Genomic DNA, 72,089 nt, shown 5'->3' with positions numbered 1-72,089 from the left:
ATTGCAGCCTTGTTCATGGATATTGCCTAGAGAGAGTTTAAACGGAAGAAGAGAGGAGAAGACATAATGAAGCCTGAAGGTTCTCGAGCTTTAGAATGGGTGGTTGCAGGAGAATGAAACTGCAAAGGCAGATGGAGAAGAGTTGCCTGCGAGGTACTGGAGAACCAGCAGAGGATGATGCTATGTAAGCAAAGTAAAGAAAGTAGTTGAGAGAGGAGATGACGGTGATGATGAGTGGCACAGGTCAAGAAAAGTGAGGGCTGAAAAGTATTACTGATGTATTAAGATGGTGGTTAAGGAAGGGCATGAATTTGGTAGGAGATTACCCAGGTTAGAGTCCACCTCCTTCACTTACCAGCTGGGGATCCTAGAGTACACCACATGAACTCTCTTTGCCTCATTTTTCTCGTATGTCAAATGGAAATAATGATAGTACCTTACTCAAAGGACTATTTTGAGCAGTGCTTACCAAAGCGTGCTCTCTGAACGTATGAGGATCCTAGAGACACTTTCAGGAGGTTTGTGAGGTCAAAACGACTTTCACAATAGTGTTAAGACATTATTCACATTTACACTGTGTTGACTTGTACAAACCAAGATAGTAGTACTGTTGTATTCTTTACAATCCATTTGAAGTATTAAGAAAAAAACCAATCTTCTTTAAGAAAGCTTATTGATGAATAGGTAAAAATCATTATTTTTAAAAATAAGCGCTTATATTAACCCTTAAATAGGCAAGAACTATTAATTTTATTATATTTTGATCTTTCATATTGTGTAATAAAATATACAAACCCTGCCAAGACCTGCATATCTCAGTGAACCGAGCTTTTCCAAATGACTAATGCATAATGTTCCAAAATTCTACATAGATAAAAATATCCATTGAATGCGCAAAATACTCCAATGGATTAGAATGAAACAGACCATGAAATGTTTATCAACGTGATTTCAGACTCAATATTGGAAATAACCTTTAGGTTATTGAAATAGTCTCCATTTTTCAACTAGATATATGAATGAGGCTGGAATTTTTTAATATGCTTCCTGGAAAGCATCATACCACAACAGATTGAATGCAAAAGAATATATGGAAGTGTAGCAGTCTTCTAATAAATCAAGCATTAAAAAGATGTGAAAATATTAAAAAGTGCTATTTTTTCCACTACATTGTTTTTTTGTTGGAAAATACTTTTATTTTTTGTTAAAAATGTTGTTTATGTTCCCAGGTAATTGCTTTATGCTAGATAAATTAATTAGTAAATAAATATTTTAAATTGTCAATTTTATTTTCTAATATGAAAAATATCAATAATAAAAAACCTACATAAACAAAAACTCTTTTGGATCTTCAAAAATTTTGAGTATAAAGGATCTCTGAGACTAAAAAGTTTGAGAATCACTGGTTTTGAGGAATAAATATATTTATTCTTCTAAAGTATGAGTTACTTCTTCTAAAGTACATAGAACTCTGCTTCAAAATTCTATATATGTGTTGATAGAGATAGACAGACAGATAGATAATAGACAGATAGATAGAAAAATAGATAGTACCTAGGTAGGTAGATAGGCAGGTAGAGAGATAGAAACACAAGCATTGATTAAACTAGCTAAGGTATTTTGGGGAATACGGAGGATGATAACCAGATTGAAATATACAGATGAGAGAGAGGAATATTTTGGAAACAAACATCACCCATAAGCAAAGTGATTTTCTGCCTACTCCAGAGTTTGGTCTTGTATGAAAATACTGATGTGTTACTCCATTTGTTACCCTGTAGATGTGTCTTGATGCCTTTTGTAAAGAGAAAACAGGAGAAAAAAATCAATAAAAGAAAAACCAAAGGACTGATAGGATGGTGTGATAGAGACAGAAGCTTCAATGAGTATTCCATAAGATAAGTTAGTGCTTCTAAGAAGGAAAGACACTGGGAAACAGAACACAGACACTTCATTTTAGAACAAAGTCTCAATCTGATTTTCTCTGTGAGGAAAATTGGCTTCTTCTCTTTATCCTAGCAGAGTCCTCGAATGTGCCTGCTGCTTATAACTATAAAGTAAGTTACATAGACAAAAAACCTTTTTCTCATATCTATGAGTCAAGGGTTGTTCTTTTCATTTGACAATCCATCTGTAGGTCCTAAAGAAATTTGAAAAACTGTGAAAAGAAGTTGGCTGATGGTGCATGATAAATGTATTTATGGGAGCATTTAAATATATTTAAATTATGAATCTGACAAGCTAAAACTTTAACACCCCCATGTCTTTGATGATTAGTGGTGAGAAAAAGAAAAGGACAGTGGCCTTAATCTTTAATCGGGAAGGGAGTCATTGATTCTTTCAGAATATAGAGGAAACTATAGACATTCACCTACAAGAAACATGCAGGGACATGGTTTTTTAACATGCAAGTTCAAGGGACTACACAACTTGCCTAAAGACTTGATGCTTCCAAAGGATTATAGATCCCAAGTTAGGAAATAATGGAATCAGGGAAAATAATTTAGGAGTAAAAAGTTTCTAGTCCCATTCACTACTAAGTTGCACAATTAAATTAACACACCATAAGCAGTCTCTTACAATGGAGCTTAATAATGATTAAAACTGTAGTCATGGAAAGAAACACTTATTTGGTCCAGTTCCCTCACTTCACATAAGTGAAAGTTAAAATCTAGAGAGGTTAAAAGTCTTGCTCAAAGTTACAAAATCAATCATAGAACTAACTGACCCTGTTCACACTCCAATCATTTTTCCCCAACTCTCCTGAAAGTAAAGTTATATCTGCTCAACCTGTACAGAAGATTTCTGTTCACACTCTGCTAGATTCCAAATCTGGGATCATACATTATCAAAACTGGAAGACTATCTAGGTAGGAAAGGAAGATGTTTCATCTCAAGAAATGAAGAACACAATTGTGTAATAAAGTTGGTGAGATACAATTAAACAGTAGCCATTGTACCTGCACATTGTAGAAAACAGCATCAGAGGAATGAGCCATACACAGTGAAGGTGAATAATTGCTGGGATCGATCATTCACAATTGTAATCATTTGATAATTGCAAAAACTCTAGTATCAGTTAAAGTCATGGAAGAAAAGAGGGATCATACCAAAAGGAGTAACTGAGGAGAGTTTACCTAAAACATGTGGGTAGTGTTAAGGTAAACCAAGAAGGGATGGTGCAGAATAGTAAGACTTGCCACATGGGAAGCCATTACACCCTCGAGACTGAAAGAGCAGACAGTGTAAAGGAATGCAGTAGGGTGGGAGTTGTGGGAATAAATGTCCCTATCTCACTCTCCTTCCACTCTCCAGTCTTCTGCCAGTGCCTTACTTGGCCCAACCAAAAGCCAGAGGGTAAGAGTAACTATTGATGTAGTTCAAAATGATAACCTCCCAAGCACAGCACAAGGTGGAAAAGGATGGATAGAGGGATAAATGGAGAATACCTAGGAAATTCCCAAGCTGTACAAACTTGGAGTCATTCTTTGGTAGCCACCAACTTCTGTGCACAAGACTTCATACTCCCAGATGTCATATGAGGGGTCTTCAAAAAGTCATGGAAAGATTTTAATTATCTTTTAATTCCATTTTTTTCCACAAACTTTTTGAAGTGCTCTCAAATTTCTAAAGGGAGCCACTAAAGAAAGGGAAAAATTTATTCCATATTCACTATACCGTTAATGCAGCAGTGTTAGAAATCGCCTTAAGCAAATGGCACTGTGGAAGGAATACAAGCATCTCATGCAATATTTCAAAAATCTAACTTCACCTGGCAATCCTAGGAGATCAAAAAGTCCTTCCTAAAGGAGTTGCTGTTTGGCAATCTAGGGCCCTGGGAGGCATTCAGGATGGTAAAACTGATGGAAAAAGAAAGTAACTGTGGAGGGAAGAAAGTGTGTATCTCCAAGATTATTGCTTGTTACTTCTCAAAAGAAACCACATGGTTATTGATCAGTAGCCACTTAGAATAACTTTCTACTATGGATGTTATGGGTGCAGGGAGTTCAAGACTAATAAGAGAAAGTCTAAAGAAGCAGCTGACAGAATTATAATACCCAGCCCTGACATTAGGAGAAAATTTGTCTAAAAGGTACCCAAAGCCTAAGGCAGACAATAATTCCTGGGATGAAAGATGCAATGCAGGGAGCTATCTGACTCTGTGCTGGAGCTAAGAAAGTCCTTAGACCCATCAGGCATTGCTCACATTGTTATCTCTCCTACCCCTTGCTCATTCTTTAGGACCACAATAAAGTGGCATAGGGATGCAAACCTTATGGTTTGAATATCTCTGGCAAGAGGACAAAAGCTGTTCAAACGCCTCATGGGACAAAGAGTTACAATATTAACCTGTTGGTGATTTGAAAACTCAAATGGATACTGAAGTCAGCCTTCAGATTGCCAGTAATAAGAGGTGAATGAAAGTTTATATTTCATTTCACTTTGTAGTTCTGACCTTAGTCAAAATAAATTTTGATATTCAAGCTGAAGCATAATCCCTCATTGCTATTCTCACTTTAAACTTGAATAGTCTCAGTAAATTGTGCAGACAGGTGCTTAGTGAAGCCTATATTTATAAAACAATATTTTTCTTCACAGGACTATGGACCTTAATACATCTCTTCTAATTGGAATCAGGTTTCCTGATCTGGACTCCTGTGGCCTTCTCTAAGCTGTATGTTCAGAGTTCGTGGAATCAATCCACTGTGCCAGCTGTGTTCTCATTATGTGAAATGCACTATAGTTTGGACAGCATGGTTGACACAGATTATTACACTTTGCACAGGTATGCCAACAAACAAATGAGTGTGTGTAAACATGCAAGGTGAAATCGAAGACTGGGAGAGCAGGCCTAGGGTGCGGGTATTCAAACAAGTGAATTTTCAGAACAAAGACTATTTCTCATTGCGAACACAGCCAGTATCAAGAAAATGTAGTAGAGAATGTTGGTTTTTACCTAATTTAACAGTCAATGGGAATCGTTGGTGATCTTGGAGAGTTAAATAAGCATGTATATAGCAGAATACAATCTACCTTGCTATGTTTAAGATACAGCCAAAATCAAGGGGAAAAACTCTCATAATTCTTTGAGATAGAAATTATTAAAAAGCCCAGTAAGTCAAGTTTTAAAAGATAAATTAAGTAGATTCCATTTTTAGAATTATTCTCTACTCTTCCCTGAAAAAATATTATGCAGCCCCTCCCTCATTGCCATCAGGTTGTAGCATGTGATTCACGGTGTCCTGCCTTACCCTGGTGAATTCAGGCATAGATATGTAATTTGTTTAGGCTAATGAAGTGTCGCTTGTGAGCAAAAGTTTGAAGAGCTAGCATGTGAGTTGCCCTGTCTCTCTTCTCTCTGGAACAACCAATGGTAATGTTCTAGGTAGAGACTGATCCCCAGCCTGAGTCCTGGAGTAAATATGATAGAGCAGACCAGTAGCTTACCACTGAATTTAACATGAATTGAAAAAGTCATGTTAAAAAGAACAACTTTTGAATTTTTCTTTTTTTTTCCACCATTGATGAGATTTTGAATAGCTTGAGTTCTTTATTTTGCTTCTAAACTAGGGGATGCATCCAATCAAAAAGTCTAAAAGAAATTATACTCTCATTCTAAAGACATTTAAAATAATTCACCCAAGGAAAATTATATTAAATTGGCTATGGCTTTTGGTGTGTATGCTCCTTATACTTGCAAGCAATTTCTTATGAAGCGGCTACAAAATGTTTACCAAATAGCTAACTATGAGAATAAGATGCCAGTCATCCTTAGTGTCACTTAGCACCAGAAGTCAAAGGAATATGTAAAGGTCAAAGTCAAATAAATACTAGGGGTCCAAGTGATTTTAAATACATCTTTGAATTTTGGCCTGTGATTAGATTCCATTTGGGGGAAGAACTGAGCTAGCCAGAATTGGAGATTATTTGCTCTACTATGGATGAATTGAAATGCCCAAAGCAAATTAAGATAGGAAAAAGCAAGTTTCTAATCACTAAGAATCCATTTTGAATTCAAGATTTAACCACATTAATATGATCACATGTGTTATTCAAGGCCTTCTCTTAGACTAATTAAAGATAAATAAAGCAGTATGGAAAGTACAAAGAATATGTACACAAGAGTCAGATAAAAACAGAGCTAAATTTCATCTTGACCTCTTACAAGATGACTACGTAACCATGAACAATTTCTCTCTGTTTTCTCATCAGTAAAATGGGAATAACAGCTACTCACAGGTTTTGTGCAAATATTAAATCAAGTGTTAAATGCAGCTATGAAAAGAACGAATACTATATTATATGAGTTCACTTTCAGCATGCATTGTAGTGGAGAAAGATAGAACTAATAAGGAAAATACAGGTATACAGAGTGCTAAATGGTAAGAAATTCCATGAGAAAAAAACTGAACAGGGCTGGAGAATAAAGAGTGGGGTGTAATACTTACTGCAAATTTAAATAAGATGGTCCTGTAGGCCTCATGGAGAAGATAATCTTTGAGCAATGATTATAAAAGAATAACTGGTAAATATAGTAACAAAATATCTTCAAGAACAAGAGCTAAATGCATTATTTTAGCATTAATCAAAGGATAAATATTTATTCACAGATGGAATGGAAAACATCTACTCATCCAGCTTCCAAACTTTTCATTCACAGGGATAAGCTACAAAAAACATTAAGCAGCAAGTCTGCAGGTTTACTTCATGGCAGCCTAGAGAGAGGAAATGATATGCTCAGTTAATCTTTAATATATAATTTCCTTACTGCAGGGAGAGAGCAGAATGCAGTAAATAGTCCCAGAGAAGTACACTCTGGAGCATAATGCCCTTTTAGGAGGATGGCTGGCGTCAGTTATTTGAGGTAATATATAAAGAACAAGCAGTTGTGCGACCTGTGTAGGGGAGAATCCTACACCTCCAGCACTATGAGAGTCTAAAAATCCCTTAAACATGTATACGAGAGAAAAGTAAAAGTAAACATGGGCTCTAAACTTCATTTGGGTGTCACTAGGCAGCTTTCTTTCATCCTTCAGTCGTCACATGAAACCACAGTGGGTCCCAGATTGAATCCTAAAGCTGATATACATCAGGAGGTGACCTGGTCCCAAGGGGAAAAAAAAAAATCACTAAGCATATCCTAAGCTTCCTCAGCCTTCCACAGCCCACTTTAAAACCTCACACTTCTCTTAGTGCTGAAATAGCCAACTACTTGTTCCACCCTTCCCATCCCCTCACCACTTGAAAAAATAAAATGGCTGAAGGATTTGGTGACCCCCGGGTGAGGAAGAAATTCACAGGCTATATATTTGCATTCTTTTCATTCTGAATATCTGGCTCAACATAACCACTGAAAAGTCAGCTAAGGTGGTATTTCACAGGCCAAAAGGAACAGGCAGCACAACACTCAAAATTGATTTGCCCCCTGGGGATCTAACTCTTCTGCAATGCTCATTAAAACTTAACTTAAAATTTTAAAGGGTTTAGAAAACCCTTTTAAAAACATTTTCCAGTGTGACCTCACTCCAACTGACGGTCCTGCTTGGTTAAGCTTATTGTGCAGGGAATGGAATTTTTCTGCTGGATTGCAAATGATTGTATAGACAAAGGGAATAGTTAAAATGCTTTTACGTGTGATAAAATTGATTGAACAAGCATAGAGGTTCCAAATCTCACTAATTAAGCTCTGAAATGGCTTCTGCATTCTTTTTTTGAAACCAGGGGGAATTCCCTTGAAATGAACAAATATTTCATATGGTTAAGTATTCATTAAAATGAGCAATCGGGAATGTGCACAGTATCCAATATCAAGAGGAAAACTGTAAAATGGAAAAGGATAGATAAATATGAAATTAATACTCTAGGATTTTGGCAGCCTGACCAAATCATCACCTGTTGTTCTTGTTTTTCTAATTATTCTTCCTGTAATTTACTCAGCTGTGCCTATAATTCTCAAGTATGTACAAAGTTAATACAGGAGTTAAAGTTGTTAAGGTCAAACTGTTTATTTTACTTACAATCATTTATTTTACAATACACACTTATTTTTTATAAGAAATTTCAAAGAATAAGAGACAGCACTTTCTAAAAATAAAAAAGTATATACACGTGCAGCAGATTTGTACACTATGCAAGATATCGTTTAGTATTTTATTGTCTTTATTCTTAATCCTAAGTGTTGAATTTATTCTGGGAAATTATTTGCTAATATTAATTTATAGTTTTAAAAAGTGAAGCTTAAAGCAAATTAAAACAAAGCTTTGTCTAAAAGGAAGTTTTATAGGCAGTTTGCTCTAAGTGGATATTTACTTATGTCTTTCACCTAATTTATATTGAAACAGAAAGTTACTTTATAATCTAAAATTCAGAAATAAATAGCCATTAAATACTAGGAAAAAAATTACACACAAAACATCTCCAATATGTCAGTTGAAGTATCCTATAAAGCGCTAAACAGCCTTTTTCTCATCAAACACACACACACACACACACACACACACACACACACTTTCACACACGTACATTTACACATACACACTTTGTATGTGTGACCATTAATACAATAAATCTGTGGCACTGTGGCATTGAATAGGCAGCACTTCAATTTAAATCTGTATTGAATTCATGACAGATATAAAATATTTCAACTTGCGCAGTTTTAGTTTAGATGCCTATACATTGTCTTACCTTTGAGAATGTATAGTGATATGAGACAAAAATTGTCTGTAGTGATGCCCTCTTGATAAGGTAGTACCTGAAAGTTTTCCAACTCCTATCATATGGCAAAGAAATATTTCAGTGGACTAAAACTTATGCCAAAATAGAATGATACGTGACATTTTTCTATGTCTGAAATAAGGATGTTACAGACGCATGTTCATGCAAAAAAGAGATCAAGTTTGATAAGCATTTTTTACTCTCAATGAAAATAGAGTCATCTTATTTATATCTGATCATGTTTTTCAGAACCAATATCACCTAAAACTACAAATTAGAGCAATAACTTTGGGGTGAAAAGTTCTTATTTGCTCTACACAATGCTCTAGCACTTTATTTTGTTTTTTCAGAATTTTCTATTTTCTGTTTCACAAAGTTTGTTCTCAGCAGTCTTGGTAACACCTGGCAGCTGTCATTAACTAAGTACCAATCATTTAAAGGTCAGGAGGGTAAAGGTACGAAGGTTTTTCTTTCGAGGATACAGTTTTGGCAGGTGGTAACAAATTCGTTTTTGAAAATTTCTGTCATAACACCTGCTGGAAGCAAAACTACATGTAGTCCCAGTTTCTTCAGAGTGTGCACAAGATGGAGACCTATGTCAAATAAAGTGGCTTGGCCAGCAGGAGGCTTTTGAATTATGAAAAAACAAAATCTGTAGCAATTTTCTTCTAGTTACATATTTTAAGGGTACACAAATGTCACCTCTTGGACAAAAAAAAAGAACACATTTCGATTCCTCATGTAATTAAGTAAAAGACCAGTATGAACTGGCTTCAGAAACATAATAAATGTTTCCCTAGCTTTTGTCCCTCTCCAGGCACATAGAAGTAAGAAGCAATTCAATTCCAATGTATTTGAACTTCTTGACAAATATACAAGGATGCTTCAACTTGTCCATGGAGAAATGGAATTGAAAGTAATATGACCTTTCCGTGAACTTTTTGAAGACCACTCCTAGAATATTTGAACATAAGCAGTATTTATTTAACCCAAACGTATGATACTGAAATGTACTAATCAGAAGACAAATGAATCTGAAAAGCTGCAGTAATCAGGGGCATTTACCCATTAGGTAGCCCCATAATACAAAGGTACTTTAAATGTCACCATTTTTCTCATGAAGTTCCACACTCACTTTATCTGCAGGATTTGTGGCAGAGAATGTGTTTCTGAATAGTGACTAAGGACAACTAATACTTGCAGGGCCAGTGAGACAATTATCAGCACTATTGGTGCCACTTCCAAAGTAAGTTAATGTATGGAAATTAGAGAAGTTATTCTGTGCGTTCTGGGTAGAATGCCTGTGGACGGGAAAAAGAATGACCTTCAAATAGAAGAGACAGTTTTACAAATTAGGAGAGCAAAGCAACGGGAACAGTAAAATAATTATTCACAATTGTCTTCTGTTCACAAAAAGAAAATACTGAAACAATAATCTTTGGATATTCAATTGCTTCTTATTTCTAAGAAATCATCTTTGGATAGAGATAAAAAGAAAACTTTTATATTCAATTTTAGCTTTCCATTTGATGCAAGGAAAAACAAATATTGTGTTTCTTGTTAAAAAGTTTGACAAAGCCAACAGTCAATTATATCTTTAAAAAGATTACTAAAATGCTGTTGGACCCTATATTCTATTGTTGTAAATACTATATATCATTGATAGAGTTCTAAGCTTTTTAAAATTAAGATTAAAGATACTCTTATTAGTGATTATACTTTTTTCCTTTTTATGAAATGGCCCACCAGTAGGATGTAAATATAATTCATAACAAAGAAATGTTAATGACAACACAATTATTGTCATACAATTTATGAGAGAAATGTAAATATCACACTAGTAATTCACTCTCTGCCATGTTTTGTATGGTATTCATCCTCAGTGCAGAAAACAGCTGCCAACACGTGCATATGAGAAAAGACATGTCAAAAAAAGTCTCCATTTAAAAGAGTTTGAGTGCATGGTGACAATGCGTCTGTGCAACATAAGGCCATGTATAATCGGGTGCTAATGTGCATATGAAAATCAAATGTGAATAGGTAATTCTCCCCCGCATAACCTCAATCAAACTTTAGCTTTGATTGTTCTAATAGTTCTACTCTGGAAGAAGTGCCTGGCAATCATAGAATGACTTGCCTCATCCTGCATTTCAAACAAATTAAGCCATAGAAAGTAACAGAAAAAATAATGATAAATTAAAATTTGCTACTGTGTGTTGCATTTTCATCCATTATTTAAGAGTAAAGGGATTAGGAAGGGGGAATGAAATGATGGGTGGTTTAAAATTAGACCTGAAAAACAGAAAACACATTCACTCTAAGTTACTGAAGTACCTCTGATTCTCAGGCTTAATTTTCTTTATGCTTGGAGAATAAATGTCACATTATAAAATCTATGTTCCTCTGCTAACATTTGTGAGCATTCTTTCTGTACAATTCAGCACTATCATTACCAGGCACAATCCCCTCTGCGTGTCAGGGCAGTCTGCTTACTTGGAATTCTTTAATTAAGCATCTTAATTGGACCTACAAGGGCACTGGAATTTAGAATATGAAAGCAATGGACCATTTGGGAATAAGATCTCAAAATAACATTTTACCTAATTATTATCCATATTTCACTCTGAAAGTTACATTCGGGATACTATTGCATCAGTCTGCATGGTTTACTAACACACACTTAGAGGTGCCTGAATGGCTCTTTATCCTTTAAAGCATCACTTCAGGGTTTTCCATTTCCCTGGAGATAACTGATACCAGTCCAATGTCACACAGGAAACAATCCTTTTTTTACATGGGGTCATGGGTGAATCTAAATGTCATAAGCTGATTTCCCCATTGATCAATTAAGGTGCTGGACTTAACCCATTTTAAAAATTACATTCATAATTTTAACTTTCCAATATAATTTACAAAATAAATATACTGTAATACTTTCAATTCTATCTACTCTTAATCTTTTACCTCAATGGTACTGCTGAGCAAACTGCTTCATAGCCAACATTTTGTAGCAATATTTGTCAGACTAATGTACTTTAGTTTTTGAGAAACTCCTGTCTGTACACTTGGGTATCAATGCATAATTGCCAAAGTGTATATTTTACAACTCATTATATTCTACCTTTTCTCCAAAAATAAGAAAACACAAATGTTTATAGTGTAAAAAGTGTAATATTTTCTGAGTCATATTTTCTAATCTGATAAAAAAAAACATAGATTACTTAAAACCTTTTATTTTTTCCGTGTTTCTTATTTTATTTTTGACATTCATGGAAAAGGCATTGCAGATCACAATTCAGATTTTCATTGAATAAGTTTTACTGCACATACAGCAGAATTCTAAAGTCAAGTTTAATTTTTGGAACTAATTATGCATACAGGTATAGGCTTGATTGACCGTATAATTTATTGTCTAACCCAGGATATTTTAGAGTGAAAGCAGGTGCTAATACTACTGTAGTTACATAACTATAAAAGTTGTAAACCAAACATGGTCACTCTGGGATGAACAAATGGTTGTGAAGCAAAATGTTTGGTATGTGCAGAAACATTTAGAGTGAAATCAGTTTTTCAAGAAAACTTTTGAATTGGGAGAAACTAAAAAATGACAAGCCATTGCTTTTTACAGATTTAAGGGTTTAAGACAGAGACAAAATCAAGACATTAGGTAAATGCTTCGGGCAATGATACCATCTCTCATTAGTCAATTTATAATCCATTCTCATTCTGAAACTATTTTAAGGTAGGGAAGAAATCTTCATCTAATTGTTACATCTTTACAATATTATAGGGGACACTAAGGCATAAAAAAAACAATCATCAACATTTTGATCAATGTAACCACTATAATAATGTAAAATTGTTTTCCTGGTGATTGTAATTGTCATAGCATAATTTAATTAACATTTTTAATGTTAAACCATCCTTCTCTCAAGGGAGAAAACTGGGTCACAATAAAATACAATACAATAGAAAAGTATTTTTGTATCGAAAGCAAACAACAAAAGTTTATGATAATTTACTTTATCTCTTTGGGGTAGATAGACCACATAAAATGGTGATCAGAATGTGGTAAATAAAATGCCTTGTTTTATAGAGCATACTAAAAAAATTCTTTACACATAAAGTATAATAAGCCTACATTGAATTTTCTAGAAATTCAGTATCTTTTGGCAAAGAGATTTCTGTTGCTATCTTTTTATAAATATCTAAAAAATAAATAAAATATTTAAATTATTAAAGGCAATTAATTAGGGGTCTTCAGTACTTTCCTGAAAAAGGATTTCACTAAAATATTGTCATGTTATCTAAAAACCATCATATTATGTGTAAATACAGAAAATCTGCTGCAATAACTGGAGTGAAGAAACACAATGGCATAACCTGGCAACTCACCCCACTATCACAGCAGCAAGATAGCACCATGCAATGCAGCAGACATTTCATCAGGCATATGCTTGAGCCGGGTTGGAAATGAAAATGCAAACTCATCATTTCTATCACAGAAAACAGAAATCAACAGGGGGATGAAGAGGTACACACCTCCCAAATTGTCCACTCTGTTATGAGTATTGAAAACTTATAGTGGAGATGTGAAACTGAGGTAAAATGAGGGTTTGAAGTAGTCTCTGTTTAACCATATGCAAATGAAATAAATGTAACCTTAATCTAAAAAAAATAGTTCTCATAAGCATAGTATACTGCAGATGCTATATATATTTACAGCTCTGGTCCCATAAATGTATAATGATTACCTTTTGGGTATCTAAAGGCCAAACTATGACCTTTGAAAGATTATATATTCAGGAACTCTTTAAATAATTTTTAAAACAGATATTTCTGTCACTCATAAAGGATAATACATCTAATAAGTACTAGGGTATGATTTCCCCAAAGCATAGAGTTCTGCTTGCTTGAAGGAAGTCAGCCATGCATTATCAACAAAAGTTAACACTCCTGCTGTGGCTATTCTCATCTGTGGCATTTTCTAACTCCCAATTATACCACCTTTTTCTTTTTTTTTTAAGTCAAGGATTATTTACCATAGGAAGTTTATCTTGCAATACTTATAGAAAAAAATTCACAGTGCCTTTTTTAAAAGTCTGATCAATTTTGTTTAAGAACAATATGGTCTTTCCAACAAGTTTCATGTTCTAAGCACCATGAAATATGCAATGAAAACACCGTTAGTGCATTCCACTATAATGAAAATATAAGAGCAGTTCCTGAAAGATAAAGCACAGAGGTAGTGCAGTGTTCTGTTTCCTAAATGTATTCTAGCCTGTCTACTGAAGTGGGTACTTCAGGGTACATCCTGACTATAATTTAATCACTTTTGGTAAACGAGTACCACTTATAGTAAATCTGATCATACTCTGCTCTGAAGCACTTCTGCAATCTTTTTATTTGCTGTCAGACCCCTTTTGAAAATAAATTTTCCCACTATACACTAACCCTTAAAGTCACAATGATGCTTTGCAGGGTTCTTCATGAAAGAAACACAAGCTAATTCAAATATGAGAACTGACAACTTATAACATAAACCCATAAGCATTGACTCTATTTTGGCTCACTACTTTTTGGTAATGAATTTCATATGCTGTTATAAATCACACATTTTTTAAACGATTGCATGAATTGCCACTAATTATTGTTTTTTGGTTTCATTTCATTTTACTTTTTTTTACTTTTAATTTTGGAAAAATCGCAAATACACAAAAATAGACCAAAAGTAGGATAAACCCAAATATATCTGTCACATAATATTTTCATCCCATGACCAATCTTATAGCTTCTATACTCCTACCTAATTAACAAGTCTCATAGTACTTTCAAAGAAATCATGGACATCATATAATTTTATCCTTAAATATATATACTTATATATATATATATGGATTCCTTATTTAAAAACATAACCGCAACATAATTACTTTTCAAAAAATTTACAATGATTTCTCTTATTTTTTAATTTACAATGATTTCTTAATATCAAAAAATCTCCAGTCAGTGTTCAAATTGGTTTTTATTTTCCTATACATTGACAAATTATAGTTGTATATATTTATGGAGTACAAAGTGGTGTTATGATTTTTTAATACAACGTGGAAAGATTAAATTAAGCTAATTAACATATTCATCACCTTAAATATTTAATATCTTTTGCCATGAAAATACTAGACATTTACTCTCTTTGCATTGGTGAAATGTACATAACTCAAATTTATCATCTCATAAATGTCTTAATTTTATTTATTTATTTTTAATGTGGATCCAGATGAGATCCACACATTGTTACTGGCAGATACATGTTGCTCCAGTCTCTTTTTTATTTTTTTTCTTTTACAATTGAAACATGGTTATACATATTTATATGGTATAGAATTGAATATCAGTATTTGCATACAATACATGATGACCAAATCATATTATTAGCATGTTCATCATTATAAATTGTAATTACTTTTTGTGTCCATTACCCAATTTCTCCTTAATCCCCATCTCCCTCCCTCTTTCTCTCCTCTAGTGACCACAGATCTCTTCTCTCCTTCTGAAAGTTCAACGTATTACTGTGATCCTTTCATTCTTTCTTTTTTTCTTTTTTTCCTTTTTTCTTCTTTAGCTCCCACTCATGAGTAAGGACATGTAGTTCTCATTCCATGCCTGGCTTATTTCACTTAACAATTTTCTCCAAGTTCATCCATGTTGCAGTGAATGGGAGAATTTCATCCTTTTTTATGGCTATTATTCCATTGTGTATATGTACCACATTTTCTTTATCCAATCATCTGCTGATGGACATTTAGGTTGCACTCAGAGCTGCATTGAACATGGGAGTGCAGGTGTCCCATAAACATGATGGTACATACCCAGTAGTAGGATTGCTGGATTATATGACAGTTCTATGCATAGCTGTTTGAGAAACCTCCATACTGTTTTCCATAATAGCTGTACTAAGATACAGTCCCACCAACAGTACAGAAGAGTTCCTCTTTCTTTGCCTCCTTGTCAGCATTTGTTATTCTCTTTTTTGATAATAGCCAGTCTAACTGGGATAAGATGATATCTTGTTGAGAGCCATCCTGCTATCAGGAATGGCATGGGAGCCTGAGGAGTGATACCCCTTGTTCAACAGGCTGTAAGGGGGTCTCGTGTGTGTGACACGGCTCCATGGAATTTCCTGTTTGTTCACCTTTGGTTGCTGGACAAGGCTTCCCAGAATTAAACAGCCTAACCTTTTGGCTTAGTATGGCTTTGGGAGATTCCGAGGGCCCTGGAGTTTCTGAGAGAACATGTTAATAATATATCAAAATTAATTGGTTTATTTAAAAAGCATTGTCATTATTAGAGGTGTTTTTGATGTATGTTCCCAGTACAGGTTGGCTTGATTTAATTTTGTTGTTGATTTTTCCCATTAGTGGTGTGTGCATTGACCCATAATTTTAGAATAACTAGTTCTATAGTTGTGATCATGCTTTTGTGTGTGTGGAATTAAGTTATTATGTTGGATTTCTATCCACATCCCCCAGGGAGACAGTGGGTCCAAGTGCAGTGGTGTTTACAACTATTTGACCATAACCAGTTTCAGATTTCTTTGTTTTTCCCCATTCCCACAGTTTCACTTGATTTACCAAGAACATGTTGTTTCCCTAGTAATAATAAGAATGATATAGTGTGTTTTTCTTAGTTTGAGTAGGATCATTTAACTTTTCACTTTGTCCCCTGTGCTGTTCCCAGAGTCTATTGTCAGGGAAATAAAAGGTTTTGTTATAAAATAAATAAGTTAAATAGTAGAGAAACACAAACAAATTTTGATATTAATAGGTTTTGTTTAAAACAATTTGTAACACAAAATTTGTAACAATAACATAGAAATTTAATAAGGATTTATAGTCAAATTTTATAATATTCATGTTATAAACATTGTGATTTTGATTATAAATTAAAATGATCAATATAGAATATAAGCAATATTAAATTGTTAAATATAACTAATCAATGTTATTAAAATCAAGTATAGTAAGTATAAGTAAGATTAAAAAGGTTTAAATTGTAAGCTAAGAAGATTAAGAATTATAGTTCAAACTAAAAGTCTGATGCTCTTTAAAGCCAAACATGCTGCTATTGTATAGTTTCCTGGCTACAAGCCACAGGCTTTGGGGTGAACTATTGATGCATGAGTAGATGTTTTTGTCAGAGCATGAGTGCTTTGGAACATTTTGACCTTTCCTTTTTAATTGAAATGAAATAAGAAATGTTTTGATTAAAAGTTAAATCATTATGTAAAAGATTAAGTAAAAAATATAAATAAAGCAAGATTCATGTGGTTGTTTTCCACACTTGCACTAGACATCTGTGGTCCGTGTCTGTCTTTTTTCACCGAATCCACACCCCCTATTCAGGTCCAATGAATCCTGCGAAGCCCGGCAATATCTCAATGTGGTTTTGATTTACATTTCCCTGATGATTAGTGACATGTGACATTGAGCAGTTTTTCATCTGTCTCCTGGACATTGGTCTGTCTGTCTTCCTTTAAGAAATGTCTATTCAGCTCCTTTGCCCATTTTTTAACTGGATTTTCTTTTTTTCTTTCTTTTTTTTTTTTTTACTGTTAGGTTGTTAGAATTCCTTTATATTCTAGATATTAATCTTTTCTTGGATACATAGTTTGCAAATATTTTCTCTCATTCCATAGGTTGTCTTTTCACTCTGTTGATTGTTTCCTTTGCTATGCAGAAACTTTTTAGTTTGATATGATCTGATTTGTTTATTTTTTCCATCATTACTTGTGCTTTGGGGATCTTATTCGTAATATCTTTGCCCAGCCCTACATCCTGAAGTGTTTCCCCTAGGAGTTTTATAGTTTCAGGTCTTATACTTAAGTCTTTAATCCATTTTGGGTTGATTTTAGTATATGGCAAGATGCATGAGTCTATTTCTATTCTTCTACATATGGATATGCAGTTTCCCAGCACCATTTACAAAAGAGGCTGTCCTTTTCCCAGTGTATATTCCTGATGCCTTTACTGAAGATAGGTTGGAAGTAAGTATGCGGGTTAATTTCTGGTTTCTCTATTCTGTTCCATTGGTCCATGTGTCTGTGTTTATGCTAGTATCCTGCTGCTTTGGTTACTATAGCTTTGTAGTACAGTTTGAAATCAAGTAGTGTAATGCCTCTGTTTTTTATTTATTTGTTTGTTTGCTTTTTTGTTTGTTTATGCTTAGTATTGCTTTGGCTATTTGGGTTCTTTTGTTGCTCCATATGAATTTTAGGATTGATTTTTCAATTTCTGTGAAGAATGTCATTGGTATTTTGATGGGGATTGCATTGAATCTGAAGATTGCTTTGGGTAGTATGGACATTTTCGCAATGTTAATTCTTCCAATCCATGAACATGGAATGTCTTTCCATCTTTTGGTGTCCTCTTTAATTTCTTTCAGCAGTGATTTGTAGTTCTCATTGTAGAGATCTTTCACCTCTTTGGCTAAATTTATTACTAGGTATTATATTCTTTTGGTAGCTATTGTAAATGGGCTTGCTTTCTTGATTTCTATTTCTGCTTGTTCATTGTTGGTGGGTGAGAACACTACTGATTTTTGTGTATTGATTTTGTATCCTCCAACTTTACTGAATTCATTTATGAGCTCTAGGAGTTTTTTTGTTAGAGGTTATGGGTTTTTCTATATAAAGGATCATGTCATCTGTGAACAGGGACAATTTGACTTTGCCTTCTCCATTTTGGAGGCCTTTTATTTCTTTCTCTTTCCTGATTGTTCTGGCTAATACTTCCAATACAATGTTGACAGGAGTGGTGAGAGTGGACACCCTTGTCTCCCCATTCAGGATAATGTTGGTGGTAGGTTTGTCATATACGGCTTTTATTGAGATACTCTCCTTCTATAGCTAATTTGTTATGGGTCTCTATCATGAAGGGATGCTGAATTTTGTCAAATGCTTTTTCTGCAGTCTCTTTTTATCTACAGGTGTTGACTCCTCTCTCTCTCTCTCTCTCTCTCACACACACACACACACACACACACACTCACTCACACACACTCATTCACACACACACACACACACACACACACACACACACACTCTCTCTCCCTCACCCCCAGCAATTTATATGTTGAAGAAACCAGATTTCTGTGTATCTAGTTTGCAATAGCTGAGATTTTGCTGCCAGCATCCTTGTGGTTCGTGAACACATTCCTCTATCCTTTGTATTTCCTGTAAATTGGAAATTAGATCTACAGGTTTGATTAAATTCAGGTTTAATATTTTTGGCAAAAATATTACATTCATGCTGTTATAAAGTATTCTTTAATAGTAAAAATATTCACATTTTGACAATAGTAGAGTTGTGGTTGAAAGCCTGGTCTCTGCAGACCAAGTACATGGACAATAATCCTGGTTTTGCCTCACTCTAGAAGTGAAATCTTGGGCAAATTATTTAATCAGTGCTTTGCTTTCTTCATCCATAAAATGAGGACAGTAAACATACCTAACAAAGAAGATTTCTGTGAATACTCTGTTAATTCAGATAAAGATTAATTAAGATAATTTAAATAGTGCTTGGTACATAGTAAGTACTCAATAGATATTAGCTATTATTACCAAATAGCTGAAAATAATTATAAGAATGAATATGCATAAAAGATTTGCAACAATTTTGAGCCACATAGCACCTAAATTGACAAGTCTGGTAAGGATGGCTTTTTAATACCTAATGTAAAAGTTTAAATGTGAGTGAACTAAATATTTCAAATATATCAGGGAATTGGTAATGAAAGATGCAGCCTGTTGCTGGTAGGTCAATGATTGAGCACCCCACAGGTTACCAGTGACGGAAAGAAATTGCTGCTCACCAGTTCTGTAAAATGTACTGTGTCTTTCCACCTATACCATTCTTGGCTCAACCTCAGAGAATAACCACAAGCATTCTAACTTTACATCTTATTCTTTCTTACAGACATTTTGACAGCATCAAGCAAAGCATAATAATTCTCTTAGCTAGGCAGAAGAAATAAGGTCATCTCATGTTTTCTAGAGCAATAGTTTACGAAGAAAATTTTCACTCTTTTAAAGATGAAACATAAATGTTCCAGACATTCAATCAGTAGTTTACAGAATTTCTAAGGGAACAAAATCACTTAATATGCATTGTCTTAAAATCACAATCTTGAGAATGTCTATTAACTAAGGATTTAGCAAACATTAAGTTATAAAATCCATACAATTGGAAAATGGTAAAGATTTAAAATCAGATGAGCAATGGAAAACTTAGGCTGGATATTTAAGGAAACTGCCTATTAGCAAGAACTATTAGATAATGGAATGGTTCTTTTCTTAAGCTCCATAAATTTCAAAAGGAAATTGGAAAACATATTGGAAGAAAATGTTCCACCCCACCAGGGGAATAAATGAAATGGTCTTTTCATCTCCTTTTCTATAAGCTGGTCTGCAAATTAGATGCTTAAAATTTACCTACCCAAACTCTGAACACAGTAAGTCCAATATTAGGCTTAGTCCGAGTTTCAGTGGGAAAAGTTCCATTTCCAGATTCTCTGCCAAAAGCTGAATAATACCAATATGGAAATTTGGAGCAAAATCAATTGTTAAAGTCAGATTATGAGATTTTAACTGACATTCCAAAACTACTTATACAGCCCTTCTATGTTATTTCCACTTGCCAGATCAACACCCAAGAGTCATTTTGACATTAAAAAAAAAGAAAAAAAAAAATCCCAATTACACATCCAACTGCTGATTTACACAGCAAAGGCAACCTGTGATTTTGGCTTTAAAACCTAGTTTGCCTTAGGGATATATGGATGAAAGAAATTCTAGCCTACTGTTTAAGGGCTAATATTCCCACATTTCCATATCCCATTTAGGGCGGGCAGACTTTAGCACTTCAGCTTAAGCAGTATCACTTTATATAAGGTGCTTGAGTGGAGCAGGCAGCAAGCAGGAATGGGATAATAAATGACAGAGAGGCAAAGAGACTGCTGCTGCAGGTAGCCTCCTATGCCAACTGCCAAAGGAAAATGGCTGTGAAAAGTGAACACATTTTTTTCCATGAGCAAGGGATGAGAATTTAATAGTAAAACAGTAAATTGAGTGTCTGTCCTTTTACCTCTTACTAGAATTTCTTTGTTGTCCTTTGCATGGGGAAGGTTAACAGCTCAACCTAATTCTTCACGCCAAGAAACTTTACAGGCTGTCATTTGGTTAGGGCCTAATGGGCCTTCTGGGATTTGATAAGTGAATGCCGCGCTCACTGGAGCAGGCTGCTCCACAGAGGGCCTAGAAAAGAATGTTTGAGTTGGAGGAAAGGTGCTGCTGCTCCAACTGCTTTTCCACCTGCAAAAACAGAACCTTTGGGGACAGTAGCACCGTAGTTAACAGGAGGCCAGACTCACCCGGGATCCCAGGAATGAGAAAGGTGTTAAAGTAGCCAGCTCTTCTGTTTTGCCAAGGATTTTCCGGCCTTGCTGTTTTTGGCAAAATTTTGAAATATCCCACTTCTCTCACCCTGAGCTTTGCCCTTTCCATTTCTTAGAGATGGTTTTGAGTATTGGGATGACTAGTCCAAACAGAAAGACAGAATTTTAACAGGATGTGAGATTCACACTTCTTGGTTCCCCACATGCCTCTAAACTTCACTTGGCTGCTGTGGAGAGTTGAGGGAGGGCCTAGCGGCAATAAAAAGAAATAAAAAGATCAAATTGCCAACCACCTTAACCTTAATATTGGAAAGGGACACTCCCCAAACCCCTAGCTGACCAAATCAGATGGCAAATTTCAAAACATTACCAATTGAAATGCTGCAGATTTTACTCAGCAGACTTGAAAAGCCCAGTTCATATCTAACTGGGGAGAACTGGTATGAAGCTCCTAATGGGAGTAACTTACAACTATTTCTTTTCTAAAATTTTCAGTGAAAAATCTGAGTGATCTGCACTAGCCTGTTGTGATATACTGACATAGTCCTTTGTCCCAAAGCTAATGTTTCAAAATATTGGTTGATTATAAAACATGCAATTTAAATTTTCTTTTTTTATGTTTCTTTTTAATGTTTTTGTTGTAATAAAAATATATATAGCATAAAATATGCCTTTTCAACCATTTTTACATGTTTATTTCAGTGACATTAATTACATTCACAATGTTGTGCAGCGATTGCTACTATCTCCAAAAGTTTTTCATCATCCCAAACAGAAACTCTGTAAAATAAATTTTTGAAGGATGTTTTTTTGCTATCATGTTTGCCATAAGTTGTGATCTACACTACCTCAAAGTAATTATGATTAGCACTCATGTTTATATTTTTCAGAAAGGAAATGAATTAGCTTAAAATAATTATGGAAAAGTATAGAGCCACTGACAACTGATCACTAAACTTGCATGTTCCTTACAGCAGTTTAAATTAATTTATTTTAATTAATCAGAAAATTTGCATAATATAAATTTCAATGACTAAGTAAGATCTATGACCTAAATAACCATCCTAATCCTTGAAAAACTGGCTGAAACAATGTAAATAAACAAACAAAAGGTTAAAAATGTAAAACTACGAAGATAAATTCATAAGGCCAGATGAATCAAGGCTCCAAAAGCTAGATTAAAATTTAGAGCTCCAAGATATTATTTTAGAAAAACATTTCCAAACTAATAATTAGATTACAAAGCAAATTTAGATACAGTTTTGAAATGGCTTTAAGCAAGAATCCAGAATATAAGTTTAAGGTTTATGTATTATGCTATCTCAACCACTGATCAAAATTGCCCTGTCTTTCAGAAAGTGAGAGTAAAATATGAAATATGGATTTACCAATTTTAGGCACAGCTTCTCATTTCAGTCAATTCTTGCTCATTGATTAGTAAATCCAATCAATGGAAATGACAATTTGAGAAGTAAATCCCTCCGTCAAATCCAAAGTCTTGCACATGCATCTTTGAAGTTCACCCTTCCCTTTCATCACCACGCATTTCAATGCCATGTGAGGTAAGTGCATCATTTATTTTAATCCTGTTGAAATGAATGGATGAACCTAAATAACAATGCAGGTCTTTATCCCCTACAGTGCTGTAATTCACTTTGAAGTGATAGCGTTTTTAGGATTAAGATGTATACATTTGATTCTTTGACTAGTTGTCCTTTCTTTGTGTATTATATTAATAAGAATTTAAAGCAAGACTAAGTCACAGCTGCCTTCTAATATAAGTCTTAGAGTCTCAAACAAAATTCCACTACAGCAGCCAAACAAGATGAGTAGCTATTTTGAAGGGAATAAAACTATCATTTAGTAACTACAGACTATGGTATTCTTTTTAATCACTTGAGTTAGAGTGACTATCAATAAAATCAGTCTTGAAAATATTTTCATTGAGTATCACATTGCCAGCACTAAAATGAAAGCAGTACGAAGTACCGTTACAAAAGAAATGAATAAACATTAAATTCTTAACTTGATGCTTACTGCATCAAGCAATTAATTCACCCAACATTCTTCAAAATGTTATGAGGGATTTTCAAAATAGATATTGTCAAAGTGATATGAATAAAAGGAATATGCTGCTTACTTATTTAGAACATATGATATTTATAAATGTAATATAGCTTTCTGAAGAAATAGTTGTTCTTCTAGAAATTATGTACAAAAACTTTTATTATACAATATTTAAAACTTAATTTGTTGACTTATTTTAGATAAAATTTAATTTTTAAATTTTCCTTATAAAAACTGTTCAAAAGAAAGTGTCAAGAGAAGGAAATATCCTAAAACACTACCAAGTAAAGATAATCATTCTTAATATTTCAGAATAATTTTTCTCATACTTTTCATCTAGTGTGTTATTCACTTTTTCTAATTCAAAAATAATATAAACCAGGAGATAAAAGCTTGGCTAAGTCAATAGATATGAAATAAAATAATAATAATTAAATGAAAAAATAAAATTTAAAAACCCATATATTCAACCATCAAAAGATAAACTTTGTAAATAAATTGGCATATGCATTTGAGTCTATTTTTTAGTGTTTATGTTTATATTCTTTTGTCCAAATTTTTTTTTAACATTAACAGCTTTGTTTTCCTCTAATTAAAAAGTAATCAAATGGTTAATGCAGAAAAATCAGTTGAGGGAGAGAAAAAAAGATGTAATAAAATCATCCATAACCTCACCAACAAAAATATACTGATAATTTTATTCATATAATATCAATACACTTTGAAATCTACATGCTCCTATTATACATAAATAACTGCAAATATTTTGAATATGATTCAGAATTTTTCAAAGCAATATGTAAGAGCCTACTTTAAGGAATAAAAATCAGAACTAGTCCCCAGTACCAGTAGGGTAAGCTGTGATAAATGGTTAAGACTTATTCTCAGATTTCAAGGAGTTCAAACATTCCCGAACCTTTCTGACAAACTGTTTCCAATGCTCCCCCTCCTTTACCCATCTTTTAGTAAGTCACCTCCCTTATCAATCTTCATTTCCACTTTGCCAGTTCCATTCATGCTATTCCTCATTCTTGCAATACTGACTTGTGTTGCTGTTGTTGTTGTTGTTTTGTTGTTGCTGTTTGTACGTGTGTGTTTGTGCATGTGAATGTGTGTATGTTTAACCAATCCAATGTGTAGAGTTCCCAGAGCTTGGGTAACAGTTTTCCCTAAACAGTATGTCCTTTTCTACATATCTGAGAGTATATTCCTTGATAGATAATTGAGGCATGAACCTAAACATGGGAAAACAGAAATGGGCTTAGTTATTAAAACAGGCCTGGCAATTATAAGAAATAGGGGCAAGTACCAAATTTCCATAACTTGACTACAGAATCACAAAAAGATCTGTAATACTGCTGACCTTTACAGAGACACTGAGCTACTGTTTTCTAGCTTTGGCTGGGAAGAAGACTGGTTTCTAACCTGGCTAAGAATTGCCTAAATAACCCAGCTACAGAAATAGAAGATGTTAGAAGAAGAAATCAAGCAAGGTGTTACTCTGAATGACTTAATTGGGGAATAATGTGATTATTAGGGATGGATCCAGATTTTGTGAGGGCCAAAGTTTATAGAATTTGTGGGGCCCTCTAAGAAAAAAGATACAAAATTGCAAATGGAAAATTAGGTATGGAAGTGACTACTGTTGTAGAATGAACAAGGAAATGACAACATATTGAAGTCTTGGAGATTCAGATACATTTATTTTTTATATATCTTTAGAAAAATTTACAAATATGATTACATAGACATACTTCCTGACAGCATTGTTTACCTAACACATTCCACAATTCCCAGCACTAACAGGGGCCTGTTCAGATGAAGGGCACTAAAACTGGATCTTTGTTAGTTTCCTGGCAAACCCACTTCTGGTTTAAATTATAAAACTTCCAGGCAACATGAACCAGATGGTGAAACCACTTTAGTGGGCGAACAGCCCTTCCTAATTTCCTTAAAAGTACACTGCCTTAGTCTATTTTGTGCTGCTGTAACAGAATGACTGAAACTGGGTAATTCATTATGAACAGAAATGTATTTCTCATAGTTCTGTAGGCTGGAAATTCCAAGATCAAGAAGCCAGAATCTGGATATCTCATGAGGGCCTTCTTATTGTGTCATTTCATGGTGGAAAGGCAAAGACAGGGCAAGAGACAGAGCAAGAGAGAGGGACAAAAGGGGGCCAAACTTGTCCTTTTATAAGGAACCCATTCTTGAAATAAAGGCATTAATTCATTCATGAGGGCAGAGTCCTCATGGACTAATCACCTCTCATTAGACCCCACTGCCCAATACTGCCGCACTGGGAATTAAGTTTCTAACATGTGGTTTTGGGGGGACATATTCAAACCATAGCATACACCAAATAGAATTCTCATTGACTGATATAAAGGTATAAACAAAGAACAATACTATGAAGGCACAAAGGTTTGGCTGAAAAGGAAGACTCCATTGAGTCTGAGGAATAAGTATGAGGAGGAGGGAATGCTTTCAGAGCCAGGACTTGGATACTGCCTTGGATTCCAACAGAGAGACAGGGGGCATTCAAAAGAGGAGCAAAATAAGTATAGGAGAACAGGTACACACAAGGAAAAGCAAAAATTTGGGGTGGAATTTGACTTATGATATATGGTGACTTGGAGTAAGAAAAATGAACGTAGACATAGACTGCATCAGGATTTCAAAGGGTCTTGAGTGTTATGTTAAGAAGTGTGCACAGAATAAAATGAGGTTTGTTTTATTTTGTTTGTTGATTTTTCTTAAAGAAAATGAGGCCCAGAAAGTATTAATGATATGTTAAGGTTATCTAACAAATTAGTAGCTGAACAATCAGAAAGTTGCAAGTTTTATTATTAAAACACCTTACTTAGATCAAAGTGGAGAAAATTTGGTATGTTTGGGAGTGGGGATGAAGATGGAAGTATGGGTTAAATAAGAGAAAAATCAAGAGGTTTCTTCCCATGGAGAAAAGTCCTACAAACTCACAATGCATATAAACTTAAGACGTTTGCGAATAATGAATCAAATGTGTTAATAAAAAGAGTTCTACTCAGAGTACTTCAAGAGGCAAATCTTAGAGTTAGACTTTCTGTGTTTGAATCTTGGCTCAATCACTTTCTGTGTGATTTTAAGCATGTTGCTTAGTTTTGTGTGTCAGTTTCACTATCAGTAAAATGGAGCTGCTAAAATCTACTTCCTGTCACTGTGGTGAGGATCCACGTGAGATAAGTTATGAAAGTCCTTAGCAGTACCTGGTGTGGTTAATGCTGACTATAAAGTTAGCTATAATTCTTATGATTCTTTTCTCTGTTTCTACTGTCACTAAGAATACTGATACAATCCTCTCTCACCTCTCTATGTTCAGTCTTGCTCTTCTCAATTCAGTCTCTAATCTATGACCAGTGAACTTTTGAAGCTCAAGTCTCATCATATCACATCTGCTACAACCTCAAGACAAAAACCGTATTTCTTATGTGACCTGGTTTCTGAGTATCTTCCCAGCCCCTTTTCTATTATTCTCCACCTAACAAGTTTCAGTCCTGAACTTCAGATCTTTCAATTTCTGGTCTCTAGGATTCTATGGATGTAGTTCCTCTGTAGTTCCTTTACCTGGCTAGTTCCTTCCCAGATTTTAGCACTGGGTGCAGTCATCCCTTCTACTCAGGTGCCTTACCCCTGAGATGCTTTAAGATGGACTTAGTTGCCCTTCCTAGGAGGTCCCAGAGCACTCTCCTTTTATCTCCATCTTACATTGATTATAGCCCTCAGCATACAGTATCGAAATTTCCTGCTTTTAGACACAGATCCGCCACTATAAATTCTTTGGAGATAAAGACTATGTCTCTTCATTTCTACCTTCTGAAGCCAGCACAGCAGCTAACAACGCCTCACTGAATAATCAATTAAGAGGGAGAGTGGTGGTTATCACTGGGATGGGAATGAGTATTGACTGGAAAGTGGCATGAGGAAGACTTTTGGCATAATAGAAATCTATATCGTGATCTGAATAATGGTTACACAATGATATACACGTGTAAAAAATTATTGAGCTAAATTCTTAAAATTGAAGCACTTTCTTTGCTTCACTGAGAATATTTTAGTACTCAAAAGTTTTTAATGAAGAAAAGTGCAAAAAAGACCAAACTCTCTCTGCTGTTTAGAAGTCAGGACAGTGATTTACCATTGTGATGAGCTTTTGAGTGGAAAGGAACAAGAGCCGACCTCTGGAGTGTTGGTAATTTTTTCTTAATATAAGTCCTAGTTACCTGAATATTTTCAGTTTGCAAAAATTCATCGAACTGCACAATTCTGATATGTGCACATTTGCACATTTATGTAGATATACTTGAAAAGTTAAAAGGGCGAGAATGAGTGGATACACACACACACACACACACACACACACAAGGGTATTTATTTCAAAAATTCATGGAAAGATTTATATTATCTTATAATTCTACTTCTCCACAAGCGATTTGAAGTACCCTCACGTGTGTGTGTGTGTGTGTGTGTGTGTGTGTGTGCGGTGTGTGTGTGTGACATAGACCTACCTATCTGTGATGTGAAAAAACAAATCAGTTTCTTCAAACTAGGCTCCAAGCTCCACATCAGAATCAGCTAAAATAAAATTGCAAAACCCACTTTTTCTCTCCACTATATGACCAATCTGTATGGATGAATAGTTATAAGTACAGAATTATATTATGTATACATGGTAACCATACATTTATTGGAAACTTTAGTACAATAGTGAGTTGCAAATCTTCTCTACAACTCTTTCAGATGTTATTTTTAACACATGGCTTTTAAGAACCATTAGCTAGAATTACTTTTGATGTAAAGTGTTTTTTCAATTATTTTCTTTTCCTAGATCTTCTTAGAGTCACAAAAATCTTTACACAATCCTCTTGTTTAAAACAAGACTTAGATAGAAAAGTAATTTAGATGCTTCTACTAAAGATGTTCTTAAAATATTTCTAACACTTAAAAAAAAAAAGAGTTCACAGACTTTGCCCAATTTCCCTTTGGAGCATTTATGCATGATTCGGATTTTATTTGGTACACCTACTCTAACAGCAGGAATTCTTAATACAGGAGTATATTTAGCAGCCACATTATGAACAGCATGAATAAAGGAATAAGCATGACCTCAAATCAAAATATTAGCACAATACTCTTAGCACCCAAAAGCAATGTGGGAGCCTTTGGCTCCAGATTCCATGAATGGTACCCAGCAATATTTCAGGTGACTAATTGAAGTCAAGTCTACGTTGAAAAGCAAACCCATGGGATAAAAAGGTATCAGAGCACAAAGCAGAAGCAAGGAATTGTGATTCAATTCACTCCATCCCAATCCACATAATTTGAACAAACAGCTTAAACTGCAGTGTTTTTTAAATGGAATAATATTTATCACAAAATTGTTTATATTATTTCAGATTTCAAAGTGCCAAGACTGAATTTTATTTAAATTTAAAAATTTGATGTTACTTTTTAAAATTCTCTTGTCTATACATGATTTATTTTCCAAACACGTATTTCAACAACTTATAAAGTACTATTTAGAGAGGGATTTAGGGGCAGCTTTCTTCTTCACCAGAAGGTAAGATCTGGAAATACATCAGTCATTGGTGTCAATTAGTGACAGTTCAAATTGCCAAAGGTATTTGGTAAACTTTAATCGCTGTCAGAACTGTAAAGGTTACTGAGCAGCTTCAGTACAAATCAATTACAACAGTGTTACACAAATGTGAGAGCAAGTGTGTGTGTAAGTGATACGTATGTGGGTGTGCTCGTTCCTGACAGTTGAATTTTCTGACCTATCAGCATTAAGTTCAGTTACATATAACAATAACAATGGCAAGAACAATAACGACACTGAAAAAGGATGACAAGTAGGAGGTACGTTTATTCGATTGAGGTAGTCCAGAGCTGTGCTTAGCTTCCTGATAATCCACAGGACGGCTGCTTGCATGCTAGTCATCATATCCATATAACAGGAAAAAGAAAAGGAAATAAGAATGGAAATCTCATTCTCTTTGAGGATTATTTCCTAAAAGTTGCATATAATACTTGGTTCTCATTGGTAAAAATTTGTTCATATGACCATAAGCATAGGAATCTAGACTTTGAGCTGAGCTGCAAGGTAGTCAGCTAAAATTTGAAGTTTAGAAACAGGAGGAGAATACAGTGGGAACAATTTTTTTTTTTCACTTTAAAAAAAACATTAAAAGATCCCTTAGCTTCCTAGAAACTAAAAATAATAGATATTCCAATCAAATAATCAAAATAAAAGCAATTATTTACTGTAATGTAAGCAGAAGAGTTAAAAGAGTTCATTAAATTTTCACTTTTATAGAGAATATTTTGCTGGCATTCATAAATATAAGTGAAGAAATATTTCTATATATCAGAAAACATCCAAATTTTAAAAACCGTATCATTACATTTTAATGGGAAGAAGAGAGGAAGGCAGCTGATTAATTTTTTTTAAATGGCAAAAGTTAACTTAGAAATAATTTCAATCCACTCCTAAATCAGAATTAATACTCTCAGTTGGGAGTTATGCTGTCATATTTGAGAGCCACTGATTTGAACATACTATTTCTGGAAATTATTTCTTTTTAGTAATTACTAACAGTTTATGAAAAGATCTGCAATTTTATTTTTTCAAGTGTTCAAGTAATCTTAACTCATCAAAATGCTAAAATCTTTTATATCAAAGTCATCTAAGACTTACTCATGTAAATGGCCTGCCTGTTCCCTGACAGCTGGAAGCTCTTAGGCTGATCTGCAGCCTCAGCCCCACTCCAAGCAGGGGGACTCATCTGGCCTCTCAGCAGGAATCCTTAGCTCATTGTCCAACTTTAAGCTACACTCCAACCTGGCAACAAGATTTGAGTGGCAGAGCCTCTGTACTTTGCTTGATGTGAGGCTTTTCTCACACGATATTCTTCAGAAATACTTCCCACAGCATACTGAATGGCCAAGACTGGGGATGAAACTTCCATAAATACTTGTAGAAACCCATACCTTATCAAGCAGCCCTTTAAACTCTTTGTTTGAATAGCCAATCATTTATTTATTAAACCAACAATGAAAGGTTACTAAAAGACAGGCACAGTCAGTCACCTGCCCTCTAGTGGGGGACATAGCTATTTCTGTTAAAATGATAATCCTTACAAATAGTTTGATTCTGTCTCCAAGGAATTTCCATCCATTGTTGTTGAGTCTGAACTCAAGACTCAAACAGTCACATTGGAATCAGTTCCACTCAAACCTCCACGGATTCCCCCTACAACATGGAATATTTTGAACAGGATCATATTTCCGTTAACATCCCCAACCTCCACTGCACCCCCTATATGCTGGAAATAACCTTCATTTAATATCATACACGCATTATTTTATTCTCTTCTTTGAGCTTTTAAAACTCTGTCCCTTCAATTATTAAAAGAAATTGTTTTCAGTCTTCACTCTCTTTTGGGATAAATTCCAATTTAGGAATAGCTTTCTTAAAATGCAGTATTTAGAAAAGAACACAGTACCATAATATGCCCTGTTATGTCCTAGCCTGCTTAACAAAGCTTAGTTATTTCATCTAGAGTAGTATGTCAGAATTCGTAACCCACCCCCGCAAAATGCTGCAAACCAATTTAAGGATCTTTTCAGATCATTTTCGAGCTGGTGTTGATTTTAAGTTCTGGAAATTCTAGTTCTCTTCGCTTTGGTACCTTCCTGTAAGGTTCCATCTGTGAGGCAGTCTGGTGTAGCGGGTGCTGCAATGGGGTTCACATACTGCTCCCTACTTACTACATTCACTTGACAAAATTACTTTAATATTCTCAACCTTAGTTATCTGATAACAAAACCGTAAAAAAAAAAGGGTCCTTACCCCTTATGGTTTGTGAAGGTGATATCAGCCAACATCTATAAAGCCCATTAACTGCCACAGAGTAAGCCCTTAACATGTAAAATACCAGTTCAGTAGCTCTCTTTTTAGTCATGAGTGATTCAAATATCTTTGGAATATCCCATCCAAATTAGACTTTAAGTTATCTTAAAGTTATCCAGTACAGCCTGATTATTCGATTTAATTCATTAACCACCCAATTTGTATTATGTTTTGTGTTGGGTGCTACTGATTAAAAAATGAATTGTGTCCTAAAGTCAAGAAGCTCAAAGTGTAGTAAGAACCTGATTTGTATAGAAATAGTTACTCCGTGATCACACAAACAGGGCTTGATAAGGCAACACTCCTGCCACCCATCACTTTAAATTCCATTCTGGAATATAGTGCTCCTCACAGCATTTAAGGAGCATTCAATAAATATTTGTTCAGGAATGGTTACAGGTTCCATACTCAAATATTTTAGGCAAATAGTAATACTGACATTGTTCAAACATAGTATTTTAGTTTGGGATTTTATGAATTAACTTACTTCCATCTTGAAGTAAATTTACATGCATTTGCTATTTCTTATTTCTTGGAATTTAAGAGATGATAAAAAGACACCAGTAACACCTCCTAGAAAAAATATCTAGAAAGCTGATTATACTGGGTTAGATAAATACATACTTATAAAATATTATGCCCCCTTTTTTAGAAAGTAGAAATGGAAAATAATGGTTTGAAGGATATGCACCAAAATATTTAAAAATTATTATCTCTAGTGAGATCATGAGAGATTTTGTTAATGTCCTCCTATTTTTAAGTTTTTCAAATATTTCATATTGAATGTGTGTATTGGAAGAGTGTTATGATGAACGCTAGTAGGACAAAGGACACTGGTGAGTGATGAGGGTCCAGGAATATGGAAGGTGGAAGATTAAGAAGCAGTGGGCAGAACCTAACAGTGTGAGGGTCACAAGATAAAGAATAAGATTAACAGTGAAAGGGATTACAATGGTAATAAAGGATAGTTTTATTACCACTGTAGTATCTACTTCTCTTTACAATTTGGGTAGGTCATATCTTCACTTTTGTTATTGAGAAAGTCCATTGGCCAATGAAAGTATTGAAGCATATTGACTTTAACCTATCTGCCCAGAACTTAGGTAAAAAATTGAAAATGCATCTTGCTGCAACTCGTTTTTTTTTTTTTTTTTGTATCTCATTTTATGCTTTTAAAAAAATTTCTTGAAATATAATTGATTGTACATATCTGTGGGATACAGCATTTGTTTCAGCTTTTTTTTTTAAATGTGCAGATTATCCTCAATCACAATAGTGTAAGTAATGTGTACTAGAAAAAATAAATTAATTAATCTATGAACCATACATGTACAACCTTGATTTATTTACCATCTAATGAGTTTTCTGAACCCATGTTTTTAAATGAGTCAGGATAAATACATATAGAATTAATGACTAATCAATCTTCTTATATTGATGTTGTTACCTTATATATTTTTCTCTGAAACAATTTGATAGATGATATTAGATAGATAGATAGATAGATAGATAGATAGATAGATAGATAGATGATAAATAAATATATAGGTAGATTGATAATTATCAGAAGTATATCACTCAAGTAAAAGTATTCTTTGATTTCCCCTGATGGAGTCAAAATTTCCTCCCCTGAATTCCCAAAATATCAACTCAATACCTTAGTTATGTAACTTCCACATTCTCTTTTGTAGTATAGATATTTACTTACACATTTATTATACTTCCCTAGTGTTATTTCTGTGAGTTCATTATCTGTGTCTTATTTATCTTTGTATCCCTACAAGCAGAGTTAAATTATTTTTTAAAGTGACATTATAAAAATACAATAATTAAAGTATTCCCCAAAGTTCTGAGAATATTTTGCAGCCTCAATCAACATTTATTACTTTATTATAAAATATTTTGCATTCTGTGAAACTAGGATTGTGGAAATCTGCATTCCAAAGCTCCTCCTTATGTGAGTGGCTTGTGATCACCAGTAACAATCTTTTAAGTATTTTCAATCTTTTCTTATAAATACAATGAGTTTTAGTTTTTGTTTTTGTTTTCTGTGCAATTGAATTCTGTCACTATCCCTCTTCATAGAAGCCTTCATGGATAGGGTCTCATCTTTCTGAATAATCACCATACTGATAAGTTGTATACCAAAAATTCTCTTCTTAGATACTGTTGAGTTGTAGTTTTCTTTCTAACAATGACATAGTTAATCCATCAGAATCATGTTACACCAAATCTGATTTCATATTTTTTTTTCCTAAAGTAGAAAACTCTCAAGTTGTTTAGTGAAGTACTAAATGCTTTATATTGACAGACTACTGCTGTTCAGCAATCTATATTTGCAGGCTGCCAAAATGAAAGGCATAGTTGGATCTTCTTTGTTGTTCACAGTATTTTAAATTACAAATGATGCTGATTTTAATCATCTTTGCTCCATTCACTCACAAAGCTGATTGCTGTACAAGTCAGCTCTAAGATTCTGTATAAAATACTTTTTATTGGGCTTGGTTCTTGCACAGCACTTTACACCTTCAAAATACTTTGTAAACATCAACTAGTCATTTTTTACCAAAAAGGAAAACAAATCTTGATTTTCTGAGAGGTATTTGTAAAACAGGTCTAAAGTAAAGAGTTTTCCTATAAATTAAATTTGAAGGCAAGGTATTTACTTAGCTGTTTATTTTCAAGCCAATAGAGTATATTTCACAAAATGATTATCAGTTCTTCACTTTCCATTGTAACAGTACATAATTTCAATCTTAGTGATCACATTTATTACAGAAGTATTAATATTAATGACCAATAGAATGTATGCCACATGAGGAAATCTTAAATATCGAAGAATGCTGCTTCAGACCTTATACAAAGCAAATGCTTTGTAGCAAAATTTAGGGCCGACCCTGAGGCTCACTCAGGAGAGTGCGGCACTGGGAGCACAGCAGTGCTCCCGCCGCGGGTTCGCATCCTATATAGGAATGGCTGGTGCGCTCACTGGCTGAGCGCAGTGCGGATGACACCACGCCAAGGGTTGCGATCCCCTTACCGGTCACAAAAAAAAACAAACAGATGGAAAAAAAAAAAAGTTTATAAGACTCAACTAGTCTCAGAGGATTGACTTATGTATGTTACTGCTTCTCCTTCCTGTCCTATGAGTAGCTACAACTTCACTTGGTATAATGCAGGTAAGACTAACTTGGTCCAAACTTAAATGTGTCCCCAAGTTAACATTAAATATATGAAAATACGTTAACACAGCAGGGGTCAAACTAATATATTATTTAAAGAGTGCACTATAAGTTTCTTCCTGGATTTCCAAGTAAAATACAGCTTCTGCCTTCATTGGCTCTGCTTTTCTCCCACTCTCTCTTTTAAAGATTTCCTCATTTTAACTTACGCTTTTAAAAGGAAAAGTGTGTATATTCCTTTTGGAAAATGACATATTTTCCCTGATCTTAAAAGAAACTCCATGAAGAGTCTAAAATGTTATTAATACCTTGGATATTAATTAGGAGTCTTTTGATTGTGATATAATGCAAAGGAAAAAAATCTGTCATTATTGCCTTTTATAGATTTGCTGTTTGAAAACAGAAAGACAAAGGTCATGCCAAGAAAACACTTCAAGGCTGAGGGTGAGGAGTGAAACCTTCTCAATTTGATTTCCAGTTGAGCAGTGGCCATAACTCAGGAACTGGAAGTTTTCTGTGATATATATGTTAAGGAAAGTCTGAACTACATTTTCAACAATCAAACAATTGAAATGCAAGATAATATACTGTTAAAAGAAAAATTTTAGGCAAATTAAATTTAGCAGAGTTTATTTGAGCAAAGAGCAGTTCATGAATTAGGGACTACCCAGAACCAGGAGAGGTTCAGAGAGCTCCACCCAACAATGTGGCAGGCAGTATTTACAGAATGGAAAAGGAAGTGACATGCAAAAACAGCTTACTTGGTTACAGCTAGGCATTTGCCTTACTTGGACATGGTGTGATGAGACATTTGACTTTATATGTACATGGTCTGATCAACTGACAAGCCTGTGATTGGATGAAGCTCAGCTGCTGTGATTCACTGAGACTCAACTATTTATTACAAGAATATATCCCTTAAGTTACATTGTAGTTTGTTTGATACAAAGTCAGGTTACAGTTTGCTATGTACAGAGACAGCTTTATGCCAAATTTAATTTAATTTTACAATAGTCATAATTAAAAACTATATGCCTAGAAGTTGAGATTTCAGTTAGGAAAGACTACAAATGTACTGATTTATTGAGAATCATGTTTCTAAATTCTTTTAAAGGTCTTCATCAGGAAAGGTCAAGTTAGGGACTGAAACGAGATAAATTACTGAATATTTCAATATAAAAGCTACGAATAAATCAAAGTGATCCGCAATATTCAGGCTTCTTTCTTCTTTGTAAGTAACACAAGATTTACTTCTGATAAGCTGATAGAAATATTATGCACATCCATCAGAGTTTATTGACATATCTAGGACAATCTTCAAAAATGCAAAGCAATCCTCTTAACCATATGATAATGCAGTAGAATTTTTATATTATATTTTATATCTTATTGATATCTTTGATAGTATTAGCAACATCTTAACAGTGCTCAGGTATCATGCAAAAACATTATTTGATTTCAAAGGTATGGTCTCTGTTCATGCACACATATAGAAAACTGATGTTCTAACTAGAAAAAAGTAGATCTAATAAACTTTAATATTAATATTTAAGAGAACAATATTAGCATTCTGGAAACTAATGTGTTTCTATGAATTCATTATGTGACCTCTAAAAATAATCTTTAAAATCCCTTTAAACAATATTTCATGCACAGATTTTAATTCCTAAATTATTGTTTTAATCTTTCCCTCCTGAAAATAATCCCTTCTCAGCAGCCAACTCTTTACCATGTACTCAAAAAATAAAAATAAAAAAAGGTTGAACAGACCTGGTGATAAGTTGGGAAGTAAGATGGAAACAAGTGGCCTTTTAGGATGTGGCTTCTGTGTTTCTGCACAGCCCCAAGAAGCATCTTTGTTCAAAAGTAAGTAAATAAAAATACCCTTTCCCTGCATTCAAGTGCCTAAATTTCTACAATTTCAGATTTCTGGGTTGACTATTTTTAAAAAGTAGTAAATATTCTTAGGAAGAGCAATACTTTAATCTGTGAAATTCTAGAGCTACCAAAAGACATTATTTACTTGACAAATTCTGCCCAGTTATCAGCCTAGTAATTGTCTAAAACAGAAGGAAATTGACTGCTAATGAAGGCTGCTCACTCAACACCTTGCCATCTCTCATATAACTGGTTATAGTATGGTGCAGTTTCTGTTTTACAGCTTCCACATACACCTTGACTGGAGATTGGCATTGACATAATAAAATGTGAAACAGCAGGAAAATGTTATAAGCCAAAGAGGTAGCCTATTTTAACTACCCACTGTCAGGAAAATTTTTCTCACATCAAACCTAAATCTCTCCATCAACAACTAAGTACATTTAAAGCCATTCTCAGTTGTTCTAGGGTTTGGCTTATTTCCTCTTTTTCTTATGGTTAAGACTTTATATTTTCAAAGTGCTATTCAACCACATTTACTAGTCTTTCCTCACAAATATGCCTGCAGTTTAATACTTTTTTCCACTCTTTTACAGATTCTGACATTGAAGCATAGAGATATTAAGAAGCACGCTCAAGGTTACACAGCAAATTAAAAGCCCAACAGGGAATGGGCTACACATAACCTGAGTTTCCAGACTGCTGTTTAGCCAACTGGGCCGTGGGGACTCTCATGGATCAATGAATTACAAAAGAGAAAGAAACTTAAGTTAGAAAATAAAATTATGCAAAAAGAAAATGTATTATTAGAATCACAATTTGTTTTTCCACACATATAAATACACCATGATGTAATGGTTGCCATTGAACAACTGGGTAGATTTACAAACTGATTTATCTGTCCTCATACTTTCTCACCCATTTATATCAGGACCCAAAACATGTTAGGAAGTCGATCTTATATCCTAGCCAAAATGAAGCATGTTCTATTGCCTACGGAATTTTTCAGAGGTATGTGTGAGCTTCTCTGGTCAGCTTCCTCCCAGCTCTGTACTTTCCAATCAGTACCTATGATGGGCATCAGGAAAGAGGGAAAGTATGAGAGACTTGGAATTTGAAGGTCAGAGCAATAAATTTGGAGATCAAGAGCTCTTGAACATTACCTAGATACTAAATTGGAATGGAAGCTTACAGTTGCAAGAGTAGGAAATATGATGCAGTAATAAAATGGAAAACTGAGATTTCAGTATCTCCCACATTAAGAAATACAGTCTGAGTCTTTAGAATTCCAAGTTCCCTCAGTGAAGAAGCATTCTTCGAATGCCTGTAATGTGTCAAGATCTGAGGTAGGTGGTAGGAAATAGCCATGAAAAGTCCTATTCAGGAGCAATAACCTAATTCTCTCTGGAGTGTCAGAAGAGTTTCCACAGAAGAAGTGGTATTTTAAGCTGAAAATTGAAAGACACATAAGAATTGGCCAGATTAAAAAGGGTAGGAAGAAGAGTTTTTAAGCATTGGGAATAGGTACAAACAAAGACACTAAGGCAGGAAAGGGCATGAGACAGAAGGAATTAACAAATGTCCACAAGATACACCAATCACAACAACTCCTTGAACTTGTTAAGACAACTGAACAGATGTGATGTGGGGGGGAGGGGAGAGAGGGAGGGGAAGAAGAACGGGGAAAGGGTCATGAAAATCAACTACAATGTGTATTGAGAAGTTAAAATTTAAAAAAAAGAAAGAGAAAGGTCAACAAAGCTGCAGGAGGAGATAAAGAGATACCAGGTGGAGTCTGAGCAGTCAGCAGGGAACAGGTCATACCATGACTTATAGATAGTAATGAGTGTGTTTTTTTCCCACTTTATTCTAATGCCACAAGAAGCCTTCGTATGTGTTAAGAGGGAAGTAATATGATTGTATTTGAACTTTTAAAAGATCACTCGGACTCCTGCATGTATTTATCTGTTTTTTATGTTCTTTTCAGGTCCACTTCCAGGTATTTAGCTATTACTCTACACAGATCCTTGCTCATGAGGAAGATGTGGCTGTTGGGAGAGTCAAATAATTGAATAATGTGAATTTCCTTGAGTTTCCATAAATTCCTGTAAATTTAGCTTCCAACTGAAATAAACCAACTGGCACTCTTGAGAAACTCAAAATTATGCTACCATAAGCTAAACTGAATGAAAAGAAATTAGACATGGGAGTAATAGGCAGCACATTTTAAAATGGTATTTTTTATAGAACCGTCATTATATGGGGAATTGAAACAAGAAAAATTATTTGAATGTGCATTTTTAAAACACGGTTCCACAAAAGCATAACACTAGCAAAAGTACAAAAAATTCTGAATCAGAAAACTACATTCAGAATGTGAAATTAAAATCCACATAACAAACCATGAGATAAAATTCAAACATATGAAGCTTAGTATATTATACAATATTTATTCAAACCCATTAAAATATGATCTAAGACTAATAAGATACCACCTTAAACAATTTATAATTATTCATTACTTTATGCCATGACCTCGTAATTATATCACAGTAATCACATATGAGCAACATTAAATATTTAATTACAAATAACTGGGAACTCCTTTGGCCCAGTGCATATGACAGCTTTTCATTTAAATTTTTATTTTAGTTTCACTTAATTTTTCAGTCTCTTAAATTAATAGCAAATATGTCAGTACTTTAATTTCATTTTATGTAGATTGTATTTTAACATTTATCAAGCCTAAATAAAAACTTTTTTTTAAGGCATAAAATCATAAATCAACAATTTCCTATGATGAAGAGATTCATAGTTATAACTTTAAAATTCTTTTTCATGGCAACAGAAATCCAGGCAAAATAACAATCTATTTTAAAAGCCACATAATGGCAATATAAGGATTGTAATTGACTTCTGATGACTAGCTCCTAAATTCAGACCAAAATGATCTCATTATTGTACTGATTTCCTAAATGATTCTGATCAAGAATAGCTATTAATCAAAAACGTCTGAACAGCGTTAAGGTCCAGATAGATTTTCAGACTACTAGAATATTCTAAAATTTTGGAAAAGTAAGAACAGAGATTCTAATTTCAGAGGCATTTAAAATGCCTAATTTCAGAAGTCTCCATTTTAAAGACTCCATTTTAACAGCGTGAGTAAAATAAAATATGTTTTGCTAGTACCTACTGCAGCTGATGTTCACTTGAAATAAAATATGCTTTGAAAACTATAAAATGATATGTCATTAAAAAGCATTGTAAATCACATTCCAAAAAGTTATTTGATCAAGAAATGTAACTCCAGTTTTCTATAAAATTACTCAGTTCTGAGTCCACATTCCTCCCTGTAGTATAACCTAATTTTAGGCAGTTAACCAAATCTGCCCATTCTCCTTTGTACTACTTCTGGAATATGTTCACAGATCAGGGGAGTTAAGTGCCTGAGAGTTATGGTGCATTCTGCCTGAGTCATTCACTGTCCCCCAGCATCCACTGAGGTGTGTCTGTTCACATCTAGCCTTCAGTATTAGCTCATGCAAATTATGCTGAATCATTCCTCTTTCTAAACCATTAAGGTAAGCCCAGGTTTTCTAATACATTAGTATGTCTCCTGGGTCCACAGGACCATTTTTTCCCTAGGCCCAATTAAACTCAGTGGAGCTCAGGTTCGATTGATTCTTCTGTCACTTGTGTGCATTTTCTGCTCCTCCCATGCCACTCCAGGCATGCAGAAACTCTGCCAAGTTTTCTAAGACCTTCTCTACTCAGGGTTTGCTTCCTGTTGTCATGCTTACCACCTCCCTAAACATTACACTGAAAGTGAGAAAAAAGCAAGTCCTAGGAGCCCTTGTATAACCATCATACCTGGAGTTTCTGGGCAAAGTTCCCCAGGCTCAGGCTGGAAGGAGCAGTATGAAGACCTCTACTTCTCAGCTTCCACCACTAATCTCTGTTAGATTTGCCTTGACCTTCTCTTACCTTGTTGTTAAGGACTCTTGTTTAGTCTCCAGAAGCTCAGCAATAGAAGCATAATTTCAGTCATAGTAGGTTTCCTTGTAACTTTACCCAGGGTTGCGTTAGGTTTCAAGGGGCTGTGCCAGGGCTGGAAGTTGGATCATCTAAGCAGAGACTTTGGCTGTACTTAGCTCCATCAGGTGTACAAACATCATCAGTCTGTGTAGGCACAATTGAGGCATCCCTTTTCCAAACTGCAGGCTCTCTTTAGAAACCCCTTCTTCACTCATTTGCTAATGTAACTGGCCAGAGAAATGAGGGTTCTTTCTGTTATTTGGGAACCATAATGGAGTGCATGAAACTTTCTGGATCCATCTGTTCATCCCTGACTAGGAACACCTTATAGCCACTTCTTCGGTGGGCCCCGATGTTGTCTGTGCTCTGTTCAGAAAGAGAAGGGCAGGTCCATGTGCTCAAAATCCCCAGAAACCTCAGCACTTTATCCAGACCCATTTCTGGCAAGCAATGGCTCCCAATACTAGGTTCTTTAGGAATCCACACTATCTCTTTATTTGTTTATTTATTTATTTTTGGACACAGTTATTTCTCTTTCAATTCTAATTTTCTTGTTGGAGTCTCAGATGTAAGGAGGATCCGTAATTACTGGCTATCAATTTGAATTGGCTTATTTGAATATCCAAACTCTAGAATCAGTGTACTTTGTATTCTCTGCTTTCTTTGGTCTTATCCCTTTCCTGAACCAAAGAAAGTGAATGCTAAGCTGTCTGAATGAAGAAAGTTTCATTAGGAGAAGAAAATTGTTGGGGGGGGGGTGGAGATACAAATAACAATGAAAACATTTCATGCAGTTGTGTCATTATTCTCCTCATCATTCTATCTGGGTTTTATGTTACCTGACATAGAAACACAAACTTTAGTATGCATTTTAATTGATTAGTCCATTTATTCTTTTTATGGTTTCTAAATTTGGAGATTTTTATGGAACCAGTAATCTGTTTTACAGAAAACAGTATGAAATAGATTAGAGAACACAAGACTACACTAGATAATCTGTCTTTCTTTTAGTGCTTACATATTAAGGAATAAATTGCATGGCACACACAACAAAGGCCATACTAAATGGATGATGAATGTGAAGATTTTTATAAATTGTAAGGTCTGAGATAAATATTATATTATTATGATCTGAGCTCCTAGAAGAAAAACATCCTCAGTCATCTAAAAGGCAATATCATTGTCAATTGAAAAGGCAGAGAGGAAACATTCACCAGTTTGGATGAAATGAAAAACATTTATATCCTGGAAATCCCATATTTTTGCTCCATGTCAACAACCATAAGGCCTTCAAAAGTGTTCTGAATCCCTTCCTCTGCAGTCAAATGCATAAGAAAATGTATTTTTCTCCATATTCAGCTATATGTTATATAGGTTATATGTCAAAAATAAAATTAGATGTCATTTTTCTTTAGCTACTGTTGCTCTCCCAAGTTTATCGTAAAATATGTGAATCCAGCCATTGTGTGTATTGTGATTCCTTTTTATTGACATTGTTATCCTGTGCACCAGTCACATTGAATATAACTCCAATTGCACATTTTTAACGTTTGGGAAATTACAGGGCAGTGACAGGAGAGCTGGAGTTCAGATCCCTGAGCAAGCAGGGGTTTTCACCAACATCTCCAACACTGCACCTGAGTTGAGGACTTGACTCATCACTTGCTATTCTGGTCCTGAGCCTTTCTTAATTACACTGACAAATTGCAAGGCCCTGGAAGCAGACATAGCAGGCCTGCTCCTGCTAAAAAAATAATAGCCCTATGAGTTCAATGTGCACTTAGCCTTTCATGAGTATGGCTTATCTACTAGTCAATTGCTAATTCCCCAAAATGCAGGGATATTGGCATAGCCTTAGCATAAATTCTCCTCTTTCACAAGACATAACTAGCAAAATCCCTCAAGGCAACTGTGGTTTTTGAAATGGAAATAGTCAAATTACATTGAAATATGAGTAAAAGACAACATACTTTTGATGAGATATATCTCTTCATAGAGTGGATTGAAAAAGATTAATATTTTTATTATCTAACTACATGAAAGTCTATCTATACTACATAAGAATGCACTTGAATTTTATCCAGCTTTGTTTTGTTTGTTTTCTTTACCATATTTTATAGAAAAAAAATTAAAATTCAAACTTTCTTTTTTTTGACTTCTGCATCTAACCCAAAGCTGTTATTCTTGAGGAAGACCAGCAAACCCAAACCCTTGTTTCAGGAAATCCTTACAGCTGAAACAAGGGATCTGGCCTCCAAAGACTGTCTTAAAGCACTTGAAGAAGGCATTCTCCAAGTGCCAAACAAGAGTAAATTATTTTGAAAGCCTGTAAGATATAAATAATTTTTCATAAACACTAGAATTATTCAGCAATTACTTCTGCCTTTGGAAAAGATCATTGTAATAATACACTATTATGTTCCAAGTTGAACCAGTATTTCTTATTGCATTTAATATTTAATTTCATTTTGCTTTATTAAAAAATTAATAGTTCTTTCCAGAGCAGCACAGTAAACCTATTTGTCCCTATCTTTTTTTTCCCTTACCTTCCAGCACATATCCACACATGTAGAGTTATTTACACAAATAAGCATTTACACCAAAAATGTGCAAAGAGTTAGCATGTAATAGAAATGTTAAAAATATATTTTCAAGAGATTTTAAAATTCTAGGCTGGCCTCAACATATTCAATAGTAAAATGTCAGAAGGAGAAAAAAATGTAATCTCTCCATTTACTCATTCCTACTCACAAATATAGAAAAAGTAATCACCCTAAACCTAATACCTGTGTAAGACGTTTGTTTCCTGATGCTGATGGTCAATCATAAGCAGGCAGCTGGCGATATTACTTACTGATCTACATTTCTGGCAATGCTACTACGTCACAAGGAGTTGTAGGTCTGACAGTAATTTTCTTTTGAGGTTCAGTCATACGATGCTTTCTTTTGGGAAAGGTTCTATCACAGGAGGAAATTATTCAAATCTAATTTAACAGACTCAATCATTCTTTTCAGTTTTATCTTGGGCATTTTGTATTCCTTTCTCTACACCTAGTGGCCATGTAACAATTCAATTACCAAAGTCCTTCATCCAGAAAGTGCTGTTCATTTCTGGTAATTCTTATTCTCTTTGATTTCATTTTTTCTCCTAGTTTAACACATGCCAGTTGGTTTTGACTGAGTTGAAAATCTTGAAATAAACCTGGCACTGTGTCAGTGTGTAGATTAAGAAATAAAAAACAAAATTGAATAAAATACACAGTAGAAATGGAAAATAAGATTAGCAGCGACATTTCTTGTCATGAGGGCACTTTTTGTCTGTGGACGCAAAATAAAACAAGCCCAGTGCAGCTGAAGAAAAGAAGAACAAATGAGATGATATGAACTGAAAGATGAAAAGGCCGAGGGTGAGCGAAAGAAGCACATTGAGAGCACACAGGGCCAGCTGGCAAGAACAAGCAGCTCCAAGAGCCTCGGAAGGTAGAACCCCAATTAGCAGATCAAGTGGGTGAGAAGCAAGTTTTGAAATAAAAGAGCAATAGCATAAACAGCTTCAAGACAGATTAAAAGAGCAAAGTGATGAAAGGATTCAGGAGTCTTTGGAGATTATGAGGAATTTTAGGGAATTACAAGGATGAGAACATTATAAGGGAAAAAAGTCTTTACATATTCTTCAATAAAAGAAAACCACCTATCAATATCTGTCTGCATGGACACCAGTATCCGTACTAGATTCTTGTGCTTCAAGAGCAAGTTATATCTTCTGATCAGATTTGGGTTCATCTTTCCTCCAGTTCCCTAAATAATCCTTCTCTGTTTGACAAAACATGCAAACAGACATATATATGTGTACTCAAATTATTAACAATAAAACTAAAATTTTTAATAAAGAAATTATTGGCACTCCACAAAACTTACTGGTAATCTTGAAATAGTCTACCAATTAAATTTGAAAATGAATTCCCATAAATCTTTCAGATATATTAGTTATATCTACAAAGAATACATTTATTAGAGATCAGCAATTATCTGATTAAATTATTTCACACGAAAAGTAATTTTAGATAAATCAGATAGATACATATTTGGAGAGGAAGCTTGAGAAAATTATCTTTGTCAGTTTTGATTAAATGAACCAAATAATGAGTTTCTACTTAAAATGTGACAGGTGCCCACAGAACCTTTTAAAGATTCCTTTTAGGGACTGGCCAATGAGGTAATAGAAATACATACAGTTAACATGTTTAGAACTTGTCTATTCTATTTTGTGCTTTTGTACTCCATAAAGAATCTTAATAACAGACTTGTTTAGAAAGAGCACTGTGGATTTAGATACAGAGTCTAGAAAGTTAATAAAAACATCTAACAATGATTCAGCCCTTATGATGAGGAAGATGCCTTTATTGTAGTTGAAAAAACATAGACTGGGAAGTTACCCCACTGTTCCCCCTCCTTTATGTTTAGGTTTCAACTAGATTATATGAAGTATTTCTGCATGCCAATAAGAAAAAAACAACATTATAGAAAAATAGTAAAAACATAGGGATAGGTAATTCTGAGAAAAAAATAAATATTTGAAAAGCTGATCAGCATTACTAGATAATCAAGGAAATAAAAATTGAAATAATAGTGTAATCATTATTATTGATTATCTCTTGTTTAGCACAGGTAGAGACAAGTGGTCACTTATAGGTAGCTGATAGGGGAGGATTCTGTAGCAGGATGTGTCAAACTCAAAAGTGGGCATGATGGTGAACCACTAATTCTGTCTCTAGAAAAATATGTTACAAATTCTCGTGTGTACAGATAGATGAACAAAGTTCATTGAAGCATAATTTATTAATAGTAAAAGTTTGGACAAAATTCTCAACAATGAGGAAATTGTAAATAAAGTTATATTATATCTCCACTATGGGAAACTATGACATGATTAAAAAATGAAATAAATTATATGGAAAGAACTTCAAGATACATTTTAAGGGGGAAAAAATCAAGTAGCAGTAAATAAGTAAGGAATTTACATACTTACTAATTCATATACTTCTAGGTTTCGGAATAATTTATAAAGTATTCCTGTATTACTTATGTAATGAAAAAGCAATACAAATATGAAATTCTGTATGGAATCTCTAGCTTTCTCAAGGAAATATAGGGCTCAATTATATTTAAAAATTTGTTTTAATTTTTATACTCTACTTTGCATGGGTGTTTTAAAATGGCTCAACAAAATTAAACATGGTGAAAAAATATAGTAAAACCTACTACCTTGGAAAGAACAGAATATTTAGAATCATAGAAATTTGTACACTTATTCTTTATACAATCTCATAAAAAATCCCTTTAAATCTAAACGTCAGTTTTTGAAACCATATCTGTCCTGTTTGACTTTTCATTGACATAATCATATCTACCTAACTCAATTTCTGGAGTTTCTGTCAAATTCAAAGGGATTCTATAAAATCTCTTTTACAAACAGCATGACATTCTATATATTGATAGGTGTAGACATAGATATTGTGTTAGGTTGAGACTATTGGACAAAAATATAAATCAGCCCATGTTTTCTGGGTTTTTGTCCTTTTATAACTCACTTTTATTCTTTTTTTTTTTTTTTTTTTTTTTTTTTTGTCGTTTTTTCATGACCGGCACTCAGCCAGTGAGTGCACCGATCAGTCCTATATAGGATCCGAACCCGCGGTGGGAGCGTCGCCGCGCTGCCAGCGCAGCACTCTACCAAGTGCGCCACGGGCTCGGCCCTCACTTTTATTCATACTAGAATCCATAAACACAACTCAAAATGTAGCTATGTATACTTAATCTTCTACTTCTCAAATATGTTTTACAAACGGGAAAAAAGCCATCCTAATTGTTTCAGAAGTCAATATTCAATATTTTTGCTTTTCTGTAATCAAAAATGTCTTCATATGATTGAAAGAAGAAAAAAAATTGTAAGTGTTTACTCATAAAAGACAGAATTGGTTAGCAGCTTGTCATAAGTACTGTATGGCTGTCCAAAGACAAGGTAATCATAATAAGCAGAAACTATATTTGTGTATTAATTTAGGAAAACAAAAAACTATTAGAATCATTTAAAAAATTAAATAAATGTTTTTGCCTTGAAACTGCTTAGGTTAATTATCAAATGTTAAATAATTAAGATAGAAAAATAGATGAGATGGTATAGATTGGTAGGTAGATAGATGCATGCATGCATACATATACACATACAATCAAGGAAATATAAAGACAAAAGTTCATAAATAATACTCAATAAAAAATAAATCATTTTCATTTGTTTATCTAATATTTACCCAGAACCTTTTACAGAAAATTACTGACTAATAAGCAACTTTATGGTTGGAAGGTAATGTGCAAAAATAATTTTAATGGTGAAATATGAATGTTTTCTTTAGAAATTGACAGCTCACGAAGGAGAAAAAAGAAAAGAGATAGGGAAGACACAGTAAGAAAATGATTTAGATTGAAGGTTATAGCAGCTGTGCAAATAAAGAAAATGGTGCAATCAATAGCTCACATTCTTCTGATGGATCATTGAGAAAGCTGTATGTAAATAGTTTTGACGTCAATCTCCTGGAGAAAATAATGCAGTAAAATATGCAAGCAGTAAGCTATAAAGCATAAAGAATCTTGCAGTCACTTCTCTAACAGCACATACAGGCCACTGATCAGCTGATTTATATATTTAAGAAACAACTCAGGATTCATTATTTTAAAAAAATGACAAAGAACTGCAACCTTTGATGGAAAACTGAGTAAAAGTTGGAAGGGTGGAATACTCTGTTGAATCATGGGTACTATGCAAATAACAACAGGATTGCCCAGACTTTAGCCTCAAAGCCAAATCAGGTCTGCAAATGGAGAAATGTCTCTCACCTTAAGATTTTTTAATAAAATAAAGTAACAAAAGTTAATGGCCTGCCAGATGTTCACCACAGGGAGTTTGTTTCACGGAAATTGAAGGAGGAACTTAATTTTGAATTTATGGGAAGATTTACCCCCCATTTTTCTTTGTTTGTCCCAGGTTGCTTTTCAGCTTTGTTGACCAAAGCCAGAAGTGCCACACTGGGACTCTTTCAGGGCTATTCATCTCTGCATTAGAACAAGATGTGTTTAACTTTCCCTTTATTTTATTTTTTCTTTCCAGGGTATAGGTAGAAGTAGCAATAAAATTATCCTGAAACTGACAATTGCTCTGACAACTTTTGATCAGCTCAACAGAAAATGAATCAAGTGAAGCAGCAGAAATATCTTGAAGCATAGACAGATATTCAAGGTGTAGCATTATGTGAAACAAGACACTTTGTTTTTCAGCTTCCATATTTGGGGCAAGTATGTGTGTGTGGTGTTCATTTAATCATTTTTGAAAATGAAGTGAAATTGAAACATTGTACTTGGGTGGTCGCCAAGATTATATAAACACATGATAGTCAAGGAATCAATTTTTTCAATGCTCTCTTAGGTCAAGGAGTTAGGGACCTATGTGTTTATGCCCTGGGAGGGGATTGAAGCAAGAAGGAGAAAGGAGAAGGAAAAGAGGGGAGTTGAGAATGAAAGAGGAACAAAAGCAATCAGCTATTCCTCATATTATAGAATCATAGATATTAATTACTTAAGGAGTATGTTTAACATCCATCTACAGGTGGAATTCTGTACAAATGCCAGAGTCAGTCCCTAGTCTCTTTACGAATGGCTCCCAAACTGAAGTACGAATAGAAATTACCTAAAAACTTGCAAAATTGTGGACTTGCAGACCCCACACCAGAGAACATGTATTTTGGAAGATATCTCAGGAGACTTTTCTTCAGATGGTGCATAACCTACAATGGCAAAATACACTATAGATTCTAACAGAAAAACATAAAAATTTGTTATTATAATTTTACCAAACTATTGTCAGTGGCTCCCTTTTCTCTATTAGCAAAAAATAGGCCTATAATTTTTGTAAAAATGTATATTATAATATGTTTTTATAGTTAACTGAAAGAGAAAATAAAAGTCTAATAAATATTTGTTGAATATATAATTGAAAGAATAAATGTGCAAACAGATTTACCCAACAAGGACTTGACTTCTACTAATCATGACATTCACTGCCACAGAACTAATTATATTTTACATTATATTCGAAGCAACACTGATCCCAACCTTAATTATCATCACCCGATGAGGTAACCAACCAGAACGACTCTCCTTCTTATTTTATACCCTCTTCGACTCCATACCACTACTTATCGCACTAGTCCATATCCACAACTCCACCGGCTCCTTAAACCTACTACTACTCCAACACTGAACCCAAACACCCCTACCCCCATGATCCAACACCCTACTATGAATAGCATGCATAATCGCCTTCATGGTAAAAATACCACTCTACGGACTTCATCTCTGACTACCAAAGGCACACGTAGAAGCCCCCATCGCCGGATCCATAGTCCTCGCAGCCGTCCTCCTAAAATTAGGAGGATCCGGAATAATACGAATTACCATCATTCTAAACCCCCCTACAAGTTCCGCAGCCTACCCCTTTCTTATCCTCTCCCTATGAGGAATAATCATGACAAGCTCCATCTGCTTACGCCACACAGACCTAAAATCCCTCATCGCATATTCATCCATTAGCCACATAGCCCTTGTAATTGTAGCCATCCTAATCCAAACGCCTTGAGGATTCACAGGAGCCACAATCCTGATGATTGCCCACGGACTTACATCATCTCTACTCTTCTGCCTCGCAAACTCCAACTACGAACGCACCCACAGCCGGACTATAATCCTAGCCCGCGGACTACAAATACTCCTTCCCCTAATAGCGACATGATGACTGGTAGCCTCCCTAACAAATCTAGCCCTCCCACCAACCATCAATCTAACCGGAGAACTATTCGTAGTAATAACAGCATTCTCGTGATCAAACATCACGATCATCCTCATGGGATCTAATATATTAATTACAGCCCTATACACCTTGTATATACTAATCACAAGGCAACGAGGCACCCTCACACACCACATTACCAACATCAAACCAACCCTTACATGAGAAAATTCCCTAATACTAATACACATCATCCCACTTCTACTCCTATCCCTCAACCCCAAGACAGCTCTAGGACCCCTTTACTGTAAATATAGTTTAAACAAAACATCAGGCTGTGAACCTGACAACAGAGACTCAAAACCCCTTATTTACCAAGAAAGACCCCAAGAACTGCTAATTCTTATAACCATACCTAAAACTATGGCTTTCTTACTTTTAAAGGATAGAAGAAATCCATTGGCCTTAGGAACCAAAAATTTGGTGCAACTCCAAATAAAAGTAATAAACCGATCCCTATCCCTAACGATAACCTCACTTGCCGTTCTCACCATTCCCACCCTTACCAACATGCATAAACACTACCCACACCACGTAAAAACCTCAACCCAACTCGCCTTCCTAATCAGTCTCACACCTACCCTCGCATTCATCCACTCCGGACAGGATATAATCACCTCCAACTGACACTGAATCACTATCCAAACCCTGGAACTATCCCTCAGCTTCAAATTAGACTACTTCTCCATAATCTTCACCCCAACAGCCCTCTTCATCACATGATCCATTATAGAATTCTCCCTATGATATATACAATCGGACCCCAACATCAACAAATTCTTTAAATATTTACTTATTTTCCTTATCATAGTATTAATTCTGGTCTCTGCCAACAACCTATTCCAACTCCTTATCGGATGAGAAGGAGTAGGCATCATATCCTTCCTCCTAATTGGATGATGACATGGTCGAACAGACACAAACACAGCAGCTCTACAAGCAATCATCTACAACGGCATCGGCGACATTGGCTTCATCCTAGCTATGGCATGATTCTTCGTCCACTCAAATACATGAAACCTTCAACAACTACTTATCCTCAACACGGATCCAAATTCCCTGCCACTAGTGGGCCTCCTCCTCGCCGCAACAGGCAAATCCGCCCAATTCGGCCTACACCCATGACTACCCTCCGCAATAGAAGGCCCCACACCCGTCTCAGCCCTACTTCACTCCAGCACGATAGTCGTAGCAGGGATCTTTCTACTAATCCGATTCTACCCCCTAATAGAAAACAACAAAACAATCCAAACACTAGCACTATGCCTAGGCGCCCTTACCACACTATTTACAGCAATCTGTGCCCTACGACATTAAAAAAATCATCGCATTCTCCACCTCAAGCCAATTAGGCCTAATAATAGTGACAATCGGCATCAACCAACCACACTTAGCGTTCCTCCACATTTGCATACACGCATTCTTCAAAGCCATACTATTCATATGCTCCGGCTCTATCATTCACAACCTGAACAACGAACAAGACATCCGAAAAATAGGAGGCCTGCATAAAACCATACCCCTTACAACAGCTTCCCTGATCGTCGGAAACCTTGCCCTCATGGGTATACCATTCCTAACAGGCTTTTATTCCAAAGACCTAATTATCGAGACCATAAACACGTCGTATAACAATGCCTGAGCCCTTACAATTGCACTCATCACCACTATCCTTACAGCTGCCTACAGCACCTGACTTATTTTTCTCACACTACTAGGACAACCCCGCTTCCCAACCCTAATAACCATTAATGAAAACGACCCTAATCTTACCAGCCCAACCAAACGTCTTATGATTGGCAGCATTTTTGCCGGTTTCATTATCTCAAACAGTATTCCCCCAACGAACATTCCCCAAATAACCATACCCCCCTACCTCAAGCTATCTGCCCTCCTCATCACTAGGCTAGGCCTTATCCTAGCACTAGAACTATGCCTAAACACACCCAACCTAGCCCCCAAACCACCTTCACCCCCACATAACTTCTCCACCCTCCTAGGATTCTTCCCAACCCTCACCCATCGCACAATGTCCTACCTAAGCCTAACCACAAGCCAAAACATGGCCTTCCAAACACTAGACCTAACCTGACTAGAAAAAACAATCCCAAAAAACACTGCCCACTTCCAAATACTAGCCGCAACAACCACTTCCAACCAAAAAGGCCTAATCAAACTCTACTTCCTCTCCTTCCTAATCACAATCCTAACAACTACATTTCTAATCATTTAACCACCCCGAGTAATCTCAATAACAACAACAATCCCCATAAACAAAGACCACCCAGCCACTACCACCAATCAACACCCATAACTATACAACGCAGCTACACCCGTAGGATCCCCATGAAAATAACCCATCCCCTCCCCCTCAAAGATAACCCAGTAACCCATATTCTTAAAACTGACAACAACTTCCACCTCATCATAACATGCCATCCACAAGACCACAAATAATTCCATTACTAAACCCTAACAACAAGGCCCCCCAAACCACAACACTTGACCCCCAAGCCTCAGGATACTCCTCAATCGCCATAGCAGTGGTATATCCAAACACCACCATCATCCCCCCCAAATAAACCAAAAACACCATCAACCCTAAAAAAGACCCCCCAAGACTAACCACAATACCACAACCAATCCCCCCACTAATAAGCAACCCCATCCCACCATAAATAGGGGAAGGCTTTGAGGAAAACCCCACAAAACCAATAACAAAAGCAACACTTAATAAAAATGTAATGTATATCATAATTCTCACATGGACCGTAACCATGACCAATGATATGAAAAACCATCATTGTACTTCAACTACAAGAACCTAATGACTAACATCCGAAAATCTCACCCCCTCCTAAAAATTTTAAACCACTCATTCATCGACCTCCCCACACCATCAAACATCTCAATATGATGAAATTTTGGCTCACTATTAGGCACGTGTCTGATACTCCCAATCATCACAGGACTCCTCCTAGCCATACACTATACAGCAGATACAACAACAGCATTTTCCTCCATCGCCCACATCTGCCGAGACGTCAACTACGGTTGAATCATCCGACATGCCCATGCCAACGGGGCATCCATATTCTTTATTTGCCTCTTCATTCACGTAGGCCGAAGCCTCTATTACGGGTCCTACACCTACTCAGAAACCTGAAACATTGGTATCATCCTACTCCTCACAACCATAGCAACAGCATTCATAGGCTATATCCTACCCTGAGGACAAATATCATTCTGAGGAGCAACAGTAATCACAAACCCACTGTCCACCATTCCATATATCGGTACAGACATAGTAGAATGAATCCGAGGCGGATTCTCAGTAGACAAAGCCACCCTCACACGCTTCTTCGCCCTTCACTTCACCCTTCCCTTTGTCATCCTAACTTTAGCTATCGTACATCTTCTATTTCTACACGAAACAGGATCCAACAACCCCTCAGGAATTCCATCAAGCTCGGACAAAATCCCATTCCACCCCTACTACACAATCAAAGACATCCTAGGAATCCTCCTACTCATTCTACTCCTCCTCACCCTCACCTTCTTCTACCCAGACCTCCTAGGAGACCCTGACAACTACACCCCAGCCAACCCCCTAAGCACGCCATCCCATATCAAACCAGAGTGATATTTCCTATTCGCTTACACAATTCTACGCTCTGTCCCTAACAAACTAGGAGGAGTTCTTGCCCTCATCACATCCATCCTAATCCTGGCACTCATCCCCGCTCTACGACTATCTAAACAACGCAGCATGATATTCCAACCAATCAACCAATGCCTGTTCTGAGCCCTAGCCTACGACCTCCTCACACTCACCTGAATCGGAAGCCAACCAATAGAATACCCCTTCACCTTGATCAGCCAGGCAGCATCCCTCCTATACTTCTCCATCATCCTAATCCTCATACCCTTAGCGAATTTCATCGAAAATAAACTTCTCAAATGAAGAAGTCCTTGTAGTATAAAAATTACCCTGGCCTTGTAAACCAAAAATGAAGGAAACACCCTCCCTAGGACAATCAAGGAGAGAACTTCCCGTCCTACCATCGGCACCCAAAGCCAAAATTCTAATTAAACTACTCCCTGCCTACGCCAAAAATTTATCCTCCAAGTGCTTCGTCAGTATTAAAAAAAACCAACAAAAACCACAAACATCCTATGTACATCGTGCATTAAATGAATTTCCCCATGAATAATATGCCAGTACTATCAGTTTCATAAAGTACATAGTACATGTATGTATAATCGTACATAAAGTTATTTCCCCCATGCATATAAGCAGGCGCAGTCTACGATTTACCGTACGTAAGACATAGAGTGATGTACCGTACATGAAATCGGTCTAAACATGACTATCCACAACAACTATAATATCGTAATCGAATGTAGCGCATTAAGTCAAATCCTTTCTATTCAACATGCGTATCACCTCCAACGTCAGCTTCTTAATTAGCTAGCTTCGAGAAATCAGCAACCCGCTCGGGAAGTACCCCTCTCCTCGCTCCGGGCCCATGAACTCTGGGGGTTTCTAACCTGAAACTATACCTGGCATCTGGTTCTTACTTCAGGGCCATGCCATTAAGATCGCCCACTCATTCCCCTTAAATAAGACATCTCGATGGACTAATGACTAATCAGCCCATGATCACACATAACTGTGCTGTCATGCATTTGGTATCTTTTTAGGGGGGGTGGGGGGGAAGTGCCGGGGTTCAGCATCGGCTGTAGCTGGACTTGAATCTGTGCTTGGATCGTGCAGACCAACCATAAGGTGTTAATTCATTCATGCTTGCAGGACATAATACATAAAATAAACCCACGTGTACACACCCACGTGTACACACCCCCTACAACTTAGTTTTGATTAAATCCCCAAACCCCCCTCCCCCCTTCCCCAATCTCAGAAAGCCACAGGTGCTCACACTCTCTTGCCAAACCCCCAAAACAAGAGAAACACCCTGCCCATCAACTGGAGGTAATCGTAACTAAACCCCAACCTAAAACTAATCCCCTAATTTAACTATCATCCATCCAAAAACAAACCTCAGCCCAACCCTCAAGTAAAACAACTTAAAATTTGTCCAAAATTCCACCAAAATTCAGGCTTAATGGGCTGAAACCCAACCTTTCTCTTATAAGGGTTTTTTAATCCTCTCCCAATACTCACATAGCACCCAAATTTTGAATTTTAGCCCCAAGCCGAAAATTACTAGAGTTCACGTAGCTTAAATTACCAGAGCAGGGTCCTGAAAATACCAAGATGAGTCCCCCAACTCTGTAAACAAACAGGTTTGGTCCTAGCCTTTTTATTAATTATTAGCGAAATTACACATGCAAGCATCCGCACCCCTGTGAAAACGCCCTTCAAATCAATAACAACTAAAAGGAGCGGGCATCAAGCACACCAACCAGGTAGCTCATAAAGCCTCGCCCAGCCACACCCCCACGGGATACAGCAGTGATAAAAATTTAGCAATGAACGAAAGTTTGACTAAGTTACGCTAATTTAGGATTGGTAAATTTCGTGCCAGCCACCGCGGTCACACGATTAATCCAAATAAATAAAACCCGGCGTAAAACGTGTTTAAGAATACAAATGACAAATAAAGTTAAACCCTATCCAAACTATAAAAAGCCATAGCTAAGGGTAAAATAAACCACGAAAGTAACTTTACAATAACCTGAACACACGACAGCTAGGACCCAGACTGGGATTAGACACCCCACTATGCCTAGCCGTAAACCCAAGTGACTAACCAAACGAAGCCACTCGCCAGAGTACTACCAGCAACAGCCCAAAACTCAAAGGACTCTGGATACTCAACTTTTGTTACACAGAATAAGAAATCCCTACTTAAATCTGATTAACTTCCTGCACAATTTACCATTTAAAACCAATTCTCATTTTAAAACAAAATAAGCAAAAGAAATGCATTAGTAGACAGTACATACAACATTGCAAATATTTTCTCCACTGGAAGATATTGCTCTAATACCCTTACTGTTGTAATTGGTGGTGAAAGCAACAAAATGCTCAGGATCCATCAATGAAGGAAGACATACAAACAGAATTAAGACTACGGAAGCTACCTAAGCAATCTTGCACTTTTTCTTTCTTTATTTTTTATTTGTGCATTTTAATGAAGTACAGAGTTATATTTCAACACATATATACAATGTTTAAAGGCAGTATTTCTTAAAGCTTAGCCATTTTTATGATATCTTCATAATTTTGGCCATATCCTTGTAAGACATACTAATGTATCATGGAAAATAACACAGGTATTTGCCATAGGCACTACCTATTTTAGACTAATTCCAGTTATCTTGTAAAACCTCTGGTTTGTTTTATTAGCTGTGTTTTCCTGCCCTATATTTAAATTTTAAAAATCTCAGGTGTTAAAGTTTAAAAGCATTTATTCATCTATCACCTAAAATTAGTTCATTTGCTAACAGTGGTTCATTCACCACATTTTCAGAAACCACGTTCCAAGAGTACAAGTCTTACAAACACATAGTCCTTCAGATAATCTCACACTCACCTATGAATGAAAGACTCTGCCAAATCTTTTCATGTATACAAAATTTTTTAAATATAAAATATGTTTACCTTAAAGAGCCAAGCATTTACTATTTCTTCTCCAATGATCTTTGACAAAGAGAATAGGGAAGTAGCAATCCTAAATGTCTCTAATCCCACCTTCCAAAATTAATGCCATATTGAAGGGAAAGTCACCAGTCGGAAAACAGCAGAGGTTTGGGTCACTATCAATGTCATTTGTGGAAAACATTTAAATCTACATTATTCAATTTGCCAAGATAACTCAGACTAAAATGAGGTGGACATTATTTCTAAATTATTAATATAATCATCTCTATTCATATATTCATCTAAGAAATATGGGCCTTAGTTTGATGGGTCATGTTTTCTAATTTGATTAAAATTCTACCTTGCATTTAGCCAATTTTATTGTGTTTAGTCTTGCCTAAATTATTTCTACTCCATGCCTGATTTGGGAGCTTAAAAGAAAACATTTCAAATAAATGTTTATCTAATTTCAAAATAATAAATCAGGTTCATCATGGAAATTGAAAAATATTTGGATATTATCAGCACTTTGCCCATAAAAAAAATGTAACGAATTAGAAAATGAATGCTTAATTGGACCATGATCTATTTAAAATGTTTACATTTTTAAAATTGACTTACAATGGGAATTTAATCTGATAAGTGATCCAGCCCTTCCCTTTATCTTTCCAAAGTTACCAACTGTTCTGCTCTGTCCATGCTATATACCATGAGGTATAGTCACTTGTGTAATCTAGTTTTATATTCTTATTAAAATTTATTTATTACTTAAATATGACTAAAACTCAACATAAATAACTTTATCAAGTTCATGTGGTATTTCTGTTTCCTACTGAGATACAAATAAAATTCACAGTTAACACTATTTTAATTTTAGGTTCACTTGTGATTTTACACAAACTACTTAGTGTGTACTGAGAGATCCATATCCTTTCTCCAAAAAGTGTGCAGGAAGCCTACAATTTCCTTGGAGTAACAAAGGTAATCAAATGATTAAATCACAATGATAATGCAGAAAAGTACATGGCAATAAAGGAAGGGGTATAATGTTTCCAAAGCAGTGAAAACTAACTGTACAACTTGTGAGGTTTCCTAGGAAGATGTTTTAAAGTTAACAATATCAAGTAGGTATCTTCTGTTATGATTACTATATCATGCTATGAATTAACACAGGAGACCATATATGCACTATGAGCAAGTGACAGGCCCTTGCTAAGTATTTTAGATACAACCTTATTTCATCTTTGTAACAACCCTGTGAAGTAAACATTATTATTATTATTAGTCTGTTTTACAGACAATGAAGCTGAAGTTTAGGGAAATTAACTAAATTACCAGAGCCTCCCTGCTACTTAATAATGGAATCAGACGTCAAACTTGGTTTGTCTGATTTCAACACCCTAAGTCTTGGCCAGTAAGCTCTACATCACTTTGTGAAAAAATGCTCCAAAATTTGTAGGCAGTCTAAATGTGTCTACTCCAAACCTGACACACCTTTGAAATTTTGAGCTTTATTAACTACATTTCTGCAAATGCCGCCTTTACTCAGAAACAACAATAGAACTAACAACAAATATTTATTTTAACACCAAAGCTTTGGATCCTCTCCAAAAAACTTGGAGTACTATTTTCATACTTTCCTTGAAAACAATGACATTTATCCACTGGGTTTATTTGCCTCTATGACATCTCCACAGTTTGATAATCTCAGCTAAATGATACAGGAGAATGATTTTTTAAAAAATTTAAAACAAACAACTTTAAATAAAAAAGAGAAATTCAAAACAAAAATAAAAGTGGAAAACATTTAAAGTTGTGAATAAGGTTAGTACAAAAATGCTTTAACTGTGTCTTTGACAATCATGTTTTTATTTTTCTATAAAGTAGTTATATATATCTGCATAAAATTTTTAAACTGGGTCCATATATTTTTACATAGAATAGTTCCAGTCCCCTTAAGCAAAAGACAGTACTGAAATTACTATTTCCCCATTTCTGTGGACCACCTGAATAAGTCTAGGGGATACTGCAGCTATAAGGTATTAATTTAAACACCATGCTCTCAATATTTGGATAGAAGAGTAGAAATACATGTTCTTCAGAATCTTAGAAACTTGTGAAAATGCCAAGCAGCTACACAGCATTTGGCTAAGAACTTGCTAAAAATGCAAAGGAGAATGCAAGCATAAGATATATTAAATTTCAAGTCAGTAAAGGGTGGTTTGAAAACTTTAAAAAAGAAATGCTCTCTACATAATACAAAACTTCTAGGAGAATCTGCCTCAGCAGATTACACCACTTGTGCAATGTCAACTGAGTAACCAAAAGTGACTGCACAGAAAAGTTACCTATGTATTAGTGTGAGTGCATTTAACTAATGCTTTGGTTTCAATGGGATGGATAAATTTAAAGCAAATATTTAATTTAGATCAATCTAGTTATTTTGGAAGTAAAATTTTACTAGATTTGTATTTACTGAGGTTTAATTTTTCAATACATTAAATGTGATGTTTTTGTAGTCTCTTGTTCTTGTCAGCTATAGTTTTGGCACACACAGTATTATTCAGTAATGTAGTACCTGTGGTTAGCAATGGATTACTGTGCAAAAAAGAGATGCCAGGATGACACAGTGTGCTTAGTAGTTGTGGAACATGGATTTGGACTCAAGATTTTTAGAATGCAATCGATTATATGATTCACAGCATCCAGGAGATAATAATAAACCACTGACAGTCAGGACATTCTTTCTCTTCCACACTTGATTCCTCATCCAGGCTCAAAGCGTCTGGAGTCATCTCTAACATCTCCTTACTTTCAGGTCCCATATTTAATAATCAAGTCCCGTAGTTCCACTGTCATGGATCTCTCAAATCAATTTCTTCCTTTCTATTCTCATTGCCACCACCATATTTTAGACTTGCATTACCACAATCTGTTCTGTCACAATACAGGCTTCGCACTAATCAATCCTGAAAATGCCATCAGGTTAATCTTCATAAAATGCAATTCTGGACATGTCACTCACCTGCTCAAAAATTTTCAACAGCTCGCCAATGCCTAGAGAACAAATCAATACTTCTTAGCTTTGAATTCAGTGTCCCCTGTATTAATATTATTGGTGGATGTTTAGTTTCTTCCTAGGTGGTGGGATCATTTTTTACCTTTGTGAATATAAAGTAACTGGCACAGAGATTTACACAAAGAAGTATATATTTCTTTGTACAGATTCTACTACAACTCACACAACTCCCTCTTTCAATTCTGTGTTACGTTTAATTACCTTGGTGTGTGCTCTTCTTACTTATAAATTCGTGTGTACTATAATATTCATTACTTCAGAAATTTTTCTATTATGATTTTTCAGAATTAACTATCAGAGACAGTCTCTCAAAAGTAATCATCACTGTTTATTCTATATTGTTGATATGAGACAAAAAAGAAAACTAACTATTACTTATCTGTGGGACATAAACTTCCTAAGGTCAGAGACTGAATCTAATCCATAGCCTTCCTTAAGTTATCTTTACTTCCTTCTCCAATTTCTCAGTAACCTGGTTTGAGTCCAAAAAATGCGTTCACTAACTGCTGAAGGCCCAGCCACAGAAAAATCAGATAAGATAAAAAGAATATCCAATGGTATTTTCAAAAGCCATCTTTCTCTGAACTAATTCTTTTCTTTTGCTGTGCATTAGATTATACTGCTGTGTTAACGGTCCCCTTACTCCAGGATTGTTTGTCAACGGTGCCTCTGTATGCACAGAGAATGATTACAGGTGAATCTCTGCATGGGTAATTTAGGTGTGAGATCACTTCTCAGACCACTTGTGTTCAATTCAGAACTAATAATACTATTGGGGCCCCATAAATGGTAAATAGCACTAAGAATAATAATAACCAGCCTCTTAGTACATGTGCTCCTGAGTACACACACTTGAATTTTATTCCAATTACAATTCAAGAACATTTCAGGCCCCTTTATTCAGGACCATTATTCAGGCTCTTCTGGAAATGTTTTATTCAGGTTGCACATCTCTTCTCCACAATCTTTGATTTAGAATGCAGCTCTCTGATAATAAGTGGAAATTGGGATCTGAAAGAGAAAAACATCATTTTCTTAAATGATGAATGCTATAGGCATTGTCTTAATCTAAAAATAAATAAATAAATAAAACCTTGAAACCTTTTCCTAAACTGCTAAAATGCTTGAGCTTTGAAAACAAGGCCAAAAAGGCAAATTGCAATACAATTCAACTCTATTTTTTTAAGTATCTGTGATCATATCTCTAACATTACAGCATAATAACATGAGTAACATCAAAAAATGGGCTAAGAGCATTTTAGCAGTATTCTCTAAGCAAATTTGCAAATTGACTAGACACGCATTTTGGGGTTTAAGTAAAAGGTAGAAAATATCTGTTTTTGTGGTGGTCGTCGTGATTATTGTTGATGCTATTGATAGTAAAGACAAAAGGCCTGATCTCTACGGGACAACTCGCTCAGGCCTTTCCCTGGACTGTAGTTTACACTCCAGGTCATATCTGAGGACAGCTGGGGCAGCCCTTAAGCACTGTAATGAGACTGGAGCAAGAAAGTTTTCAAAATATATCAACATTTTTCTCCCCAGTTCAGAGTTGTAGCAACTCATTGTAGGACTTCCCTGCTTTCAACTGTGGAACAGGCTGTTTTATTTTGCTCCTTCATCAATCCAAGTCTAACATATATCTACTTGGCCATTCCTGGAAAAATAAAACCAAAAGCCTGAGCATCTGGATACTGTACATTCAGAATGCTTTGAGGGTTCAGCTGAGACAACAGGAGCTAACAGCTGAATGACTATTTGCTAATGGAGGAGTGGAAGGACAGAATGGCCCAGAAGCAACGTCAGATAAGTGTCTCAGTGGGGAGATCTGCCAACCTGACAATAATTTGCTCAGGAAATAGAAACACGTTTAGGACCACCCTATGTTTAAATGACCACCATGACAAGATCTGTTAAGTATTAGACAGGTGTGTGCTGGCCGTGATTGCATTTGGATCTCCCAACTTAGTGGTGTCGGTAGAACTAATGACTGAGACGGATAAAGTGGCATACTTCCTGCCCGGATTAAGATTCTGTAAGCAAGCCAAAATAAAGTACTGCACACCTGCCACATTTGAGAAAACACAGTCATAATTCTTAAGATGCTTATCTAAACTTTCTGGTCTTAAATTCTCAAATGGATCAGCTCAGAAAGATTTCAGACATTTGTAAGTTAGAGAAAATCACAAAAACTTCTGTGGGCACATATCTTCTGAATCTCTTCCTCAGGCGAGTTTCAAAATTATGTTTGCCATAACTCCTGCATGTGTGATCTGATAAGATCACTGACATATATTAATTACTGTAAAATGAAACAAAACAATGACCTAGAATGAATAAAACATGGATTTAAAAAGTTCTGAAATCCAATGTTCTATACTTGAGTTAGTTAAATTTTAAAATATACACATAAACTCTCTTTGGCGGGTCAAATAGAAACTTAACTTGAAAAATATTTTTAAATTTCTCCTTAAAGTTTTAAGCTACTTTGTAAACTTTCCTTCCTTTTATGCTTCTATGTAAGGCTGGAATTTTGCCTTTTCTGAAAACATCTTCTCAGCTCACTAATTCAAAAAACACTTCTGCTCTATTCGAGGTGTTTTGCTATGCATTATATGGTGTAAAATGACAAAGACACTCAGCCGCATGATCAATAAACTTACTGTATGAGTGGAAATTACATGTTCAGAAAAACAAAAACTTAGTAAATATAAAGAGTTAAATGCAGTAAGAGAGTTACAAAATAAATGGTGGAATGGAAAAAAAATTTAATTAAAAATTGTGCGTTCAAAAACTGAAAGCGTTATTGAGACACATCATGAACAAATGAAAAGATTTCAACAAGGATAAAAGGTAAGGCCTTTTAGAAAAATAGAATGTTTTAAGTCATATTAAAATAGACATTTTTTCAATTTTATTTATATTTATTTTTGTGGGGTACAGTGTGTTGTTTCAATCCAAGCATACACTACACGATGAATCACTTAGGGCAGGTAGCATAGTTTTGCACCCATTAGTTTACCCCCTCTCCTCCTGGCCCCTGGTAACCATTATTCTACTCTCTACTTCTATGAGAATGACTTTTCTTTTTTGCATTCACATATGAGTGAGACATAATAAGATGAGGTTATCTTCGTATATTGGTTAGGGGCTCATTTTGCCTGGAACAAAGGGTACATGAAGAGCAAGAAGCCAACTCCCTACCACTTGGGTGACACTGTTCTAGATACTTTCCATAAAACTGAGTATAACAGATGAATTCTCTGCTTCCATGAAACTTAACTGAAGTTACAATAATATCTTTGCACATACATCTTTAGTATCAATTTATTTGTCTCCTTAGATTAAGTTCTGGATGAATAGTTATAACACCAAAAGAATTAAGTGTTTTTAAGGGTATTAATGCATACAGACAAGCTGCATATGAGAGTTGATTTCTCCCTGTTCCTCTGATAATATGGCTATGATAGCCTTACCAAACTTTCGGGCTTTATCACAAATGATATAAATTGCATATCATTTTTCATAATATATCTTTTCTGTTACAGAAGTTTATTATGATTTTGGCTTTCCATGTTGTTTTAAAATGGTTTACTAATTATTAAAGTTATACAATTTACCTATATTTTTCTCTAGCACCATAAAATAATTTTTACATTTAAATCATCAACCAATTTATGCTGTGTGATATGAGTCAAATTTGTTATTGAAAAAGATAGTCTCCTATCTCCATACCATTAATTGACATCGTTTTTCCTCAATAATTTTTCCTCAGGTAGTAAGTTCTGCTGTATAATGCCATTTTTTCTCTAAAATATAAGGTACAATATTTTTAAAACAGTTTGTTAGAATCATTTTCCCATAAGCCTCCTGAAATACTTCAGTAAGTGCCATCTAGTATTGAGATTGCTGCTGCTAATTTCTTACTGATACAAGAGAATTTTGGAACTCACTCCTATTTTTCTCTACAAGCTGATGATTACAAAAGCCACTATTTATTTTTTATTTTTAAATATCTTACTTTCTAACATTCATAACTTATTTCATCTTCTGATCTGATTACATTGGCCACATCTTTTCATGGACAGTAGCTGGAAAAAGATACAGTAGCTGCCTGCAGATAAGACTTCTATCTATAATTTAAAATTCAGGCTATTTGGGATGAACCCTGGGAGCTAACAAACACCTCCATGGTCCCATTAAACAGGAACCTTAGCAGGAGACTAGTACAGCTAAGTCATATTCTTGGAGGAACCATTAACGCTGGTATCCTAGATTTCACACTAATGGAAAGGAAAAGAATTGCCAGGTGATAAATGATACTATTAAGACCAGGTTGGAAAAATTGAGGTACCGGTAATTGCTTAGCCATTTGCTTCTTTTTTTGTAACATCTGAATGATAATGTCTTTTTTTTTTTTCCTCCACATGTTTTTGGTACGTAGGTTTTCAATTTTTATTAAAACATGCAGCTGATTTAGGAAGAATTCAAATGGCTGCTCTTCTATTACTAAATCTAGTCCAAAAGCCATATTGCAGCAGGGGAGCATATCAGTCACCTGGGAACTTCTCAAACTAAATACACCCCATGTACACACACCACATACTAATGGAAATGTCACCCTGCCTTCAATTTGCCATTAAAACCATTACAAAGTAAGTCATTGCTTCTGATGGAAGTGAATAGAATTTCTGGGGTATATTGAGAATCACCTCTGTATTAGCTAAAAACTTGAGAAACATTTTTACATTAACTAAGAATTTAATTACTTAATTATTCAATAAACATTTTCTGAGCAACTAGTACTTGCTTAACACCCAGCCTCTAGGAATACGACAGTGTAAGAGTTATACATAGTATTAAATAAACCAGCAGGTTCAGCATGGAGAGACCTGTGATAGGTATACAACAAAGCATATGCGACTATACAGAAAGAATACTAATCTTGTCTTGGCAAGAGAGGGAAACATGTCCGGTGATATTGGTATCTATGTTGAAACCTAAAAAAATGAAATGAAATAAGCTAGGCAGAAAGCAGGAGGAAAAAGTCCCTAACAGAGGCAACAGCCTATATAAACACCCCAAAGTAAAAGACTATTATATTTGAGGAAATAAAAAGAAATTTAGAATGACCAGAGGGTAAAATTCAAGAGGAACGAAGGGAGAGGAAATCGATCAAGAAGGTACCAAGAAAAAAGATGAGGCTAAATAGGAGTAAGATAAAGAAGGGCCTTCTAAGCCCATAAAGGCATTTGGATTCTACCAAAGAGCATAAAAGAACAGGTGAACATTTTAAGCAGGAATGTTACTTATTTCTCCTTTAGAAAGAAAGCTCTGACTACAATGTGCAGAATATGAGAGGGGGGCAAGTCTAGAGCTAATAAGTTAATATTCAAAATCATTTTGTGTTTACTTGTGAATGAAAGTTCAAGTATATATTAAACAACCAGAACCCTCTTGCTAACCATTGATTACTCCATGAATTATCTATTAAAATACAGTCTCTTGTTATAAATAATTGCACTGTTTATAAACTAAATTGTTTACTATCTGAGGTTTAAGACTCAGAGAATTGATTAAATTGGGTGACTTCTCTTTGTATGGAAGCAATAACCTTCAATGGAATGTTAACTACCTCTGAGAATTATCTTTAACTCAAGAGTTTCATTGCCATAGGCAGAAGTAATTGATTTTTGGTTGGGTGAACTGGTTCTTAATACAAATGCCCACAGGGAGGATGTCATTTTAATAAGATGCTTCTATAAGCCACACGCTACTTAAAACAGAAGGTTTTCTCTTGTTCTTCATAAGCAAAAACTAAGAGACCCCTGTTTACTCTTAAGTTCATAGTAAATAACAGTGAAGCAACATAATACTGAGTTGGCAGTCAGCAAAGTATCTCTACCAGTTCAGCTATCTACTTTTTTTTTTTAACTCTAACTTTCCTAGAAAAATAAATCTATGTTTAACATTCCCAAATAACACTACTTAGTGTACCTAAATGGACTCCTATGTTCCTTCAGCAGTTGTTCTCTTGATCCGTGATCTGTTGTTCATTTCTGCCATTGCTACCCCAGAACCAAAATAGAAGTATTCAAATAATTTGACATTGTGAAGGGGAGGTTATAAAACAAACTCATCTCAGAGATCAAGGTAAAACATAATGGGTCTTTTAAAAATATAAATGATTGATTCATGTAAGTAGCCAAATTCTAAGGTTGATTCACAAATTTTACCCAATGGCCTGTAAGCACTAGGCATTGTTCAAGGCTACCAACTCAATTGTGAAAAGAAAATTTCAGTATCCATTTCTATTCATGTTTATATGCCATCCATTAAAAATATTAATTTCGGTGTATGCTTTCTAACTCATAATATATTAATATCATATACTGTGTCAAATTTATGAATACTTAAAAGTTCATACATTTGTGCCTAAAAAATCTGTATAGCAATGTTAATATACAAATTTACCACCATTTTTCTTACAGTGTAGCCTCTAGTTTGCAAAACCCCATATACAGCCTACTTTAGAGACATTTCTAACATTAAACATTTATTTTAAGAAATTGTTACTTTAAACTTTTCAAGTTATAACTGGTATTATGGTTCTTTAAAAATAATTTACACAAACTTTAATTTTTCTTAAATCATGGGTAGCGACTGGCTTATTTTCCATGGTATACATATGAATATATTTTTTAATTTTATTAATTATGTAATTATTTTAATGTCAGTTGGAAAAATAAAGCTAGTATACAAACTCCATATATTACATTAATATTCTATTATTGACAATGTTTAAATAAAACTAAAATAAGAATTTCAGTGTATATGTATGTATATGTGTGTTCGTGTGGAGAGAGAGAGACTTCAAGTACAAATGGTATTCAGATAAGGCAAAAAGTATGAGGTGGTTGTGCTTCACTGAGCCAAGAAAGAACAAACATGACAACAGTCTTCATAGCACTTGCTTAGTTGGAATTTGCTAGATCCAAATTCATGACTATGGACCTCCTGACTTCTATGAAAGTGGCTGGCACAGGGGCCACATCAGCACTTGAGTGTTCATACTTCTACCAAAGAAGAAATTTTGTCTTCTACCATGTAAGACCAAAGAGTCTTGCTAGAATATTTATATTTATAATTTAAATGTGGAAATGAGTTCAGACACTTCAAACTATGTTTTTTAAATCCCAATTAATAAGGTATTCAGTTGTACGTAGCAGGAGTATGTGTACTTGGTCTATGTGATGGTTAATTTTGTGTATCAGTTTGACTGGTCCACAGGGTGCCCAGATATTTATTCAAACATTATTCTGGATGGGAATAACATTTGAATTGGTAGACTGAGTAAAGTAGACTGCCCTTATGGGCCTCATCCAATCAAATGAAGGCCTACAAAGAACAATAAGGCGGACCTTCACCCAAGTAACAGAGAATGCTTCCTTCCTTTTGGCAATTAGAACTGTGACATCAGATTTATTAGGTTCCTTGAGACTTGAACTGAATCATTGGCTCTTCCTGGGTTACAGCCTGCTGGCCTTTGGACTGAAACTCCACCCACCATCAGCTCTCCTGTTTCTCAGGCCTTCAGACTCAGACTGGAACTAAACCATCAGCTGTCCTGGATCTCCAGCTTGCTGATTCATCCTGCAGATCATGGGATTTTCCAGCCTCCATAATTGTGTGAGCCAATTCCTTATAATATATCTTTTTCTATATATATATAAATGCATCCTATTGATTCTGTGTATCTGGAGAATCCCGACTAACACACTGTTGTGTAAGAGGACTGAAGACAACACCTTCACCCTAACATGAGGACTAGATCATTTCAGGCTTCGTATATTTCCCAGTGACAGAAATGACACAAAAAGAGCAATTATCTCCCAGCACAATGTGATGACTTTGATAACACCTGCACATTTTTACAAAATGCTAAGTTTGAAAAATAAATGATAATTATTGAGGCAGCTAAAAGTTGTCAGTCTCATTAATAATTGCATTTTTAGTGTTCTCCACACTAAATGATTTACTTTCATGTGCTTCTAATCTTGAAAGTGCACTTTAATAGAGCTATAGAGTGTAGTGTTAAAGAGATGGCACATTTACCATTCTGCAGAAACATAAAATCAATGGCAGCTAGTCATAAAGGCTTTTTCAATTTCCATCACACATGCTATGCAGCCCTTGGTTCAGTGGATAATCCAATTGTAAACAGTGACTCACTGTTAACAACTTTAGGAAACAGGATTAGCAATTTCTAATTTCAAAGTAAACCTATTTCATTTTTGTCCTCTAAATAAAAACAATGTGTTCAAAGATTTAGCTTTTCAATTTTCAGAGCTCCCCAGAAACAAAAAATGTTGGAAACAAATTATTTATTGTACTGATGCCACCAATGGAAACTATTTAGTATGTGTTCCTAATCTCTTTTAAACAGTGCAGTATCAAAAAATGAAATAATAATAGATTAAAGTTGAATTAGATGAAACTTGAAATTTGAATTAAAAAGAAAAATTTAAACAAACATCTAGGAACTAAAAATCCTAGAAGTGTCTACTACGTAATGTAATAAGGAGAACAAAAAAAAGGGGGTTATTTATTGTTAGAAAACATTGATTCCAAAGGAAGGGTTTTAGGTGAGATTTTAGAAATCTGGTTGGTCTTGGGACACACTTAAATTGAATCAATGATCCTGTAATTTTTGTGAATTATTTGTTGTACCATTCTAACACCTATTTTCCTCTACCTTACTTGTGAATTCCTTTACTGGAACATCGGCTCAATCAGAACCCACACCTTTACACTGAATTACAGACTCTTCTACACTCTCTATTCCAAAGAACAGAGAATGGTGGCTTTTATTCTGCTTTTAGAACACAAAAGTGTCACTGTGTTGGGCCAGAGGGCCTTTGTCAATAATACTCATCTCTGGCTTTTAAAAAATGCCCATGTTTGAACCCTACCTTCAGTTAATTTCGCTAATTGGTCTAGTCTAGAATCTGCTAATCTCTATTTTTTAATTTCTCCAGATATTTGTAGTGTACAGCTATAGTTGGGAAACACTGGCCTGGATTAACTAAGGAAGGGTTATTCCAAAAAGAAGCCTGAGGCTACATAACTGAGATTTAAAAGCATGATATTTATTGTCCAAGTTTGCAGCTAGAAAACTATAATGAATCCAAAAGGCAAATCAGATCAATCAAGAGACAGAATAAAGTTAGTGGACAGGAAAGTCAATATTGGAGACCAGAGGAGATTTATGGAACAGCTTTTATGACTTGTGATCATTAGCAGAAAGTAGATTCAAGAGATAACTTGAATGAGCCACTCTGGGATGAAAAAACTAAGTCTAAATATCTTCCTACCTTCTTAGAAAAGAAAGGTCATCTTTGAGAAACTTGTCTGTCTGTCCAGACAAAAATTATGCTATCCTAACATTGCATGTTGCAGTTTTCTCATTGAACTCATTAATTATCAAAAATTTATTCAAATCACTTTGATATGGGTACTTACTAAGATGAGATTAGAGAAAATTTGGGTAATTTTTAAGTTTATGATAGAGAGTAGTCAAAAATAAGAGCTCCATATCCATGAACAGACTGATTCCACTCACCTTTAATATCCCACTCATAAACTTTTTAAGTATTTTGATAAATCTATATTCTCATTGGACTTTGCTAAGCACTAGAATTAATTCATTTAATTATTTTTATTTTTTATAATCTATATCCAGCAGGCACTATGCAAGATTCTAGGCACTCAGAAAAAAGATACAGTCCTTGTCCTCAAAGATCTCACATTCTCATTACTAGACAGAAACTTACCCAACAATATGCATCTGATATTGCATAATTAATTGTATGTCCAAAGATAAGAACAAGCTGTTATTAGGGCACAAAAGAATTCAACAATTTCTCATTGTGATTGGGGGTGAACTCCTGAGAGTCATCAAAATGCTTTTGAAAAATTATATTTATAGTGATTCTTAAAGCAAAGAGGAGAGGGTTGTCATTAAAGGGAGATAGGAAATTATGTTAAAAGCCATGAATAACTCAAATAATATGCGTTAAGGTGTGATCTGAACAGAAGCTGCATGTAGGGAATGACAAGATGAAATAAAATGAAATAAGACCAATGTATGGACTTTTTTATACCCAAGATAATTTAAGTTCTGTCTTGGAGATAATAAAGAACAATTAGAAAATTTTATACAAGTCAAATCTTTAAAATATTAAACATAGAAAAAATTAAAAGAAGTTGAATGGGAAACAGAAACATCAGTTATAAGACTATTAAAATAACACAATTGAGGATTATGATCAACAGAGCTAAGAGCAAATCTCTGACTATAGAAAGAACAACATTCATTGATGAAGCATTTATGAATTGATGGGATTTAGAGAACAGTAAGAATAAGGAGGGCTGGAATAATCTAGGATGGCTTCTAATTTTTCTCTTGTAAAACCAAGGAAGACAAAAGTGCCATATACTGAGAAAAAAAAATACAATGTTTGATTTAGGGCATAGAAATTATGAATTCAGAAATTCAAGTTGAATTTCAGGTGCCACTGGGAAGCCAACAAGAGTTATATTAGAACTGTTGGAGGTAAACGATTATGTGCAGGAGGCAATTTGAGATTTGGATTGCGGAGTCATCAGTTCATATTTGCTTGTTTCAGCCACGGGCTTTCTCAGAAACATGGTTCCCAACTTTTTCTTCTAATGCAGAGAAGACCATAGAAACAATTGACAGTAATGTTGAGGTGACAGAAAATCTGTCAGAGTACACACCTTTTTACCCAATATATTTTAAGATAATAGGGCTTAAGATGAAACTATGAAAAACACGGAAACATGGTGGAGGATATAGGTCTAAAAAGGAGGCTAAGAAGACAGTTCAGAAAAGTAGAAGAAAAAACAAAGATGCCAAGAAGTGAAAGTATTTTAATGGGAAGAAAATGAAATGGGCAACTGTACTATCAAATGTCACTCAGAAATTAATTTTATAAGAACAATAAAGTATCCATGAAATTTTGCAGTTATAAGTCTTGGGCAATTTTGGCAAAAGTATCTCCATAGATTTCCAGATGAATAAGAGGTGCAGATATTCTTTCAAGAAGCTTTGATGATAGCGAATCCAATAACATGGTATGATGCTTGGAAGGACAGACAAGATTGAAGTGAGTTCTGGGTTTAATTGTTTCAGGATGGAGGAATAGAAATTTGTTGACAGGAGTCAGTATAAAAAGAAATGTTGAAGTTATAAGAGTCAGTCATGATACTAGATGGATAGAAGTTCCTGAGGCAGAAGGGATGACAGGACCCAAGCAAAGTAAAAGGGATTTTTTTTTTTTTTAATGTAAGGAATGACTGCTTTTTCTGACTAGGGAGGGGAAAAAGCTACAGCAGATACAGATACGTTGCACATGAAAGTTAAGAAACTAGGAGAATCCTCCTAGTCTAGCCTGTTGATGAATTCCAAGGCACAGTGAACTTCTAAGGGTCAAATGATAGGGGTAAGTTAAGGAATTTGAGAAGAATTGTGGGAGCCTAGAATAATAATGCATGGAAGAGAAACTTTGATTAAAAGCTTAAAATATTTCCAGGAAGATTTAAGTGCCCAACTGAAGCTATAAACTATAAATCTGCTCTCTCCAATCCTCCCATAGTTATGTGATTTCCTTTAGCAGTGCTCAACAGGCTGGATGTAGTAAACAGGTAATGCCGGTTGACAACTGGGCCTTAAAGTGCAGACATAGAGAAAGACATGGAGACAAAATTGTTGAGGACATTGGAGAAAGAGGAATTAAAATGAGGTTTTATGCTTTCGAGATTAGATGCAGAAGAAAATGATGCCAGCCTAGAGTAATGGAAAATTGAAAAATCAAAGAACCAGAAGCTGTTTTGAGTTTAATGCCTGAATATAGTGAAGAAAAGGAGTTGAAGGTTAGAAAAGTTATATTCAGTAAGTAGACCGTTGGAGCTAACTACTGCATGATACAACAATTACATTATTTTGTGCCCTCATCTTCCACTATCATGCCTAACATCCAATAAATGATTGTCAAGTGAAACTTATTCTAAGATAAACATTTTGTAAAAGACTTTATAGAATCAGAAAATATACCATGTTGTGATTTATGTTGTAAAGTACTTTCCTCATGTAGACAGAGCATAAAGACTTTGTATCCAAACTAGTAAACCACTCAAAAGCAAGAGCAGGCACTAAGCCTTCAATTCAAAGCTAAAACTCAGAGGATGTGATTCAAATACCATGTTTTGGCTGGTAAAATCTAATTTTAAAACTAGATGAGTCATTCCCTTCATGTGATGTTTTAAGTAAAGACTGCACTTCACGAAGAGACTCCCTATCAGAGTCTAAAACTAATACAAAGAAACACAGAAAATTGCACACGACCTTTATTGTTGGGTTTTCCCATAGAAAAGTGGATGATTTACCAGAATTTGATTTCACTCTGCTAAAGAGACTGATCCTAGGAATGAATATGTTGACAATCACTTATAACAATATCTACTGCTCTCATTTTAGAGAGGAAAAGTCCTTAGAGTTCGCTTAATACAAGCACTTCATTACATAGCATAAAGAGCAAGTTCTGAAAAAGGTTAAGTGACTGTTTTCAAGATCATATATACAGAGAGTAAGCAGCCACACTGTAACCAGGATTAATGCCCAGCAACCAGGATCACTCTCCCATCACAGTGAAAATCACTGGAATATGAATATTAAAGAAGCACTTTGGCTTGTTATGTAAGAATTTATTTCAGAGAAATTGAGTGAAATGGCCATGATTTCAATAGAAGCAACTTCTTTCTATCTACCCTTTACAAGAGTACTGTGGGCTATAAATCCTTCTCATGCATTCTCTTTTTTTGTTGCAAATAAGGAACACGAAGGTTGAAATAGGCTATTTTATACATACCCACATAAACACACACACAGAGAAGGACAGAGAAACGAGCAGCAAAGAAAGGTAGAAGGTATATAAAATGTATAATTCACAAGTGGAAGTTTCTCTCCCTGGATAATTAGACTATATTCGCCTGCAATTTTTTTAAATCTCTGATGTGTTTGACTAAAATGGTAATTAGCTACATTTTCCATTTTGGTTGAGACATATTGTATATCATGTGTAGTGTAGTCCTGGTCTCAGGAGAGAAATGGATAATCAGGAGATTATTTTTCAGTGTCTCTG

Source organism: Cynocephalus volans, chromosome 2 (assembly GCF_027409185.1).
Source record: "Cynocephalus volans isolate mCynVol1 chromosome 2, mCynVol1.pri, whole genome shotgun sequence".
NCBI lineage: Eukaryota > Metazoa > Chordata > Mammalia > Dermoptera > Cynocephalidae > Cynocephalus > Cynocephalus volans.
Note: the sequence above shows the minus strand (reverse complement) of the source record.